Here is a 72,089-nt window from a genome sequence, read left to right on the forward strand (position 1 = left end):
CAAAATGGAGAAGAAAGATTTTTCTTTTCTAAAACATCCGGACTGATGCTAAAGCTGAAACTACAATACTTTGGCCACCTTATGCTAAGAGTTGACTCACTGGAAAAGACTCTGATGCTGGGAAGGATTGGGTGCGGGAGGAGAAGGGGCGACAGAGAATGAGATGGCTGGATGGCATCACCGACTCAATGGACGTGAGTTTAAGTGAACTCCGGGAGTTGGTGATGGACAGGGAGGCCTGGCGTGCTGTGATTCATGGGGTTGCAAAGAGTCAGTCCCGACTGAGCGACTGAACTGAAACCATCTTCTTCAGGTCCCTTCAAATGATGGTGTCTATGGCTGATTCATGTCAAAGTATGGCAAAAACCACTACAATATTGTAAAGTAATTAAAAAAAGAAAACATACATGAAATCCAATGTGTATTACAGCCTGATTTACAATAGAAAAGATATGGAAGCAACAGGTGAACAAAGACACATGGTTCCTATTTTGAAAGCACTCGCCTGGAGTATGGGATAACCAAGCATTTGAGCACTATAGTAATCCTTAGAAATAATGGCAGATACGTGTTCGTTGAGATGGAAAAATTCTTCCAGCATATTGTATAGAAAAGGAAGGCTACAAGAGTGCATATAGCTGGATTCAATTTCCATAAATTAAAAAAAAGATTAACTGATGTATATATGCTCATACAAATATAGGTGTATTATATATTCTAGCATTATATAACACATTTAATACGTATGTTAAAACTTTTACGTAGAAAAAGAGAAAATATTAACAGTATATACTTCTATTGACATATTTATTGGTGTCCTCTAATTTCGTTTTTCTACTTTTTGATTTTCCATCATCCTGCTCTGTTATACTGTGAGTAGAATAAGAATCACTGTGATGTTCAGTTCAGTTCAGTTCAGTCGCTCAGTCGTGTCCGACTCTCCGCGACCCCATGAATCACAGCACGCCAGGCCTCCCTGTCCATCACCAACTCCCGGAGTTCACTCAAACTCATGTCCATCGAGTCGGTGATGCCATCCAGCCATCTCATTCTCCGTCGTCCCCTTCTCCTCCCGCCCCCAACCTTTCCCAGCATCAGAGTCTTTTCCAGTGAGTCAACTCGTCGCATGAGGTGGCCAAAGTATTGCAGTTTCAGCTTTAGCATCAGTCCCTCCAATGAACATCCAGGATTGATCTCCTCTAGAATGGACTGGTTGGATCTCCTTGCAGTATAAGGGACTCTCAAGAGTCTTCTCCAACACCACAGTTCAAAAGCATCGATTCTTCGGCGATCAGCTTTCTTCACAGTCCAACTCTCACATCCATACATGACCACGGGAAAAACCATTGCCTTGACTAGACGGACCTTGGTTGGCAAAGTAATGTCTCTGCTTTTTAATATACTATCAAGGTTGGTCATAACTTTCCTTCCAAGGAGCAAGCGTCTTTTAATTTCATGGCTGCAATCAGCATCTGCAGTGATTTTGGAGCCCAAAAAAACGAAGTCTGACACTGTTTCCACTGTTTTTCCATCTATTTCCCATGAAGTGATGGGACCAGATGCCATGATCTTTGTTTTCTGAATGTTGAGCTTCAAGCCAACCTTTTCACTCTCCTCTTTCACTTTCATCAAGAGGCTTTTGAGTTCCTCTTCACTTTCTGCCATAAGGGTAGTGTCATCTGCATATCTGAGGTTATTGATATTTCTCCCGGCAATCTTGATTCCAGCTTGTGCTTCTTCCAGCCCAGCGTTCCTCATGATGTACTCTGCATAGAAGTTAAATAAGCAAGGTGACAATATACAACCTTGACGTACACCTTTTCCTATTTGGAACCAGTCTGTTGTTCCATGTCCAGTTCTAACAGTTGCTTCCTGACCTGCATACAGGTTTCTCAAGAGGCAGGTCAGGTGGTCTGGGATTCCCATCTCTTTCAGGTGCGGCCGTGAGGAGCTACCCCACGCCTGAGGCCAGGGCCGGCGGCGGAGAGGAGCTACCCCACGTCCAACTGTGATGTTAAGGTTTGTCAAAGTAGTTCTCAAGGTGGGCTGGCCTTCACATTCTTGTTGGGTTTGAAATATTAGCTATACTATATGTGGCCCATGGGATCAAGTGGCAGCTCTTGGAGGGGTATATAGATAAGAAGTGCTGACAGGCATGCCTGGGAAGACAGTGAAAAAAATGATGCACAAAAGTTAAACAAGCATGTGAAATCAAAATCTGAGGTTGGAAAGGAGTCCATCAAAAAGATTCCAGCACACTGGACCCAAAGAATCCTTATGTAACAGAGCAGCGAGAGCACAGCGCTTAGCAGGTAGCCATTGCTGTGCCTTACTACTCCACATCCTGTTACTAAGCCACAGGTCTTGATCAGCAATTTTACAGTTCATCCCTGGGCCCCACCCAAAAGCAACCAATTATCAATGAGGTACCTATTGGTACGTCTCCTGCTCAGTTATTTGTAGCCTGCAGATTGGGCCCTACCTGATGATAACTGTCATTGAGGGACCACTGGGGAAGTGATTCAGTCAAGAGACCATGGTGCAGTGGTCATGTGACTCTTACCTTTGGGTACCTTACTTTTTTCTTTTCTTTTTTTTTAAAATCAGGAATGTATTTCTGGTAAATGGGGCAAGTTCAGTTTCTGTACTCAATATGAGAGTTGAAGTGTCCCCAACAATATTAGTGGAGAAGACATTGAACACTTTCTTTGCTCTGATGTGTAATCTTACAGAGACGGTGTATTGACCTTGGGGCAACAGACTGAAAATTCACCAAATCTTGGGATCTCTAAATCTCATAGGAGTAGAAAAAACATACACTATGTTCTTAATTACCTTATCCATGTTAAGTGTTTGCTCTTAAGTTCCTTAAGCCCCTAAAGGACCCTCAATTGGAAGAAGGAGGTCTAGAGCTGAAGTAACTAGAGTACTCTGAAGTGGTGAAATGGGGTGAAAAGTATTCATACAGGGATGGAAGAGGCAGGAGTGTTGAAGGGAGCCATATAAGTCAAAGAATAAAGGACACTGAAGGAAAGTCTGAAGGTCATGAGCAGAAACACCATGCCCCTGAATCACCACACCCCAGAATCAGACACACAGAATTGTCAGCAGTGGGTAAGTTGTATCATGGCCTCTTGCAGGCTCCACTAGCCCATGAGGATGGAGAAAGTGGTACATTGTGATGACTAAGACACCAAGGCCACCATTGGCTAGGGGAGTGCCTAGCTGACCAATCAGATTGAAGGGTGTGGCTACTCATTGTCCTGCAAAGGTATATACAAGGGGGTCAGGGGCAGAGATTCTGGGTTGGGCCACTTCGAGGGATCATCATGAGTAAGGTAAGCAGGAAGCCACAGAAGCCAAGAAGTGTTGCAACGCAGTTTGGTTCAAGGATGTAAAGAAGAAAGATGACCCGTTGTCAACAGAGATACAGAGGCAGTGTGAGGGTAGGATGACTACATCTATGCTCCCCATATTCTCCATTGCCTTCGCTGCCCAAGACCACTACACTGCCCTTGCCTGGTACAAAAGTCCTCATCAGCCCAAATATCATTTTCATGAAATCTCCCTTCCAACTCAGTTGTTATATGCTTTCCTCAACACAAATACCTTTCTCTTTTCTTTCAAGGCACGAAATATGACCATGAGGGTCAGAAGAACTCTACAAGGGACTTTGAGAAAAAAAATCCAATCATATGCCACTCAGTCGAAGAATGTGAAGAAAAAAAGACAATCAAACTGGTTTTTCTGTTCCTGTGCACGTAAGACACTGAATCAATGCCGAAAAATGTGGCAAAATATGAGGCAGAATCCATGAAGGAGGCAGAATTGACAGAGAAGATAAGCTCAGCCGACCCAGAATGAGAGACCCTGGAGAAGTACAACCTGGGCAGCCAGGAACTGAAAACCAAAGGTCAGACAGTTTAGAATTGTTTCTCCAGAGGTCTGCTTTCTTACAAATGGTCAAACAGGAAAAGACTGACTTTCACACTAACAGGGTAAACTGATGGCTGCCTTTAAATTAACATCAAGTGGTGAAAAGGTGATATTTGTGTGTGTGTGTGTGTGTGTGTGTGTTTGTGAATTTTTTGTTGGGAAGGAGGGGGAGGGAGAGAAGAGGTGGGCACCTGAATGGAGAGGAGTGTGGTGTCCTGGGAGATTGGGGAACAGACCTTCAGGACCACAGTTAACCAGAGAGTAGAGGTCTGAACTGGCGATAACCCTGCTTAACTATTGATTTCAGTGGTAAGGATTAGTGTGGTGGTTTTAATGCCTTTGGGGTGTGGAATGACATTAGGGTCTAGATTGCCAGAAACCAGATGGGAAGAGGGTTGAACATGGTGATGGTGAATGTCATACTTCCCCTGAGAATTGCAGGCAGAAATCACCTCCTGGCCTCCTACGTCATAAAAGTCTTTGTTGCATCACTCACATATGCTGTAAGCTAAAGGTGCTCAGGAGGCACAAAATGCTGATACAAATAAACCCACAGCTAGCACTCCAAAATATTAAAATCATGTTTGGAGGGCACAGACCAAATATCAGTTAGGCCACTGTTATCCTAAGATATTGGTGGGAGCAGTGTTTTTCCAAGGGAAGGGCAGTGGAGGTGGCCCAATCTCTCATATGACAAACAGGATCACCACAGACAGATAATTTTTTGGGGTGGGGGGCACAATGCAGTTTGTGGGATCTTAGTTCACTGCCCAGGGATTGAAAACATTTCTGTTTCCTTGTTAATTTTCTGTTTAGTCGATCCGTCCATAGGTGTGAGTGGGGTATTAAAGTCTCCCACTCTTATTGTGTTATTGTTAATTTCCACTTTCATAATTATTAACATTTGTCTTACACATTGCAGTGCTCCTGTGTTGGGTGCAAATATATTTATAATTGTTATACCTTCTTTTTGGATTGATCCTTTGATCATCATGTAGTGTCCTTCTTTCTCTCTGTTCACAGCCTTTGTTTAAGTCTATTTATCTGATATGAGTATTGCTACTCCTGCTTTCTTTTGGTCTCTATTTGCGTGGATATTTTTTTCCAGCCTTTCCCTTTCAGTCTGTATGTGTCCCTCATTTCGAGGTGGGTCTCTTGTAGACAACATATATAGGGGTCTTGTTTTTGTATCGATTCAGCCAGTCTTTGTCTTTTGGTTGGGGCATTCAACCCATTTACATTTAAGATAATTATTTACAAGTATGATCCCGTTGCCATTTCCTTTATTGTTTTGGGTTTGGGTTTATACTCCCTTTCTCTGCTTCCTGTCTAGAGAAGGTCCTTTAGCATTTTTTGGTGAGCTGGTTTCATGATGCTGAATTCTCTCAGCTTTTGCTTGTGTGTCAAGCTTTGGATTTCTCCTTCATATTTGAATGAGATCCTTTCTGGGTACCGTAATCTGGGCTGTAGAATATTTTCTTTCATCAATGTAAGTATGACCTACCATTCCCTCCTTGCCTGAAGAGTTTCTATTGAATGATTAGGTGTTATACTTGTGGGAATCCCCTGTGTATTATTTGCTGTTTTTTCCCTTGCTGTTTTTAATATTTGTTCTTTGTATTTGATTTTTGTTAATTTTATTAATATGTGTCTTGGGGTGTTTTGCCTTGGGTTTTTCCTGCTTGGGACTCTCTGGGTTTCTTGAACTTGGGTGATTATTTCCTTCCCAATTTTAGGGAACCTTTCAACTATCATCTCCTCAAGTATTTTCCCATGGTCTTTCTTTTTGTCTTCCTCTTCTGGGAGTCATATGATTCAAATGTAGGGGGGTTTACCATTGTCCCAGATCTCTCTGAGATTTTCCTCATTTGTTTTAATTAGTTTTCTTTTTTCCTCTCTCTTTCATTTATTTCTACCATTCTATCTACTATCTCACTTATCTTATATTCTGCCTCTGTTATTCTACTGCTGGTTCCCTCCAGAGTGGTTTGGGTCTCATCTATTGCATTATTCCTTATGTATTGACTCTTTTTTAATTTCTCCTAGGTGCTTGTTAAACCTTTCTTGCATCTTCTCGATCCTTTTCTCTAGGCCATTTATTTGTAACTCCATTTGTTTTCAAGATTTTGGATCATTTTCACTCTCATTATTCGGAATTCCTATCAGATAGATTCCCTATCTCTTCCTCTTTTGTTTTGGTTGGTCGGCATTTATTCATCTATTTATCTCTATGTGAAGAGCTTGTGGAGGCAACCACACGTTTGCTTACTCACAAAGCAAGGCCGAGGAATCATGTTGAAATTACACAGGATGCTGGCTATTTCCCCATAACAATGCCAGGTCATGACCTATCCCACTCTGAATGCCTACTCCAGCCCCTCTTATTTCATCAAACACCGCTTCCCACCACTATGGCAAAGACTTCCATTGCTGAGAAGAATGTACAGGTGCCAGGAGTGGAGCCAAATCAGATCTGGCCTACATAAGAACAAGTTGAGATCAGCCATTACCAGTGCTTATGGAGGTGGCACAGTGGGAGTATCTGGAACTCTGACTGGTGTGCTGGGACTGTTCTAGTATGCACCCAAGCCAATATTAAGCAACCCTTCTTGCTTCGTTCTTTTGGGGCAAATTTCCAGTGCTGGAAGGGGATACAGCACACACTTACATGAGATGGAATCAGCATGGACCTGAAACTCAGGGCTTCTGTACCATCAACTGGGTGCTCAACCTAACTCCCCAATAGGCAGGAGCACAGGAGAAGTCCGGGCTAATACCTGGCCCTGATTCTGGCCCCTCTATCTCTAGCCCAACCTCTCACCAAAGTGAAAGTTGCCAATACACAAGAAGCAAAACTTACCTGGAATGTAAAATTATGGAAATCGCCCATCAGGACAAACAAAATGAAAAACAGGTTAAAAAGGAGAACAGTTTAAGAGACTTCTAGACAACATCAAATATACTAACATTCACTTTATTGGGGTCGTAGAAGGAAAAGAGAGAGAGAAAGGGGTAAAAAAATTATGTTTAACGTGCTGAAAGGGGAAAAACTTGCAACCTATAATACTCTACCCAGCAAGATTATCATCCAGAATTGGAGAGAAGAACTTCTCAGAGAAGCAAAAACTAAGAGCTTATCCATACTAAACCAACTCAGAAGGAAATATTAAAGAGTTTTCTCAAAGTGGCAAAAAAGTAAAAATATACAGAGAAGGGAAAAACTCACACCAGTACACACAGAGATATAGTAAAGGCTGTGGATCAACCAAGTAGATAATCTAGTATGAAAATTAAAAGAAAAGTGAATTGCAAATTAGTTGCTAACTACATTAAACACTCTATGGACAGAACATCCTGATAGAAAAGCAATAAGAAAACTGTAGTCTTAAATTACAGGTTAGAGTAGTTGAACTTTATAGATACCTAGAGCATTTGTTGTTGTTCTTCAGTTACTAAGTTGTCTGACACTTTTGAAACCCCATGGGCTGTAGTCCTCCAGGCTCCCCTGTCCATGCGATTTCCCAGGCAAGAACACTGGAGTTTATTGCATTTCCTTTTCCTGGGGATCTTGCTGACCCAGGGATCAAATCTGCATCTTCTGCTTTGCAGGCAGATTCTTTCCCTCTGAGCCACCTGGCATAGTCTATCCCAAAATAGCAGAATATACACCTTCAAGTGTGCACAGGACATTTTTTCAGGGATGATCAAATGCTAGGTCACAAAACAAGTCTCAACACATTTAAGAACACAGAAATTATCTTCAGTACTTTTTCTGACACCAGTGGTACAAAATAAGAAATCAATTAAACGATGGGAATATTTGACAAACACAAACATATGGAGACAAAGCAAAATGCTACTAAATACCAATGAGCTAATGAAGAAATAAAAAAGGGAATCAGAAAATACTTTGAGACTAATAAAAACACCAACTTTACAAAATCTATTGGATTTAGCAAAAGCAGTTATAGGGGACATTGTATAGTGACAGATGCTTCCCTCAGGGAGCGGGGAGAAATTGAAATAAACAACGTCACTTACTATATATATGAAGTATAATAAGAAGAATAGATAAAGCCCCAAATCCTCAGAATGAAGGCAATAATAAAGATCAGAGAGGACATTAATAAAATTGAGACTTCCCCTTTCCTAAAGTAAAAAACTGTCAATTAAGTGAAAAGATATTTGTTGAAAAGATAAACAAAATATTTAAGTCTTTAGCCAGGTTCATCAAAAATATAAGATAGATGTCAAATAAGCAAATGCAAATGAGGTATTATAGCCAACATCACAGCAATAGGGAAAAATCAAAAGAGGATACTACAAAGAGTTATATGCCAAACAATTGGACAACCTAGAAGAAACTGACAAATCTCTAGGACCATAAAACCTTTCAAAACTGAATCAGGAAGGAATGTATAATCTGAATAGTTGAAACGCTAGTAGTGGAATTGAATTTATAATAATATTCTCTTCATAAGATGTAGATCAGTACCGCACTGCTTCACAGCAGATTGTTTACAAACATATACAGAAAAGCTTATACCCAACATTCTCAAACTATTCCAAAAAATTGAGAAAATGGTGTACTCCCAAATTTTTTATGAAGCTATTATTTTCCTAGCACAAAAACCAGACAAAGTCACCATCAAAAAAGAAAACTCAAAGCCAATATTTCTGTTGAATATAGATGTGAATATTCTTAACAAAATATGAAAGAACAAAATTCAACATCAGATTGAAACCATCATATACCATGATAAGGATGGACTTATTCCAGGGGTACAAGGATGGTTCATTATCTTCGTGGTACAGCATATTAGGAAAGAGAAGGACAAAAATCACATGACCATCAAAACAGGTGATATAAAAGCATTTGGCAAAATTCATTCATTTCAAAAACTCTCACCATACTTGATATGGAAGGAACATATCTCAACATAATGAAAGTGAAAGTGGAAGTCTCACTGTGCCCACTCCAGTACTCTGGCCTAGAGAATTCCGTGGACTGTATAGTCCATGTGGTCATCTGAACATAATAAAGTTGATTTATAACAAACAGAGATGATATTATATTAAGTGGCAAAAAGCTGAAAGCTATCCCTCTAAATCAGGAATAAGACACAGATGTGCACTCTTGCCACTTCTAAAACAATACAAGTATTACACACAGCAGTCATTCAAAGAAAATAAATAAAAGTCATCCAAATTGGAAGGAAAACGTAAAACTCTCACTACTGGCAGTTGACATGATACTATATATATGTTCAGTTCAGTTCAGTCGCTTAGTCGTGTCCGAGTCTTTGCGACCCCATGTATCACAGCATGCCAGTCTTCCCTGTCCAACACTAAATCCTGGAGTTCACTCAAACTCATGTCCATTGAGTCGGTGATGACAACAAGCCATCTCATTCTCTGTCGTGCCCTTCTCCTCCCAGCATCACAGTCTTTTCAGTGAGCCAAGTCGTCGCATGAGGTGGCCAAAGTATTGGAGTTTCAGCTTACAAAAAAATGAGTAAACACATGAAATCAAGGTGAATTAAAACCCTAAATGAAAGACTGGAAACTACGAAACCCCCAGAAGAATATATAGGCAAAACACTCTTTGACATAATCCATAGCAACATTTTTTTTCACCTCTCTTCTAAGCAAAGGAAGCAAAGGAAAAAAAAATGAGATATAATTAAACTTAAAAGCTTTTGCACAGCAAACGAAAACACTGAAAAAATGAAAAGACCACCTACCGAATGGGAGTAAGTATTTGCAAATGACATGACTATAAGGGGTTAATATCAAAACTATCTAAACAGATTATTCAACTGGATATTAAAAAACAAACAAACAAACAAAAAGAAAGAAAAAAAAAAGGGAAGATCTGAGTTTCTCCAAAGAAGATATAGAGATGGCACATGGAAAACTGCTGAACATCACTGTCAGAGAAACCATAACCAAAATCAAAGGAGATATCACCTCTCACTCATCAGAATGGCTATCATCAAATCAAAAAGTTTGAAAATAACAAATGTTGACAAGGATGTAGACAAAGGAAAGCACTTGTACTTAATTGGTGGGAATGTAAATTTGTGCAGTCGCTATGATAAACATCATGAAATTTTCTCAAAAAAGTAAAAATAGAACTACGAATTGACCCATCAATTTCACTCCGAGGTATATATCAGAAGACAATGAACACAAATTTGAAAAGATATATGAATTACAATGTGTATTACAGCCTTATTTACAGTGTGAAGGTAAGATGACTCCATCTACCTCTCCATGTTCTCCATTGACTTTGCTGCCCATGACCTCTACACTGCCCTTGCCTGGCACAAAAGCCCTCATCAGCCCACATCCCTTTTTCATGAAATCTCCCTTCCAGCTCAGTTGTTACACTCTTTCCCCAAAACTAATACCCTTCTCTTTTCTTTCCAGGCACGAAATATGACCACGAGGGTCAGAAGGCCTCTACAAGGGACTTTGAGAAAGAAAATCCGACCATATGCCACTCATTCGAAGAAAGTGAAGAAAACAAGAAATCCAAACTGATTTTTCTGTTCCTGTGCACGTAAGACACTGAATCAACGTCGAAAATGTACTAAACTATGAGGCAGAGTCCAAGAAGGAGGCAGAATGGAAAGAGAAGATGAGCTCAGCCGCCCCACAATGAGAGACCCTGGAGAAATACATCTGGGCAGCCAGTAACTGAATACCAAAGATCAGACAGTTTAGAATTGTTTCTACAGAGGTCTGCTGCTACTGCTGCTAAGTCACTTCAGTCGTGTCCGACTCTGTGCGACCCCATAGACAGCAGCCCACCAGGCTCCGCCATCCCTGGGATTCTCCAGGCAAGAACACTGGAGTGGGCTGCCATTTCCTTCTCCAATGTGTGAAAGTGAAAAGTGAAATTGAAGTCACTCACTCTTGTCTGACTAGTAGCGACCCCATGGTCTGTAGCCCACCAGGCTACTCTGTCCATGGGATTTTCTAGGCTAGAGTACTGGAGTGGCTTGCCATTGCCTTCTCCGCTACAGAGGTCTACTTTCTAACAAATGGCCAACCAGGAAAGTACTGACTCTAACACTAACATAGTAAACTGATGGCTGCCATTAAAATAAATATCACATGGTGAAAAGATGATATTTGTGTGTGTGTGTGAATTTTCTGATCGGAAAGGTTGGAAGGGAGAGAAGAGGTGGGCACCTAGTGGAGAGGGGTGTGGAGTCCCGGGAAATTGGGGAACAGACCCTCAGGCCCCCAGTTAACCAGAGAGTAGAGGTCTGGACTGGGTCAGGAGTCTGCACTGAAGATGGATAACCCTGCTTAACAATTGATCTCAGCGGCAAGGATTAGTGGTTTGATGTTACTGCCTTTCGAGTGTGGAATGACATTAAGGGCTAGATTGCCAGAACCCAGAGTTGAGTAGATGTTGGAGGAATAGGACGGAGTGATCACTTTCCCCCCACAAAATCAGCAAAAGAACATTTTAATGCTGAGTAAATCCCACAAAACAACTTCTGTATGCCATCAGAGGACATCAGGCACCCAGAAAAGCAGCCCATAGTCTTCGATAGGAGGTAGGAAATAGTATAAAAATATAAAGAGAGACAAAATAAAGAGGGATGGAGCTCCATCCTGGGATGGGAGGACAAAAAAAAAAAAAAAAAACAAGAGAGGGAGAGAATTTTCCAAACACCTGGAAACACTCATGTGCGAGTCTGTGACGAGTCTTGGCTCTTCAGAGGGCCACATAACCAAGAGAAAAAAGAAATAAGTAATTAAAACCCACAGACTAAGTGCCCAGAGGAAACTCTCAGTGGAGAAGCAGTGCAGACACCCACACCCCCCACTAGCAAGCGGGGGCCTGGCATGGAGGCATGGCTGCATTGCTTTGAGAGAGGACGGGGCCTGAATGCCCCCAGTGCAACCTGAGGGCTCTAATGGGGAAATAGCTAAGCAGAATGTGCAGTTAAAAGGCGGAAAGCCTGTGAAAAGGTGAAAAGCCACAACCTAAGACCCCGCCAACCCCGCTCACAGAAAAAAGGACTGTTCAGAGCAAGCTGGCTGCAGGAGGCCCATCCCCCAGCCCCCGCTGGGACAGGCAAGGGAGGACGGCCAGCCCTGGAAGGGGCAACCGCGTCCCCAGAGAGGTTTCCCATACCAAGCTGCAGGCAGGCTTCATTGCTAACCAAGACTTCTTGGGTTCGGGCCGGTGGATATCTGTCTGAGAACTTGGGCCAATTATACACACAGAAAAGCAAGCAGCAGGGTCCGGGGAGGCAATAAGTCACAGCGACCGCAATCTCCAAATGCCTGGTCACCTGAAGCTGCTCGGACCTAGGAATGCACAAAACACAGGCCCAACCAAGTCTGCACCTTTGTGGAGTACCTGAGTACCTGAACCTGAGCCCTCAGACCTGGGAAGTACATGCAACCCAGCGCTTGCTGGGGCCAGCTCCCAGCAGAGCAACTTAGAGCCTGAGCAGCATAAACAGAGAAAGCACACTCGCAGTGAGTGGGGGCAATCCCAGTGTATCTGAGACACTGCACGCACTCCCCACAGATGCCAGGGATATTTGCTAGCAGCCACCTTGAGCGGGGGCAATCCCAGTGTAGCCGAGACACTGCGAGCACTCCCCACAGATGCCAGTGACATTTGTTAGCAGTGTTCCTCCCTCCCCACAACAGGACTGAACAGGTGAGACAAAAAAAAAAAAGGAAAGAAAAGAAAAGAAAAGGATCTACCACTGCCCTCTGGTGTCAGGACAGGAATTAGACATTGAAAAGACAGGCAAACAGAAGAGCTTTAACAGAAGGAATGGACTTGGAAGTAACAGATGGAGAAGTCTTGAGCCTAATGAAAGAATAAGACTGAAAACCAGAGGCAGAGGCTTAAGTCCAAATCCTGAGAACACCAGAGATCTACTGTTTCAGGGAAGATTAATTGATACATGCTCATCAAATGCCTCCATACATACAGTGAAACAAGGCAACACCCAAGGGTCAACAAGTTTCAGTGAAAGACATACAACGCAAATTCTCCAGCAACACAGGAGAATAGCCCTGAGCTTCAATATACAGGCTGCCCAAAGCCACTCCAAACCCACTGACATCTCAAATTTATTACTGGACACTTCATTCCATTCCAGAGAGAAGAAATCCAGATCCACCCACCAGAACACTGACACAAGCTTCCCTAGCCAGGGAAACTTGACACGTCACCCATCCAACCCCACACACAATGAGGTAACTACGTAATAAGTAGAACTCGAGAAACTGCCAGAAGACGGAAAGGCCACCCCAAGCACAGCAATATAAGCAAGATGAAGAGACAGAGAAATAACCAACAAGAAAAGGAACAGGATAAATGCCCAACCACACAAACAAAAGAGGAAGATATAGGGAAGCTACCTGATGAAGAATTTCAAATTTTAATTGTGAAAATTATTCAAAATCTGGAAAGCAAAATGGAGTTACAGATAAATAAAGTGGAGAAAAGGATTGAGACGATGCAAGAAATGTTTAATAAGGAATTAGAGGAAATAAAAAAGAGTCAATATACAATGAATGAGGCAATACATGAGATCAGAAACACTCTCAGGGGAACAAACGGTAGAATGACAGAGGCAGAAGACAGGATAAGTGAGGTAGAAGATAGAATTGTAGAAATAAATGAAACAGAGATAGAAAAAGAAAAATGAATTAAAAGAAATGAGGACAATATTAGAGACTTCTGGGACAATTTTAAACGCCCCAACATTCAAATCATAGGAGTCCCAGGAGAAGAAGACAAAAATAAAGACCATGAGAGAATACTTGAGGAGATAATAGTTGAAAACTTCCCTAAAATGGGGAAGGAAATAATCACCCAATTCCAAGAAACCCAGAGAGTCCCTAAAAGGATAAACCCAAGGCGAAATACTACAAGGCACATATTAATCAAATTAACAAAGATCAAACACCAAGAACAAATAAAAAAGCAGCAAGGGAAAAGCAACAAATAACACACAAGGGGAATCCCATAAGGATTACAGCTGACCTTTCAACAGAAACTCTTCAGGCCAGGAGGGAATGGCAAGACATACTTAAAGTGATGAAAGAAAGTAACCTACAGCCCAGATTACTCTACCCAGGAGGATCTCATTCAAATATGAAGGAGAAATCAAAAGCTTTACAGACAAGCAAAACTTGAGAGGATTCAGCATCAAAAAACCAGCTCTCCAACAAATACTAAAAGATCTTTTCTAGACAGGAAACACAGAAAGGGTATAAAAACTCTAACCCAAAACAATAAAGAAAATGACACAGGAGTCATACTTATCAATGATCACCTTAAACGTAAATGGGTTGAATGCCCAACCAGAAGACAAAAGCTGGCTGAAAGGATACAAAAACAAAACCACCATATATGTTGTCTACAAGAGACCAACCTCAAAACGATGGATGCATTCAGACTGAAAGTGGTGGGCTGGAAAAAGATATTCCACACAAATAGAGACCAAAAGAAAGTACTAGTAGCACTATTCATATCAGATAAAATAGATTTTAAAACAAAGGCTGTGAAAAGAGACAAAGAAGGAAACTACATAATGGTCAAAGGATCTATCCAAGAGGAAGATATAGCAATTATAAATATTTATGCACCCAACATAGGAACACCGTAATACGTAAGACCATTACTAACAAGTATGAAAGGGGAAATTAACAACAACACAATAATAGTGGGAAACTTTAATGCCCCACTCACACCTATGGATAGATCAACTAAACAGAAAATTAACAAGGAAACACAAAATTTTAAATGATACAATAGAACAGTTAGAGCTAATAGATCTCTATAGGACCTTTCACACCAAAACAATGAATTTCAACTTTTTCTCAAGTGCACACGGAACCTTTTCCAGGATACATCACATCCTGGGCCATAAATCTAGCCTTGGTAAATTCAAAAAATGAAGTCATGCCAAGCATCTTTTCTGACCACAATCCAGTAAGTTTAGATATCAATTACAGGATAAAAACTATTAAAAATGCCAACATATGGAGGCTGAACAACACGCAGCTGAATAATGAACAATTCATAGAAGAAATCAAAAGAGAAATCAAAATATGCATAGAAATGAATGAAAATGAAAACACAACAACCCAAAACCTCTGGGACACTCTAAAAGCAGTGCTAAGGGGAAGGTTCATAGCAATAGAGGCACACCTCAAGAAATAAGAAAAAAGTCAACTAAACAACCTAACTCTACATCTAAAAAAATTAGAAAAGTAAGAAATGAAGAACCCCAGGGTTAGTAGAAGGAAAGAATCGTAAAAATCAGGGCAGAAATAAATGCAAAAGAAACAAAAAGAGACCATAGCAAAAATCAACAAAGCCAAAAGCTGGTTCTTTGAGAAGGTAAATAAAATTGACAAACCATTAGCCAGACTCATCAAGAAACAAAGGGAGAAGAACCAAATCAATAAAATTCGAAATGAAAATGGAGAGATCACAACGGGCAACACTGAAATAGAAAGGATTGTTAGAGAATACTATCAGCAATTATATGGCAATAAAATGAATAACCTGGAAGAAATGGACAAATTCTTGGAAGAGTACACCTTTCCAAAACTGAACCAGGAAGAAATAGAAAATCTTAACAGACCCATCACAAGCACGAAAATAGAGGCTGTAATAAGGAATCTCCCAACAAACAAATCCCCACGTCCAGACGGCTTTAGAGCTGAATTCTATCAAAAATTTAGAGAAGAGCTAACACCTATTCTACTCAAACATTTCCAGAAATTTGCTGAGGAAGGGCAACTTCCAAACTCATTCTATGAGGCCACCATCACCCTAATCCCAAAACCTGGTAAGGATCCGACAAAAAAAGAAAACTACAGGCCAATATCACTGATGAGCATAGATGCAAAAATCCTTAACAAAATTCTAGCAATCAGAATCCAAGAACGCATTAAGAAGATCACACATCATGACCAAGTGGGCTTTATCCCAGAAATGCAAGGATTATTCAATATCTGAAAATTAAGCAACGTAATGCACCACATTAACAAACTGAAAAATAAAAATCATATGATTATCTCAATAGATGCAGAGAAATCCTTCAACAAAATTCAACATCCATTTATGATAAAAACCCTCCAGAAAGTGGGAAAAGAAGGGATATTCCTCAACATAATAAAAGCTATATGTGACAAACCCACAGCAAACATTATCCTCAATGGTGAAAAACTGATAGCATTTCCCCTAACTTCAGGAACAAGACAATGACGGTTTGCAGTCTCACCACTACTACTCAACATAGTTCTGGAAGTTTTGGCCGCAGCCATCAGAGCAGAAAAAGACATAAAATGAATACAAATAGGAAAAGAAGAATTAAAACTTTCACTGTTCGCTGATGACATGATCCTATACACAGAAAACCCTTAAGACTCTACCAGAAAACTACTAGAGCTAATCAATGAATACAATAAAGTTGCAGGATATAAAGTCAACACACAGAAAGCCCTTGCATTCCTATACACTAATAATGGGAAACTAGAAAGAGATAATAAGGAAACTATTCCATTCCCTGTTGCAACGAAAAGAATTAAAAACTTAGGAATATATCTACCTAAAGAAACAAAGGACTTGTACATAGAAAACTATTAAACACTGGTGAAAGTAATCAAAGAGGACACTGATAGATGGAGAAATATACCATGTATGTGGATTGGAAGATTAAATATTGTGAAAATGAGTATACTACCTGAAGTAATTTATACATTCAATGCAATCCCTATCCACCTACCGACGATGTTTTCCACAGAGCTAGAAAAAATAATCTCACAACTTGTATGGAAATACAAAAAACCTCGAATAGCCAAAACAATCTTGAGGAAGAAGAATGGAACTGGGGGAATTAACCTGCTAGACTTCGGGCTCTACTACAAAGCCACAGTCATCAAGACAGTATGGTACTGGCATAAAGACAGAAATATAGATCAATGGAAGAAAATAGAAAGCCCAGAGATAAATCCACGCACCTATGGACACCTCATCTTTGACAAAGGAGCCAAGAATGTAAAATGGAGAAAAGACAGTCTCTTTAACAATTGATGCTGGGAAAACTGGTCAGCCACTTGTAAAAGAATGAAACTAGAATACTTCCTAACACCATACACAAAAATAAACTCAAAATGGATTAGAGAGCTAAATGTAAGACAGAAACTGTAAAACTCCTAGAGGAGAACATGGGCAAAACACTCTCCGACATAAATCACAGCAGAATCCTCCATGACCCACCTCCCAGAATATTGGAAATAAAAGCAAAAATAAACAAATGGGATCTAATTAAAATTAAAAGCTTCTACACAGCAAAGGAAACTATAAGCAAGGTGAAAAGACAGCCTTCAGAATGGGAGAAAATAATAGCAAATGAAGCAACTGATAAAGGATTAATCTCCAAAATACATAAACAACTCCTGCAGGTCAATTCCAGAAAAATAAACGACCCAGTCAGAAAATGTGCCAAAGAACTAAACAGACATTTCTCCAAACACATGAAAAAATGCTCAACGTCCCTCGTAATCAGAGAAATGCAAATTAAAACCACAGTGAGATAACTTTTCACACCAGTCAGAATAGCTGCTATCCAAAAGTCTACATGCAATAAATCCTGGAGTGGGTGTGGAGAAAAGGGAATCCTCTTACACTGTACAGCCACTATGGAGAACAGTGTGGAGATTCCTAAAAATAACTAGAACTATAACTGCCATATGATCCAGCAATCGCACTCCTAGGCACACACACCGAGGAAACCAGAATTGAAAGAAACACATGTACTCAATTGTTCATTGCACCACGTTTATAATAGCCAGGACATGGAAGCAACCTAGATGTCCATCTACAGACGAATGGATAAGAAAGTTTTGGTACATATACACACAATGGACTATTTTTCAGCCATCAAAAAGAATGCATTTGAATCAGTTCTCATGAGGTGGATGACATTGGAGCTTGTTATACACAGTGAAGTAAGCCAGAAAGAAAAACACCAATACAGTATACTAAAGCATATATATGGAATTTAGAACGAAAGTAACCTTAACCCTGTATACGAGACAGGAAAAGAGACATAGATGTATAGATCAGTCTTTGGGACTCTGTGGGAGAGGGTGAAGGTGGGATGATTTGGGAGAATGGTATTGAAGCATGTATATTATCACATGTGAAACGAATCACCAGTCCAGTTTCAATGCATGGTACAGGATGCCTGGGGCTGATACACTGGTATAAACTTAGGGAGGATATGGGGAGGAGGGAGGTGAGAGAGGGATTCAAGAAGGGGAACACATGTACCCTCGGGGTAGATTCATGTCAATGTAAGGCAAAACCAACCAATATATTATTGTAAACTAATTAGCCTCCAATAAAAAAAGAATAGATTGCCAGAACCCAGATGAGAAGAGGGTTCAACATGGGGATGGTCAATGTCATACTTCCCCTGAGAAAAGCAGGCAGAAATCACCTCCTGGCCACCTACGTCATAAAGGGCTTTGTTGCATCACTCACCGATGCTGTCAGCTAAAGGTGCACAAGAGGCACAAAATGCTGGTACAACTAAAACACACAGCTAGCACTCCCAAAGATTAAAATAATGTCTGGAGGGAACAGACCAAATATCAATTATGCCAGTGTTATCCTAAGAAATTGGTGGGAGCAGTGTGTTCCCAAGGGCAGGGCAGTGGAGGTGCCAGTGACTGTGGATCAACCAAGTAGATAACCTAGTAAGAAAATTAAAAGACAAGTGAATTGCAAATTAAACGCTAACTACATTAAAAACACTATTACATCAATGGACAGAACATCCTGATAGAAAAGCAATAAGAAAACTGTAGTCGCAAATTACAGATTAGAGTAGTTGAACTTAATAGATACCTACAGAATTTATTGCTGTTCTTCAGGTACTAAGTTGTCTGACTCTTTTGAAACCCCATGGGCTGTAGCCCTGCAGGATCCTCTGTCCATGGGATTTCCTAGGCAAGAACACTGGAGTTTATTTCATTTCCTTTTCCAGGGGATCTTGCGGACCCAGGGATCAAATCTGCATCTTTTGAGTTGCAGGCAGATTCTTTACCTGTGAGCCACCTGGAATAGTCTATCCCAAAATAGCAGAGGAAATACCTTCAAGTGTGCACAGGATATTATTTCAGGGAGGATTAAATGCTAGGCCACAAAACAAGTCTCAACACATTTAAGAAAACAGAAATTATATCAAGCACTTTCTCTGACCACAATGGTACAAAATAAGAAATCAATTACAGGAGGGGAATATGGGACAAGCACAAACATATAGAGACGAAACAACATGCTACTAAATACCAATGAGGTAAGAAAGAAATAAAAAAGGGAATCACAAAATACTTTGAGATTAATAAAAACACCAACAATCCAAAACCTATTGGATTTAACAAAAGCAGATCTAGGGGAAATTGTATAGGGCCAGATGCTTCCCTCAAGGCCGGGGAGAAACTGAAATAAACAACTTAACTTACTATATAAATGAAGCAGAAAAAGAAGAATAAATAAAGCCCCAAATCCTCAAAATGAAGGCAAAATTAAAGATCAGAGAGGATATTAATAAAATTGAGACTTCCCCTTTCCTAAAGTAAAAAAACATATCAGTTAAGTGAAAAGATATTTTCTGAAAATATCAACAAAATAATTAACTCTTTAGACAGGTTCATCAAAAATAAAAGATAGATAGATGACTCAAACAAATGCAAAGGAGACAACAGCCAACATCACACAATAGGGAAAAATCATAAGAGGATACTACAAATAGTTATATGCCAAAAAATTGCACAAACTAGAAGAAACTGACAAATCTCTAGGACCATACAACCTTAAAAAACTGAATCAGGAAGGAATGTGTAATCTGAATAGTTGAAACACTAGTAGTGAAAATGAATTTATAATAAAAAAATCTCTTAGTAAAATAAAGTTGAGGACCACACAGCTTCACAGCTGAATGTTTACAAACATATACAGACGAGCTTATACTCAACATTCTCAAACCATTCCAAAAAATTGAGAAAAAGGAGTACTCCCAAATTTTTTATGAAGCTGTTATTTTCCTAACACCAAAACCAGACAAAGACACCACCAAAAAAGAAAATTCAATGCAAATATTTCTGTTGAATATAGATGTGAATATGCTTAACAAAATATGAGAGAACCAAAATCAACATCACACTGAAGCCATCATATACCATGATCAATATGGACTTCTTCCAGTGGTACAGGGACGGTTCAATATCTGCAAATTTGTAAGTGTGGTACACCACATAAGGAAAGAGAAGGACAAAAATCAAATGATCATCTCTACAGATGCTGTAAAAGCATACGGCAAAATTCAATATTCATTCATTTCAAAAACTCTCACCATACATGATATGGAGGGAACATATATGAACATAATAAAAGTGAAAGTGGAAGTCGCACTGTGCCCACTCCAGTACACTCCTGCTTCATCCTTCCCTGTATGAACACTTATCTTCCCATTTCAATACCTTAGATTCCTCTAGTCACTTCATCAATAGACCACCCTCTTCCTATTGGGGGTTCTTGAGGGGCTTAAGGAAATTAAAAGCAAGCACTTAACATGGAAAAAGGTAATTAAGAACCTGATGTATGTTTTTTTCTACTCCTATGAGCTTTAGAGACCCCAAGATTTGGTGAAAAATCAGTCTGTTGCCCCAAGGTCAATACACCATCTCCATAAGATCACACATTAGAACAAGGACAGTGTTCAATGAATCTGTCAATAATATTGTTTGGGACACTTCAACTCTCATATTGATTAGGGAAACTCAACTTGCCCCATCTACCAGAAATACATTCCTGATTAAAAAAAAAAAAAAAAAAAAGGTGCCCAAAGGCAAGAGTCACATGACGACTGAACCAAGGACTCTTGACTGAATCACTTCCACAATGGTCCCTCATTGACAGTTCTCATCAGGTAAGGCCCACTGCGTAGCTGACCAATAGCTGAGCAGGAGAAGTACCAGTAGGTATCTCATTGATAGTTGGTTGCTTATGGGTGGGGCGAGGGATGTACTGTTCAATTGCTGAGCAAGACCTGTTGCTTAGTAACACATAGCAGTGGCCATCTGCTAAGGGCTGTGCTCATGCTGCTCTGTTACATAATGCTACTTTGGGTCCAGTGTGCTGGTATCTTTTTGGTTGACTCCTTTCCAAACTCAGATTTTGCTTCCACATGATTTTTTAACTTTGTACATCATTCTTTTCATTGTTTTCCCAGGCATGCCTATCAGCAGTGCTTATCTATATGCCCCTCCAACAGCTGCCACTTGGTCCCATGTGCTACATATAGTCTAGATAATATTTAAAACCCCACAAGAATGTGAAGGCCAGCCCACCTTGAGAACTACTTTGACAAAACTTACCATAACAGAGATTTTATTCTATTCACAGGATAAAGAGGAGGAGGATGGAAATTCAAAAAGTATAAAAATGAAATTCGAGGACACCAATAAGTATGTCATTAGAAATATATATACTGTTAATATATTGTCTTTGTTGTTCTACCTAAATGTTTATAACATATATATTATATGTGTTATATAATGGTAGAATACATAATACATATATATTTGGATAAGCATATACACATCAGTGAATTTTTCATAATTTATAGAATTTGAGTTAAACTATATGAATGATTGTATCTTTCCTTTTCTATAAAATGTGCTGGAATAATTTTTCCATCTCAACGAACATGTATCTGTCATTATTTCTATGGATTACTGTGCCGTACTTGGATGCAATCTTACAAACGACAAAATGATTTCTGTTCGTTTCCAAGGCAAACCATTCAATATTACAGTAATCCAAGCCTATGCCCCAACCAGTAAAGCTGAAGAAGCCGAAGTTGAACGGTTCTATGAAGACCTACAAGACCTTTTAGAACTAACACCCAAAAAAGATGTCCTTTTCATTATAGGGGACTGGAATTCAAAGTAGGAAGTCAAGAAACACCTGGAGAAACAGGTGAATTTTTCCTTGGAGCACGGAATGAGGCAGGGCAGAGGCTAAGAGAGTTTTGTCAAGAGAATGCACTGGTCATAGCAAACACCCTATTCCAACAACACAAGAGAAGACTCTAAACATGGACATCACCAGATGGTCAACACCGAAATCAAATTGATTATATTCTTTGCAGCCAAAGATGGAGAAGCTCTATACAGTTAGCAAAAACAAGACCAGGAGCTGATTGTGGCTCAGATCATGAACTCCTTATTACCAAATTCAGACTTAAATTGAAGAAAGTAGTGCAAACCACTAGACCATTCAGATATGACCTAAATCAAATCGCTTATGATTATACGGTAGAAGTAAGGGACTAGATCTAATCGATAGAGTGAATGATGAACTCTGGACAGAGGTTCGTGGCGTTTTACAGGTCACAGGGACCAACACCATCCCCATGGAAAAGAAATGCAAAAAAGTAAAATGGCTGTCTGAGGAGGCCTTAAAAGTAGCTGTGAAAAGAAGAGTCGCGAAAAGCAAAGGAGAAAAGGAAAGATATAAGCATCTAAATGCAGAGTTCCAAAGAATAGCAAGGAGAGATAAGAAAGCCTTCCTCAGTGATCAATGCAAAGAAATAGAAGAAAACAACAGAACAGGAGAAACCAGAGATGTTTTAAAGAAAATTAGAGATTTCAAGGGAAAAGGTGGGCTCAATAAAGGAAACAAGTGGTATGGACCTAACAGAAGCAGAAGATATTAAGAAGAGATGGAAAGAATACACAGAAGAACTGTACAAAAATATCTTCACGACGAAGATAATCACGATGGCGTGATCACTCACCTGAAACCAGATGTCTTAGAATGTGAAGTCAAGTGGGCCTTAGAGAGAATCACTACGAACAAAACTAGTGGAGCTGATGGAATTCCAATTGAGCTATTTCAAATCCTGAAAGATTATACTGTGAAAGTGCTGCACTCAATATGCCAGAAAATTTGGAAAACTCAGCAATGGCCACAGGACTGGAAAAGGTCAGTCTTCATTCCAATCCCAAAGAAAGGGAATGCCAAAGAATGCTCAAACTACCACACAATTGCACTCATCTCCCACGCTAGTAAAGTCACGCTCAAAATTCTTCAAGCCAGGCTTCAGCAATATGTGAACCGTGAACTCCCAGATGTTCAAGCAGGTTTTAGAAAAGCCAGAGAAACTAGAGATCAAATTGCCAACATCCACTGGATCATGGAGAAAGCAAGAGAGTTCCAGAAAAACATCTATTTCTGCTTCATTGACTATGCCAAAGCCTTTGACTGTGTGGATCACAATAAACTGTGGAAAATTCTGAAAGAGATGGGAATACCAGACCACCTGACCTGCCTCTTGAGAAACCTGTATACAGGTCAGGAAGCAACAGTCAGAACTGGTCATGGAACAACAGACTGGTTCCAAATAGGAAAAGGAGTACGTCAAGGTTGTATATTGTCACCATGCTTATTTAACTCATATGCAGAGCACATCATGAGGAATGCTGGGTTGGAAGAAGCACAAGCTGGAATCAAGATTGCCAGGAGAAATATCAATAACCTCAGATATGCAGATGACCCCACCCATATGGCAGAAAGTGAAGAAGAACTCAAAAGCCTCTTGATGAAAGTTAAAGAGGAGAGTGAAAAGGTTGGCTTGAAGCTCAACATTCAGAAAACAACATCATGGCATCTGGTCCCATCACTTCATAGGAAATAGATGGAAAAACAGTGGAAACAGTGTCAGACTTTATTTTTGGTGGCTCCAAAATCACTGCAGATGCTGATTGCAGCCATGAAATTAAAAGACGCTTATTCCTTGGAAGGAAAGTTATGACCAACCTTAATAGTATATTAAAAAGCAGAGACATTCCTTTGCCAACCACGGTCCGTCTAGTCAAGGCTATGGTTTTTCCCGTGGTCATTTATGGATGTGAGAGTTGGACTTTGAAGAATGCAGATCGCCAAAGAATTGATGCTTTTGAACTGTGGTGTTGGAGAAGACTCTTCAGAGTCCCTTGGACTGCAAGGAGATCCAACCAGTCCATTCTAAAGGAGATCAATCCTCGGTGTTCATTGGAAGGACTGATGCTAAAGCTGAAACTCCAATACTTTGGCCACCTCATGTGACGAGTTGACTCACTGGAAAAGACTCTGATGCTGGGAAAAGTTGGGGGCAGGAGGAGAAGGGGACGACAGAGAATGAGATGGCTGGATGGCATCACCGACTCTGTGGACATGAGTTTGAGTGAACTGCGGGAGTTGTTGATGGACAGGGAGGCCTGGCGTGTTGTGATTCATGGGGTCGCGGAGATTCGGAAACGACTGAGCAACTGAACTGAACTGAATTTAACTGAACTGATAAAATGTCCTGTGTGCACTTTAAGGTGTGTATTCTGCTATTTTGGGATAGACTATGCCAGGTGGCTCAGAGGCAAGGAATCTGCCTGCAACGCAGAAGATGCAGATTTGATCCCTAGGTCAGCAAGTTGCCCTGGAAAAGGAAATGCAATAAACTCTAGTGTTCTTGCCTGGGAAATCCCATGGACAGAGGAGTCTGAAAGGCTACAGCCCATGGGGTTTCAAAAGAGTCAAACAACTTAGTAACTGAAGAACAACAACAAATGCTGAAGGTATCTATTCAGTTCAACTACTCTTATCTGTAATTTAGAGTACAGTTTTCTTATAGCTTTTCTATCAGGATGCTCTGTCCATTTATATAAAATGGGGTTTAATCAAGTTAGCCTAATTTGCAATTCACTTGTCTTTTAATTTTCATACTAGGTTATCTAGTTGGTCGATCCACAGCCTTTACTATGTGTTTGCGTGTACTGGTGGGAGTTTTTCCCTTCTCTATAGATTTTTACTTCTTTTTCCACTTAGAGAAGACTCTAATATTTCCTTCTGAGTTGGTTTAATATGGATAAACTCTTAGTTTTGCTTCACTGAGAAGTTCTTCTCTCCAATTCTGGATGTATTCTTGCTGGATAGAGTGTTATAGGTTGCAATTTTTCCCTTTCAGCACCTTAAATATATATATTTTTTACCCTTTTCTCTCTGTCTTTTCCTTCTACGACCACATTAAAGTGAATGTTAGTATACTTGATGATGTCTAGAAGTCTCTTAAACTGTTCTCCTTTTTATCTTGTTTTTGCTTTATTTTTCCTGTTGGGTAATTTCCAAAAGTTTACGTTCCAGATTAATTTTTCTTCTTGTGTTTTGGCAACTCTGGTGAGAGTTCGGGCTAGATATAGAGGGGCCAGAACCAGTGCCAGGTGTGATCCCGGAATTCTCCTGTGCTCAGTAACCAACCATGCCTATTGGGGAGTTAGGTTGAGTATCCATTTCATGGTACAGAAGAACTGAGTTTCAGATCCGTGCTGATTCCATTTCATGTGTGCTGTATCCCCTTCCAGCATTCTATAGTTTGCTCTCAAAAAACCAAGTGCTGGAGCAAGAAAGGGTGCCGAATATGGGCTTGGGTCCATACTGGGACAGTCCCAGCACACCAGTCAGAGTTCTGGATACTCCCACTGTGCCACCTCCATAAGCACTGGTAATGGCTGCTCTCAACTTGTTCAGATGTAGGCCAGACCTGAGTTGGCTCCACTGCTGGCACCTGTACATTCTTCTCAGCCATGGAAGCCTTTGCCATAGTTGTTTGAAGGGGTTTTCTATGAAATAAGAGGGGCTGGAATAGGCATTCAGAGTGGGTTAGGTCATGACCTGGCATTGTTATGGGGAAACTATCAGCATCTTGTGTAATTTTAACCTGTTTCCGCTGCCTTGCTTTGTGAGTAAGCAAACGTGTGGTTGCCTCCGCAAACTCTTCATATAGAGATAAATAAATAAATGCCCACCAACCCAAACAAAAGAGGAAGAGATAGGAAATTTACCTAATAAAGAATTCCTAATAATGATAGGGAAAATGATCCAAAATCTTGAAAACAAAATGGAGTTACAGATAAAGAGCCTGGAGACAAAGATCGACTAGATGCAAGAAAGATTCAACAAGCACCTAGAAGAAATTAAAAAGAGTCCATACATAAGGAATAATGCAATAGATGAGGTCCAAAACACTCTGGAGGGAACCAAGAGTAGAATAACAGAGGCAGAAAATAGCATAAGTGAGATAGAAGATAGACTGGTAGAAATAAATGAAACAGAGAGGAAAAAAGAAAAATGAATTCAAAGAAATCAGGACAATCTCAGAGACCTCTGGGACAATGTTAAATGCCCCAACATTTGAATCATAGAAGTCTCAGAAGAGGAAGACTAAATGAAAGACCATGGGAAAATACTTGAGGAGATGATAGTTGAAAAGTTCCCTAAATGGGGAAGGAAATTATCACCCAAGTCCAAGAAACCCAGAGAGTTCCTAACAGGAAAAACCAAAGGCAAAACACCCCAAGACGTATTAATAAAATTAAGAAAGGTCAAAGACAAAGAACAAATATTAAAATCAGAAAGGGAAAAACAGCAAATAACACACAAGTGGATTGCCACAAGGATCACAGCTGATCTTTCAATAGAAACACTTCAGGCCAGGAGGGAATGGCAGGGCATACTTACAGTGATGAAAGAAAATAGCCAATATCCCAGATTACTATACACAGCAAGGATTTCATTCAAATACAAAGGAGAAATCAAAAGCTTTACCCACAAGAAAAAGCTGAGTGAATTCAGCATCACCAAACCAGCCCTTCAACAAATGCTAAAGGACCTTCTCTAGACAGGAAGCAGAGAAAGGGGGTATAAACCTGAACCCAAAACAATGAAGTAAATGACAATGGGATCATACTTATTACCAATAAGCTTAAATGTAAATGGGTTGAATGCCTCAACCAAAAGACAAAGCCTGCCTGAATGGATAGAAAAACAAGACCCCTATATATGTTGTCTACAAGAGACCAACCTCAAAATACATACAGACTGAAATGGAAGGGCTGGAAAAACATATTCCACTCAAATTGTGACCAAAAGAAAGCAGGAGTAGCAATACTCATATCAGATAAACTTTAAAACAAATGCTGTGAAAGGAGACAAAGAAGGACACTATATGATGATCAAAGGATCAAAGCAAAAAAAAAAAAGACATAACAATTGTAATTATATATGCACCCAAAAAAGGAGCACTGCAATATGTAAGACAAATGTTAATAATTGTGAAAGGGGAAATTAACAATAACACAATAAGAGTGGGATAATTTAATACCCCACTCACACCTATGGATAAATCGACTAAACAGAAAATTAACAAGGAAGAACAAATGTTTTCAATCCCTGGTCAGGGAACTAAGATTCCACAAACTGCATGGTGCCCCCCACCCCAAAAATTATCTGTCTGTGGTGATCCTGCTTGTCATATGCACTGGGATTGGGCCACCTCCACTGCCCTGCCCTTGGGAACACACTGCTCCCAGGAATTTGTTAGGACTACAGTGGCCTAATTGATATTTGGTCTTTTCCCTCCAAACGTTATTTTAATCTACGAGAGTGCTTGCTGTGGGTTTTAGTTGTATCAGCATTTTGTGCCTCCTGAGCACCTTTAGCTGAAAGCATAAGCGAGTGATGCAACAAAGCCCTTTATGACATAGGTGGCCAGGAGGTGATTTCTTCCTGTTTTTCTCAGGGAAATGTGACATTCACCATCCACATGTTGAACCATCTTCCCATCTTGATTCTGGCAATCTAGACCCAATGTCATTCCACACCCCAAACAAAGGCAGTAACAGCACATCACTAATATTTTCCTCTGAGATCAATTGTTAAGTAGGGTTATCCATCTTCAGGGCAGACTCCTGACCCAGTCCAGACCTCTACTCTCTGGTTAACTGGGGGCCTGAGGGTCTGTTCCCCAATCTCCCACGACTCCACACCCCTCTGCACTCAGGTGCCCACCTCTTCTCTCCCTCCCCTCCCTTTCCCTTAGAAAATTCACACACACACAAACAAATAAGACACACCAATATCACCTTTTCACCATTGGATGTTTATTTTAATGGCAAACATCAGTTTACTTTGTGAGTGTGAGGGTCCGTCTTTTCCTGTTTGGCCATTTGTAAGAAAGCAGACCTCTGGAGAAATAATTCTAAACTGTCTGAACATTGGTATTCAGTTACTGGCTGCCTAGGCTGTAATTCCCCTGGGCCTCTCATTCTGGGACGGCTGAGTTTATCTTCTCTTTCGATTCTGCCTCCTTTTTGGCTCTGCCTCAAATTTTGGTACTTTTTTGGCATGGATTCAGTGTCTTACGTGCACAGGAACAGAAAAACCAGTTTGTTTTTCTTGTTTACTTCACCTTCTTTCACTGTGTGTCATATGATAGAATTTTCTTTCTCGAAGTCCCTTGTAGAGGTCTTCTGACCCTCATGGTTTTTTCGTGCTTGGAAAGAAAAGACAAGGGTATTAGTTTTGAGGAAAGACTATAACAACTGAGTTGGAAGGGAGATTTCATGAAAAAGGGATGTGGGCTGATGAGGGCATTTGTGCCAGGCAAGGGCACTGCAGAGTTCTTGGGCAGCAAAGTCAATTTAGAACATGGGGAGCATAGATGGAGTCATCTTACCTTCACACTGTCTGTATCTCCGTTGACAACAGGTCATCTTTCTTCCTTTCATCCTTGAAGCCAACCACGTGCCACACTTCTTGGCTTCTGAGGCTTCCTGGTTCCATTAGTCATGATGATCCCAGGAAGTGGCCTAACCCAGAATCTCTGCCTCTGACCCCCCTATAAATACCTTCTCAGGACAATGAGGAGTCACACCCTTCAATCTGATTGGTTAGCTAGGCACTCCCTGAGCCAATGGTGGCCTTGGGGTCTTAGACATCACAATGAACCCCTTTGCCCATCAACATGGGCTAGTGGAGCCTGAGGGAGGCCATGATACAACTTACCTACTTCTGACACCTCTGTGTGTCTGTTTCTGGGGAGTGGTGATTCAGGGGCATGGTGTTTCAGCTCTTGACCTTCAGACTTTCCTTCCATTCTGTAGAGCTTGGCAGAGACGCCTCTGAAAAAGGGACACGGACAGCCTTCTAGGAGACTGACAATTTGCTTTATTTTACAAGTGCTATTATATAGTTTTACGAGGGAGGAAGACTTTAACAGGTACATCAGCATGAAAAAAAAAACCCAGGATACCTGTGAAGTGTTGATAAAGTTAGCTTTACAAAAGCTTTAACAGACATGCTGGCTCCACTTCTAAACATTAATCAGGTTCAATTGAAGAAAGTAGGGAAAACGACTAGACCATTCAGATATGACCTAAAGCAAATCCCTTATGATTATACAGTAGAAGTGAGAAATAGATTTAAGGGACTAGATCTGATAGATAGAGTGCCTGATGAACTCTGGACGGAGGTTCGTGACATTGTACAGGAAACAGGGACCAACACCATCCCCATGGAAAAGAAATGCAAGCTGTGAAAAGAAGAGAAGTGAAAAGCAAAGGAGAAAAGGAAAGATATAAGCATCTGAATGCAGAGTTCCAAAGAATAGCAAGGAGAGATAAGAAAGCCTTCCTCAGTGATGAATGCAAAGAAATCGAGGAAAACAACAGACTAGGAAAAACAAGAGATCTCTTCAAGAAAATTAGAGATTCCAAGGGAACATTTCATGCAATGATGGGCTCGATAAAGGACAGAAATGGTATGGACCTAACAGAAGCAGAAGATATTAAGAAGAGGTGGTAAGAATACACAGAAGAACTGTACAAAAAAGATCTTCACAACCAAGATAGTCACGATAACGTGATCACTGACCTGGAGCCAGACATCTTGGAATGTGAAGTCAAGTGGGCCTTAGAAAGCATCACTACGAAGAAAGCTAGTGGAGGTGATGAAATTCCGGTAGAGGTATTTCAAATCTTGAAAGATGATGCTGTGAAAGTGCTGCACTCAATATGCCAGCAAATTTGGAAAACTCAGCAATGGCCATAGGACTGGAAAAGGTCAGTCTTCATTCCAATCCCAAAGAAAGGCAATGCCAAAGAATGCTCAAACTACCACACAATTGCACTCATCTGACACGCTAGTAAAGTCATGCTCAAAGTTCTCCAAGCCAAGCTTCAGCAATATGTGAACCATGAACTCCCAGATGTTCAAGCAGGTTTTAGAAAGGGCAGAGGCACCAGAGATAAAATTTCCAACATCTGATGGATCATGGAGAAAGCAAGAGAGTACCAGAAAAACATGTATTTCTGCTTCATTGACTATGCCAAAGCCTTTGACTGTGTGGATCACAATAAACTGTGGAAAACTCTGAAAGAGATGGGAATACCAGACCACCTGACCTGCCTTTTGAGAAACCTGTATGCAGGTCAGGAAGCAACAGTCAGAACTGGACATGGAACAACAGACTGGTTCCAAATAGGAAAAGGAGTACGTCAAGGCTGTATATTGTCACCCAGCTTATTTAACTTCTATGCAGAGTACATCATGAGGAACGCTGGGCTGGAAGAAGCACAAGCTGGAATCAAGAATTCTGGGAGAAATATCAATAACCTCAGATATGCAGATGACACCACCTTTATGGCAGAAAGTGAAGAGGAACTCAAAAGCCTCTTGATGAAAGTGAAAGAGGAGAGTGAAAAGGTTGGCTTGAAGCTCAACATTCAGAAAACAAAGATCATGGCATCTGGTCCCATCACTTCATAGGAAATAGATGGAAAAACAGTGGAAACAGTGTCAGACTTTATTTTTGGGGGCTCCAAAATCACTGCAGATGCTGATTGCAGCCATGAAATTAAAAGATGCTTACTCCTTGGAAGGAAAGTTATGACCAACCTTGATAGTATATTAAAAAGCAGAGACATTACTTTGCCAACAATGGTCTGTCTATTTAAGGCTATGGTTTTTCCCGTGGTCATGTATGGATGTGAGAGTTGGACTGTGAAGAAAGCTGATCGCCGAAGAATTGATGCTTTTGAACTGTGGTGTTGAAGAAAACTCTTGAGAGTCCCTTGGACTGCAAGGAGATCCAACCAGTCCATTCTAGAGGAGATCAATCCTGGGTGTTCATTGGAAGGACTGATGCTGAAGCTGAAACTGCAATACTTTGGCCACCTCATGTGACGAGTTGACTCACTGTAAAAGTCTCTGATGGTAGGAAAGGTTGGGGGCGCGAGGAGAAGGGGATGACCGAGAATGAGATGGCTGGATGGCATCACCAACTCTGTGGATATGAGTTTTGGTGAACTCCGGGAGTTGGTGATGGACAGGGAGGCCTGGGGTGCTGTGATTCATTGGGTCGCGGAGAGTCGGACACGACTGAGAGACTGAACTGAACTGAACTGAACAGAAGAGAATAACTGTAATCATTCATCATCAGAAGAGGAAATCCATTAGTAACAAATTGTGGAAACATATTAGCAATATATAAAGAGTCGGTGAGCACATTAAAGGCATTTGGTTCCATTTGTAAGAGAAGAAAAAGAGCACACAATTCAGCACGTTGCACCGAGGAGAAAGGACTTTTGACTCGTTTTATGCATTTTGGGCCTATTATCCCAGAATAGCCTGCTTCATTACCATCAATAAAATAAGTAGGCGTTGCAGAAAGTGGTTGGGAAGATCCTATGTTGTTAATAATGAATGGGGTGGTTCGTAAAGAATCCCATAATTTGCCTTTTGTGTGGTTAGGAATAAATTGTCCCTGGTAATCAGAAAAAGCTATTTGGAACATAAGATTAAGTTGTAAAGCAGCAGTAAATTCTTCTTTGGAAACTGGGAGATAAATTCCCGCAGGGTCATAACCCGTAAGGGCTTGAATGCTTTAACGTTCCCAAATGAACAAGTTTGCCAATTAATTCAATATAAGCAACAATCTTTTTGTCTGCTTGGTATGAAAATAAACCCATTTCTAAAGGCTTTTCTTCCTGTGCTATTATAGCGGTAGGGGAATCTATTGTAGCAAAAATGTAAAGAGAAATCGGAACACCCAATTGTAGCCACGAGGCAAAGTCTTTAGAAATTCTCTCTTCTGCTAGTTTTAGTTCTTGTTTGGCTGAGAGGGTTAAAGTTCAGGAACTATTTAGATCAGAGTGTCCCTGTAGCGTTTTGAAAAGGTTTTTTAATGCCTAATTGGGTATACCTAGAGAAGGCCAGAGCCAATTAATATTGCCAAGAAGTTTTTGAAAATCATTCAAGGTTCGCGTTTTGTCCAATCTCACAGACATTTTTTGAGGTTTTACAGTCATTTTAGTAATTTCTGTTCTGTTCAGTCACTCAGTCGTGTCCGACTCTTTGCGACCCCGTGGACTGTAGCCTACCAGGCTTCCCCATCCATGGGATTCTCCAGGCAAGAACACTGGAGTGGGTTACCATTTCCTTCTCCAGAGGATCTTCCCGACCCAGGGATCGAACCCGGGTCTCCTGCATTGGAGGCAGATGCATTAACCTCTGAGCCACCAGGGAAGCCCCCTAAATCATTAAAAGTTTCCTGGAATTGTATTTTTTCTTCAGATACTATTAGATTTCTCACTTGTAATTGTTGTGTGATGGCCTCTAACAAGGCTTCCACAGTTGCTGTTGTTGACGCAGCAAGTAAGATATCATCCATATAATGAATTATATATGCGTCTGGGAATCACTCCCTTATGGGTAGTAAGATCTGTCCCACTCAAAATTGGCAAATAGTGGGGAAAATTTCATTCCTTGAGGACGCACTTTCCAATGATATCTTTGAATGGGTTGCTTGTTATTGGTTGTGGGAATAGAAAAAGCAAACCATTGTCTGTCATCCGGATGAAGAGGAAGGGTAAAAAAGCAGTCTTGAAGATCTATAATAATTACTGGCCATCCTTTGGGTATCATCCTCTGATTTGGAAGTTCTGTCTGTAAGGCTCCCATGGTGACCATAGTCTCATTTACATTTATTAACTCTATTAACATTCGCCATTTTCCTGATTTTTTCTTAATTACAAACACTGGAGAATTCCATGGCAAGAAAGAGGGCTCGATTCGCCCTTGATTAAGTTGCTGTTTTGTCAATTTTGTTAAGGCCGCTAATTTTTCAAAAGGCAGGGGCCATTGAGCCGTCCATACTGGATCATTAGACTTCCATTGTAATTTTAGCGGCTGTATCTCAATGGCCCCTAACAAAAAGGTTCATTCAATACCAAACGAGCTTGAGTTTGTTGCAAAAAATCCCACAGATTTATAGGGACCTCCGTAATATAAGGTTTAATGTAAGCTACAATCTGCTTGGGCCCTCGAGCCTAAAGGTAAGAGACACTTTCAAAAGTTTTATTAAGGCTGGCCTCTCCCACACTGATAATACGGCTTGCTGGTGTCTGGAGGGGCCATTCAGGGGGCCATTCTGACAAGCGGATAATGGAAATGTCGTCCCCAGTATCTAACATTCCTTTGAAATTCTTTCCTCTAATGTTCAAAGTCAAAATGGGCTTTTCTAACTCCTGTAAGAGAGCAGTTAATCCCACAAAAAAGTGCTGCCAAAACCTCCAGCACGAACAGCTTGGACCGATTTTTGTGGTTTCTCATAGGGCAACAGGAGCATCTGGGCAAAGCGATCCCCTTTTTGCAGATATATATTTTGAGTGACGTGTACCATTATTGAAATCTCTCCGTCATAATCCTCATCAATAACTCCAGTCATAACATGCAACCCTTTCATAGTACAACCACTCCTGCCCAATATGAGTCACACAGTGTTAGCAGGAATAGACCCGTAATAACCAGTATCTATTTTATAGGGAGAATTAATTACTAACAGTTCTATGTCCCTCAGGCTAGGAATATCTACACAGGCACTGTGCTGCGTAGCTGAGGAAAGAGTCATAATGCTAGGTTTTATATTATCCCCTTCTTTTGGTGCGGGGCTGAAGGGAAGCCCCATTTCTAGTTTCCTGAACCTCCCTGATTGTGTTTTAGCTTTAAGGGCAATGGATTGCCATCTTTGTCGAATTGAGATTTGCATTCACTTAACCAATGATTGCCCTTTTTGCATCATGGGCAAGGCCCAGGAGGCTTCCCCTTTTTATTTGTAGAAGCAGTCAAAGATGAATTTACAGATAAACGACATTGTTTCTTCATGTGACCTGGCTTGCCACAGTTAAAACATTTTACATTCATGCTTTTTTGTATGGCATATGTTTCCATAGCGGCGACCTGTGCCCTATGACATATGGAGCCAATGCTTCTACATATTTTCAAGTAATCCATAATAAGGCCTGTTTCTCTGATGGGCCTGATAACATTTTGACAGTCCTCGTTTGCATTTTCAAATGCTAATTTCTTCAAAATCATTTGTTGCACATTTGCATCACTAATAGATTTTTCTATTGCATCTTTTAGCTTTCCGAGGAATTGAGCATATTCTTCATTTGGTCCTTGAAATATTTTTACAAAGGACCCATCAGACAGAGAACTATCCACTTTAGACCATACATTTAGGGCTATTTGTTTAATTCCATGCATCATGGGCGGGGTCACGCCCTGTATTTGAGAAGCTGTCTCTGCCATTGTCCCTGTGCCATTTAAAATATCAAAAGTAAGCTGTACGGGGTTTCCCCGACTTTGCTGTTCTTGAAGCATCTCTGTCGCTTCATCATTCACCCACATCTGCCACTGGAGCAATTGTTGGGGTGTAAGGACCATTTTCGCAATGGCAGTAAAATCCGCTGGTATCCAGTTTTCTGCCCAGTTCCGAAGGAATTCAAGACAGTAAGGAGCAGTGGGCCCATAGAGCGTACATGCCTTTTTAAAGGTCGAAATGATGTTGAAATCAGGATTGCTCCAGGTCACTTGCCCCTGTTGGGGATGGTCAAAGAATATAGGAAAAGCCTGCTTGACCAAGTCCCGAGGAGTCAAGGAGCTGGTAACGGAGGTCAGAAAAGAAGCACGGGGAACGTTAGTTGTCAGTGATGGAAGGGTTAAAGTCGGAGCAGTAGGGAAAGATAAGAATTCCTTCGGAGGATGGGGGAAACTGGCTCTCCAACGGTTCAGCCGTTCTTGCATCTGTTTTTGCTGGCTGAGGCGGTGGCAGCAAATGAGATACATCCCTCTGTCCAAAAAGGACATTTTTGTGATGAAGAGCCCCTTGCATATCTTTTTCTTCCAATTCATATTCATGCAGTGATTGTACTGTTTCTACCTCAACATCCACTTTTATCCCATCTAATTGTTCAATGATGGTATGAATTAGAGCCCAGGTTACCCACCAACGGGGAGGAATCTGGGCTTCTCGTCTGTATGCCGTCAAGACATTAGTTTGCACTCTGTGCCAGACTTGCTCATCTAATGTCCCTTCCTCGGGAAACCATGGGTTGTAATCAACAACAAGGTTATAACATTCCATTAGCTGTTCTGTAGAAACATTCGCTTCAAACTATTTTAAAAAATGATTCACTAGAGAAACGAAAGGAACTTTACTCGCTTGGTGTGCCATGTTCTGCTTACCGCTTTTGGCTGGAGGCACGTCTCCATTTTAGAAATGTGGGTTCTTCAAGCCCAACGTTGGGCGCCACTTATAGAGCTTGGCGGAGATGCCTCTGAAAAAGGGACACGGACAGCCTTCTAGGAGACTGACAACTTGCTTTATTTTACCAGCGCTATTATATAGTATTACGAGGGAGGAAGACTTTGACAGCTACACCAGCATGACAAAAACCAGGACACCTGTGGAGTGTTGATAAACTTAGATTTACATAGCTTTACCAGACATGCTGGCTCCACTTCTAAACATTAATCGGTTCCTAAGATTCAAGTCAGCTATCAGTCAAGGTTGCCAGCATGGCTTCCAATTAACTCAAGGACTGTGTGCGAAGGGAGTATTCCAAACACTAAATAAAGAAGGACAAAGAAAGCATTACTTGGGTTAGGGAGTGTTTCTTGCGCTGCATGCCGAGGGTTGTTAAGGGCCGAATGGAAGAGCTTCAAAGGGCAAGATGTTTTTGAAAACGTTGGAGATGTGCTGAGCGAGGCTGGCCCTCCACCAAGGCCTCTGGTGAGGACCTTCTCCTCAAGCAACTCTTCCTCAGTTTCTCAGCACTGTTCCCTTTATTCTTTGACTTATATGTCTTCCTTCAACACTTCTGCCTCCTCCATCCCTGTATGAACACTTTTCATCCCATTTCAGCACTTCAGAGTCCTCTGGTCGCTTCATCTCTAGACCACCCTCTTCCTATTGGGGGTTTTTAAGGGGCTTAAGGAACGTAAGAGCAAGCACTTAATATGGAAAAATGTAACTAAGAACATGTTGTATGTTTTTTCTACTCCAATGAGCTTTAGAGACCCCAAGGTTTGGTGAATCCTCAGTCTGTTGTCCCACGGTCACTTCACCATCTCCATAAGATTACACATCAGAGCAAAGAAAGTGTTCAATGTCTCCTCCACTAATATTGTTGGGGACACTTCAACTCTTATATTGAGTAGGGAAACTCAAGTTTCCCCATCTACCAGAAATATATTCCTGATGAAAAAAAAAAAAAGAAAAAAAGAAAAAAGTAAGATGCCCAAATTCAAGAGTCACATGACCACTGCACCACGGACTCTTGACTGAATTACTTTCCCAATGGTCCCTCATTGACAGTTTTCATCAGGTAGGGCCCACTCTGTAGCTGACCAACAGCTGAACAAGTGACGTACCAGTAGGTACCTCATTGACAGTTGGTTGCTTATGGGCGGGGCCGGGGATGCACTGTCCAATTGCTGAGCAAGATCTTTTGCTTAGTAACAGGATGTGGATTAGTAAGGCATAGCAATGGGTACCTGCTAAGGGCTGTGCTCATGCTGCTCTGTAAAATAAGGATACTATTGGTCCAGTGTGCAGGAATCTTTTTGATTGACTCCTTTCCAACCTCAGATTTTGATTTCACATGCTTGTTTAACTTTTGTACATCATTCTTTTCCTTGTATTCCCAGGCATGCCTGTCAGCAGTGCTTATCTCTATGCTCCTCCAACAGCTGCCACTTGATTCCATGTGCTGCATATAGTATAGCTAATATTTCAAACCCAACAAGAATGTGAAGGCCAGCCCACCTTGAGAACTACTTTGACAAACCTTAACATCACAGTGATTCTTATTCTATTTTCAGGCTAATAGAGCAGGATGATGGAAATTCAAAAAGTATAAAAATGAAGTTAGAGAACACCAATAAGTATGTCAATAGAAATATATATACTGTTAATATTTTGTCTTTGTTGTTCTATCTAAATGTTTATAACATATATTATATGTGTTATAAAATGTTATAATATATAATACACATATATTTGGATGAGCATATATACATCACTGAATTTTTTTTAATTTATAGAAATTGAATTAAACTATGTGCACTCTTGTAGCCTTCATTTTCTATACAATATGGTGGAAGAATTTTTCCATCTCAGCGAACATGTATCTGCCATTATTTCTAAGGATTACTATAGTGTTCAAATGTTTGCTTCTGCCATACTCCATGCGAGTGCTTTGAAGAGAGGAACCTTGTGTGTTTTGTTCACTGGTTGCTTCCATATCTTTTCTTTTTTTTGATAAATTCTAATTTTTATTAAATTGTAAAGTCTATAATAAAAAAAATGTGGATCAAGAGAAATTGCTAACTACAAGGACTAGACAGCAAAGCCTATGAGAACGCCATGAAGTGTGTTGCAGACAAGATTCTGAAACATAAGTTACAAGCTCTTTTCTTTACATTTCCATTTCAGTAACTTTATTATTAAATAGTTGTTATTCTTCTATTTTAAAACCCCAAATTCGCATTTGTTCTCATGTTAATTAAGCTTTCTTTTCATACTGATACCAGACATCTTGTAGGTGCCAAATTTTTGTAATGGTTTTATGTCAATCCATGCAGAAAAATGTGAACCAGTGCAGTAGGCAGATGAGGACCATTAATGCACAGATAATACACACACGCTGGCCAAAAGAACTGAAGGCATTAAAAAAAAAACTATAAAACAAACAGACCTCAAGAAAACTGGGTTATTACTAAACAGCTCTCAACTATTAACACCCAAGTTCCTTATATTAACTAAATTTCTCAACATAGATGTGTTCCGTTCTGTTCCGTTCCATCGCTCAGTCGTGTCCGACTCTATGCGACCCCGTGGACTGTAGCCTACCAGGCTTCTCCGTCCATGGGATTCTCCAGGCAAGAATACTGGAGTGGGTTACCGTTTCCTTCTCCAGGGGATCTTCCCGACCCAGGGATCGAACCCGGGTCTCCCGCATTGGAGGCAGACGCTTTAACCTCTAAGCCACCTTACTTGCAAGTCTATCCTTTCCATACCCCTTCCCACCCCAACTCCTAAAATGCACTACTAGAGATGACTATAATGTTATGTGGGCAGAAATTTACAGATAACCATTTTCATCTTGAGCATGGATCTGAAAACTTTTTTATTTAAACTTCCGTTACTGTTCACTGTCCATCAGGCCTTCGATATCTGACACTCACTCTTCCATCTGCTGCCAATTATCGATCAGTTCCTGATCGATCAGATACTGTCTGATTTGCATTAGGAACCAAAAGTCTCTGTTGGGTCAAGGAATGTTGTGCAACAAGCACAGATACATCCTCACTCTCACTGCTGGCATCGGATTTGGTTTCTTCAATCGAAGTGTCTGGTTCTGGTGCCCTGCCTGAAGATGGTGATCAGTGCTCTTCTTCTCCTTCCCCTCTATGACTCCTTTCCGCTATGCTGTCTCCACCAAGTTGTAAATGTGCAAAAGAGTCTTCCAGAGTAGTGCTTGCATCAGGGGATGGCGTGGTGGGGCTTGTTAGCTGACCATCTACTGATGTCAGGGGTCTCACAGAAGACAACTGAACAGAAGCTCCGCCCTGAGTCGGTACACTGTATGCTCCATCAGCAGAGCTCTCTCTTGCTAGGTTTGCAGTATTAGAATCACAGCCCAGCCTACATTCGGCTACTCCCTTCTTTGGTATATCTATTGTATCCCGCTTGATCTTCCTGAGATGTCGATGTTCGTTTCTCCTATACTGTACCATATTTTCAAGATCGGCAACATAGAGAAACCCGGCAATTAACATTTCAGTGCTCTTTTCACCTTTGGAAAAAGCATCCTCCAGCTCTCTGCTAGAGCAGTCATCATACTGCCAGCACCCATTTCTTCCTTCATAATACCAGGCATATTCACTGTTTCCTTTACTTGCTGCCTTGAGTTCCTCTGGTGACAACAAGGTTGGCTTATCAAGGAAATCTTCGGGAATTTCTTGTCGACAGAGGGCACATTGATTTACAGGCCATGAAGCTCCCTTCACACATAGATAGCAGAAAACATGCTTACAAAGCAGAGTGACTGGGTGAACATATGTTTGCAGACAAATGGCACATTCAGGGACAGTTAGAAAAGGTGCAGTATTAGAACAAGACTCATTTGCTTTCCTGTTCATAGGAAGCTTGTGTATAGAGTGATAAATTTCTCCACAGCAAGCAATCATTTCTATTACAGACCCCACAGATGCCTGCCACAAAAATAAAATCTCATCTTCATGAGCAATCAGCCAGTTTGCAGAATTTTCTCCTCCATCCTGTGCTCTGTGGCCACCTCCAAAGCCACCTCGCCGTCTTTTCTCTTCAGCCTTAGAGCCCGCAGCCCATATATTTTCTTTTGTAAAAAAGGAGGCAATACACATTGGAATTCATGTATCTTTTCAAAGTAGTGTTCGTTTTCTTCTGATATATAACTCGGAGTGGAATTGGTGCGTCAATTGGTAGTTCTTTATTTTTTTAGTTTTTTGAGAAACTTTCATGATGTTTTCCATGGTGACTGCACAAATTTACATTCCCACCAATTAAGTACAAGGGGTTCCTTGTCAACATTTGTTATTTTCAGACATTTTGAATTGATGACAGCCATTCTTATGAGTGTGAGGTGATATCTCCTTGTGATTTTGGTTTTAATTTCTCTGACAGTGATGTTCAACATTTCTTCATTTGCCATCTGTATATCTTCTTTGGAGAAAATCAGAACTTTGTTTTTTTGTTTGTTTTTTAATATCGAGTTGAATAATCTGTTTAGATAGTTTGGATATTAACTCCTTATAGTCATATCATTTGCAAATACTTACTCCCATTCGGTAGGTGGTCTTTCATTTTGTCAGTGTTTTCGTTTGCTGTGCAAAAGTTTTTAAATTTGATTAGATCTCATTTTTTTCCTTTGCTTACTTTGCATTAGGAGACAGGTGAAAAAAAATGTTGCTATGAATTATGTTAAAGAGTGTTCTGCCTACATTTTTTCTAGGTGTTTCATGGATTCTAGTCTTTCATTTAGGGTTTTAATTCACCTTGATTTCATTTGTTTGATCATTTTTTTGTAAGCTGAAACTCCAATATTTTGGCCACCTTATGTGATGAGGTGACTCACTGGAAAAGAGTCTGATGCTGGGAGGGATTGGGGGCGGGAGGAGAAGGGGACGACAGAGAATGAGATGGTTGGATGGAATCACTGACTCGATGAACATGACTTTGAACTCCGGGAGATGGTGTTTGACAGGGAGGGCTGGCATGCTGTCACAAACAATCAGACACGACTGAGCAAGTGTACTGAACTGAACTGAACTGAAATGATAGTTTTCTGTATATAGTATCATGTCAACTGCAAGTAGTGACACTGTTATTTCTTCCTTATAATTTGGATGACTTTTATTTATTTTCTTTGAATGATTGCTGTGCCTAGTACTTCTAGTGTTTTATAAGTGGCAAGAGTAGGCATCTGTGTCTTGTTCCTGATGTAGAGGAATAGCTTTCAGCTTTTTGCCACTGAATAGGATATCATCTCTATTTGTAATAAATCACATTTATTATATTCTGAAGACCACATGGTCTATACAGTCCATGGAATTCTCTAACCCAGAGTACAGGTGTGGGAACAGTGAGACTTCAACATTCACTTTCATTATGTTCAGATATATTCCATCCATAACAACTATGGTGAGAGTTTTCAAAATGAATGAATATTGAATTTTGCCAAATGATTTTACAGTATCTGTTGAGATGATCATGTGATTTTTGTCCTTCTCTTTCCTAATGTGATGTACTACACTGACTAATTTGCAGATATTGAATCATCCTTGTGCCCCTGGAATAAATCCATCTTGATCATGGTATATGATGGTTTCAATGTGATGTTGAATTTGGTGGTCTCATATTTTGTTAAGAATATTCACATCTATATTCAACAGAAATGTTGGCATTGAGTTTTCTTTTTTGGTGGTGTCTTTGTCTGGTTTCGGTGTTAGGAAAATAATAGCTTCATAAAAAATTTGGGAGTACTCCATTTTCTCAATATTTTGGAATCGTTTGAGAATGTTGGGTATAAGCACTTCTTGTATGTTTGTAAACATTCTGCTGTGAAGCAGTGCGGTCCTGAACTTTGTTTTACTAAGAGATTTTTTTATTATAAATTCAATTTTACTACTAGTGTTTCAATTCTTCAGATTATACATTCCTTCCTGATTCAGTTTTGAAAGGTTGTATGGTCCTAGAGATTTGTCAGTTTCTTCTAGGTTATGCAATTGTTTGGCATATATCTACTTATAGTATCCTCTTTTGATTTTTCCCTATAGCTGTGATGTTTGCTGTAATGTCTCATTTGCATTTGTTTATTTGAGTCATCAATCTTTATTTTTAATGAACCTGGCTAAAGACTTAATTATTTTGTTTATCTTTTCAAAAACATCTTTACACATAAGTGATTTTTTTTACTTTAGGAAAGGGGAAGTCTCAATTTTATTAATGTCCTCTCTGATCTTTATTATTGCCTTCATGCTGAGGATTTGGGGCTTTATTTATTCTTTTTTTTCTACTTCGTTTATATAGTAAGTTAAGTAGTTTATTTCAGTTTCTCCCCCCGCCTTGAGGAAAGCATCTGTCACTATACAATTTCCCCTAGAACTGCTTTTGCTAAATCCAATAGATTTGGGTAAGTTGGTGTTTTTATTAGTCTCAAAGTATTTTCTGATTCCCTTTTTGATTTCTTCGTTAGTTCGTTCGTATTTAGTAGCATGTTGTTTCATCTACATATGTTTGTGTTTGTCCCATATTCCCCTCCTGTAATTGATTTCTTATTGTGTACCATTGTGGTCAGAAAAAGTGCATGATAAAGTTTCTGTGTTCTTAAATGTGTTGAGACTTGTTTTGTGGCACAGCATTTGATCATCCCTGAAAAAATATCCTGTGCACACTTGAAGGTGTGTATTCTGCTATTTTGGGATAGACTATGAAATGTGGCTCAGAGGTAAAGAATCTGCCTGCAAAGCAGAAGATGCCGATTTGATCCCTGGGTCAGCAAGATCCCCTGGAAAATGAAATGAAAAAACCTCCATTTTTTTTGCCTGGGAAATTCCTTGGGCATAGGAGCCTGGAGGTCTTCAGCCCATGGGGTTTCAAAAGAGTCAGACAACTTAGTAACTGAAGAACAACAACAAATGCTGTAGGTATCTATTAAGTTCAAATAATCTAATCTGTCATTTAAGAATACAGTTTTCTTATTGCTTTTCTATCAGGATGCACTTTCCATTGATGTAATAGGTTATTTAATGTAGTTAGCATTTAATTTGCAATTCACTTTTCTTTTAATTTTCATACTAGATAATCTACTTGTTTGATCCACAGCCTTTACTATGTGTTTGTGTGTACTGGTGGGACATTTTCCCTTCTCTGTAGATTTTTCCTTCTTTTTCCACCTAGAGAAGTCCCTTTAATATTTCCTTCTGAGTTGGTTTAGTATGGATAATCTCTTAGTTGTTGTTTGTCTGAGAATTACTTCTCTTCAATTTTGGATGATAATCTTGCTGGATAGAGTATTATAGGTTGCAATTTTTCCCTATCAGCACGTTAAATACATATTTTTGACCCCTTTCACTCTCTCTTTTCCATTTGCTGATTCCATTTCATGTAAATGTGTGCTGTATCCCCTGCCAGCATTGGAAATTTTTCTCAAAAGAAAGAAGTACTGGAGCAAGAAGGGGTGTCCTATATGGGCTTGGGTGCATACTGGGACAGTCCCAGCACACCAGTCACAGTTCTAGATACTCCCACTGTGCCACCTCCATAGCACTTGTAATGACTGCTCTCAACTTGTTCAGATGTAGACAAGATCTGAGTTGGCTTCACTCCTGGCACCAGTACATTCTTCTCAGCCATGGAAGCCTTTGCAACATTTGTGGGAAGGGGTGTTCTATGAAATAAGAGGGGCTGGAGTAGGCATTCAGACTATATTAGGTCATGACCTGGCATTAATATGGGGAAACAGCCAGCATCCTGTGTAATTTCAACATGTTTCCTCTGCCTTGCTTTGTGAGTAAGCAAACGTGTGGTTGTCTCCACAAACTCTTCACATAGAGATAAATAAACAAATGCCCACCAACCCAAACAAAAGAGGCAGACATAGGGAATCTACCTGATAAAGAATTCCGAATAATGATAGTGAAAATGATCAAAAATCTTGAAAACAAAATGCAGTTACAGATAAATAGCCTGAAGACAAGGATCAAAAAGATTCAAGAAAGGTTTAACAAGTACTTAGAAGAAATTAAAATAAGAGTCAATGCATAAGAAATAATGCAATAGATGAGATCGAAAACACTCTGGAGTAGAATAACAGAGGCAGAAGATAGGATATTTGAGAAAGAAAATAGAATAATAGAAATAAATGAAACAGAGAGGAAAAAAGAAAAACAAATTAAAAGAAATGAGGACAATCTCAGAGACCTCTGGGACAATGTTAAATGGCCCAAGAATCATAGGAGTCCCAGAACAGGAAGACAAAAAGAAAGACCATGGGGAAATCCCTGAGGAGAATATAGTTGAAAAGTTCCCTTAAATGGGGAAGGAAATAATCATGCAAGTCCAAGAAACACAGAGTACCAAACAGGAAAACCCAAGGCAAAACACCCCATGACACATATTAATAAAATTAAGAAAGATCAAAGACAAAGAACAAATATTAAAAGCATCAAGGGAAAAAGAGCAAATAACACCCAAGGGGATTCCCACAAGGATCACAGCTGATCTTTCAATAGAAACTCTTCAGGCCAGGAGAGAATGGCAGGGCATACTTACAGTGCTGAAAGAAAATAGCCTAAGGCCCAGATTCCTGTACCCAGCAAAGATCTCATTCAAATATGAAGGAGAAAATAAAAGCTTTACACACAAGCAAATGCTGAGAGAATTCAGCATCACCAAACCAGCTCTCCAACAAATGCTAAAGGAGCTTCTCTAGACAGGAAGCAGAGAGAGAAAGGGGTTATAAATGCGAACGCATAAGATAAAGTAAATGGCAATGGGATCATACTTATCAATAATTACCTTAAATGTAAATGGGTTGAATGCCCCAACCAAAAGACAAAGACTGGATGAATGGATACAAAAACAAGACCCCTGTATATGTTGTCTACAAGAGACCCACCTCGAAACGACGGTCACACACAGACTGAAAGGGAAGGGTTGGAAAAATATATTCCAAGCAAAAGGAGACCAAAAGAATACAGGAGTAACAATACCCATATCAGACGAAATAGACTTTAAGACAAAGGCTGTGAAAAGAGACAAAGAAGGACACTACTTGATGATCAAAGGATCAATCCAAAAAGAGAACATAGCAATTAAAATATATATGCACCCAAAACAGGAGCACTGCAATATGTAAGACAAATATTAATAATTATGAAAGGGGAAATTAACAATAACACAATAAGCGTGGGAGACTTTAATACCCCACTCACACCCATGGATAGATCGAGTAAACAGAAAATTAACAAGGAAACACAAATGTTTTCAATCCCTGGTCAGGGAACTAAGAACCCACAAACATCATGGTGACCCCTCCCTAAAAATGTATCTGTCTGTGGTGATCCTCTTTGTCATATGTACCGGGATTGAGCCACCTCCCCTGCCCTGCACTTGAGAACACACTGCTCCAACCAATTTCTTAGGATAACAGTGGCCTTATTGATATTTGGTCTATTCCCACCAAACATTATTTTAATCTTTGGGAGTGCTAGCTGTGGGCTTTAGTTGAATCAACTTTTTGTGCCTTCTGAGCACCTTTAGCTGGCAGCATAGGCGTATGATGCATCAAAGTCCATTATGACGTAGGTGGCCAGGAGGTTATTTCTGCCTGCTTTTTTCAGGGGAAGTATGACATTCACCATCCCCATGTTGAACCGTCTTCCCAAGTGGATTCTGGCAATTTAGACCCTAATGTTATTCCACACCCCAAACAAAGGCAGTAACACCACACCACTAATCTTTGCCACTGAGATCAATTTTTAATCAGGGTAATCCAACTTCAGTGAAGACTCAAGACCCAGTCCAGACCTCTACTCTCTGGTTAACTGGGGGCCTGAGGGTCTGTTCCCCAATCTCCTAGGACTCCACATCCCTCCCCACTCAGGGGCCCACCTCTTCTTTCCCTCCCCTCCCTTCCGATCAGAAAATTCACACACACACACGCACACACAAATATTATCTTTCCACCATTTGATGTTTAGTTTAATGACAGCCGCCAGTTTACTATGTTAGTGTGAGAATCAGTCGTATCCTGGTTGTCCATTTGTAAGAAAGCAGACCTCTGGAGAAACATTCTAAACTGTCTGACCTTTGGTATTCAGTTACTGGCTGCCCACTTTGTACTTCTCTAGGGTCTCTCATTCTGGGGCGACTGAATTTATCTTCTCTTTTGATTCTGCCTCCTTCATGGACTCTGACTCATATTTTGGTACCTTTTTCAGCGTTGATTCAGTGTCTTATGTGCACAGGAACAGAAAACACAGTGTGGTTTTCTTGTTTTCTTCACTTTCTCCGACTGAGTGGCATACGATCGAATTTTCTTTCTCAAAGTCCATTGTAGAGGTCTTCTGACCCTCAGGGTCATATTTCGTGCCTGGAAAGAAAAGAGAAGGGTATTAGTTTTGAGGAAAGAGTATAACAACAAAGTTGGAAGGGAGATTTCATGAAAAAGGGATGTGGGCTGATGAGGACTTTTGTGCCAGGTAAGGGCAGTGTTGAGGTCTTGGGCAGCAAAGTCAATGGAGAATATGGGGAACTTAGATGGAGTCATCTTACCTTCACACGGCCTCTGTATCTCCGTTGACAACCGGTCTTCTTTCTTCCTTTCATCCTTGAAGCAAACCGCATCGCAAGTCTTGGCTTCTGTGGCTTCCTGGTTCCCTTAGTCATGATGTTCCCACGAGGTGGCCTAACTCAGAATCTCTGCCTTTGACCCCCCTATACATACCTTCTCAGGACAAGGAAGAGCCACACTCATCAATCTGATTGGTCAGCTAGGCACTCCCCCAGCCAATCGTGGCCTTGGGGTATTAGATATCACAATGTACCACTTTGCTCATCAACCTGGGCTAGTGGATGCTGAGGGAGGCCATGATGCAGCTTACCCACTGCTGACACTTCTGTGTGTCTGATACTGGGGAGTGGTGATTCAGGGGCATGGTGTTTCTGCTCATGACCTTCAGACATTCCTTCAGTGCCCTTTATTTTTGACTTATATGTCTCCCTTCAACACTCCTGCCTCTTCTATCTCTGTATGAACACTTTTCATCCCACTTCAGAACTTCAGAGTCCTTTAGTCACTTCATCTCTAGACCACCCTCTTCCTATTGGGAGTCTTTGAGGGGCTTAAAGAACTTAAGAGCAAGCACTTAACATGGAAAAAGGTAATTAGGAACATGTTGTATGTTTTTTCTACTCCAATGAGCTTTAGAGACCCAAAGATTTGGTGAATCCTCAGTCTGTTGCCCCAAGGTCAATACACCGTCTCCATAAGATTACACATCAGAGCAAGGAAAGTGTTCAATATCTCCTCCACTAATATTGTTGGACACATCAACCTTCACATTGAGTAGGGAAAGTCAACTTGCGCATCTAGTAGAAATACATTCCTGATTTTTAAAAAAAGAAAAAAATAAGTAAGGTGCCTAAAAGCAAAATTCACGTGACCAGTGCTCCTCTGACTCTGGACTCAATCTCTTCCCTAATGGTCCCTCATTGACAGTTATCATCATGTAGGGCCCACTGTGTAGCTGGCCAATAGCTGAGCAGGGGACGTATCATAGGTACCTCATTGGTAGTTGGATGCTAATGGGCGGGGCCGAGGGGTGCACTGTCCAGTTGCTGAGCAAAAACCTGTTGCTTAGAAACAGGATGTGGAGTAATTAGGCACAGCAATGGCTACATGCTAAGGGCTGTGCTCATGTTGCTCTGTTACATAATGATTCTTTGGATCCAGTGTGTTGGAATCTTTTTGATTGACTCCTTTCCAACCTCAGATTTTGATTTCACATGCTTGTTTAACATTTGTACATCATTCTTTTCATTGTAATCCCGGGCATGCCTGTCAGCAGTGCCTATCTTTGTGCCCCTCAAACAGCTGCCGCTTGATCCCATGTGCCGCATATAGTATAGCTAATATTTCAAACCCAACAAAAATATGAAGGCAAGTCCACCTTTAGAACTACTTTGACAAATCTTAACATTACAGTGATTCTTATTTTATTCACAGGATAACAGAGCACGATGATGGAAATTTAAAAAGTATGAAAATGTAATTCAGTTCAGTTCAGTTCAGTTCAGTCGCTCAATTGTGTACGACTATCCACGACCCCATGAATCACAGCTCGCCAGGCCTCCCTATCCATCACCAACACCTGGAGTTCACTCAAACTCATGTCCACAGAGTCGGTGATGCCATCCAGCCATCTCATTGTCGGTCATCCCCTTCTCCTCCCGCCCCCAACCTTTCTCAGCATCAGAGTCTTTTCCAGTGAGTCAACTCATCGCATGAGGTGGCCAAAGTATTGCAGTTTCAGCTTTAGCATCAGTCTTTCCATGAACACCCAGGATCGATCTCCCTTAGAATGGACTGGTTGGATCTCCTTGCAGTCCAAGGGACTCTCAAGAGTCTTCTCCAACACCACAGTTCAAAAGCATCAATTCCTCGGTGATCAGCTTTCTTCACAGTCCAATTCTCACATCCATATATGACCACGGAAAAAACCAAGGCCTTGACTAGACGGACCTTTGTTGGCAAAGTAATGTCTCTGCTTTTTAATATATTATCAAGTTTGGTCATAACTTTCCTTCCAAGGAGTAAGCGTCTTTTAATTTCATGGCTGCAATCAGCATCTGCAGTGATTTTGGAGCCCAAAAAAACAAAGTCTGACACTGTTTCCACTGTTTTTCCATCTATTTCCCATGAAGTGATGGGAACAGATGCCATGATCTTTGTTTTCTGAATGATGAGCTTCAAGCCAACCTTTTCACTCTCCTCTTTCACTTTCACCAAGAGGCTTTTGAGTTCCTCTTAACTTTCCACCATAAGGGTAGTGTCATCTGCATATCTGAGATTATTGATATTTCTCCCAGCAATCTTGATTCCAGGTTGTGCTTCTTCCAGCCCAGCGTTCCTCATGATGTATTCTGCATATAAGTTAAATAAGCAAGGTGACAATATACAGCCTTGACGCACTCCTTTTCCTATTTGGAAACAGTCGGTTGTTCCATGTACAGTTCTGACTGTTGCTTCCTGACCTGCATACAGGTTTCTCAAGAGGCAGGTCAGGTGATCTGATATTCCCATCTCTTTAAGAATTTTCCACAGTTTATTGTGATCCACACAGTCTAAGGCTTTGGCATAGTCAATGAAGCTGAAATGGATGTTTTTTTGGAACTCTCTTGCTTTCTCCATGATCCAGCGGATGTTAGCAATTTGATCTCTGGTGCCTCTGCCTTTCCTAAAACCTGCGTGAACATCTGGGAGTTCACGGTTCACATATTGCTGAAGCCTGGCTTGGAGAATTTTGAGCATGACTTTACTAGCGTCTGAGATGAGTGTAATTGTGTGGTAGTTTGCGCATTCTTTGGCATTCCCTTTCTTTGGCATTGGAATGAAGACTGACCTTTTCCAGTCCTGTGGCCACTGCTGAGTTTTCCAAATTTGCTGGCATATTGAGTGCAACACTTTCACAGCATCATCTTTCAAGATTTGAAATAGCTCAACTGGAATTCCATCACCACGACTAGCTTTGTTCATAGTGATGCTCTCTAAGGCCCACTTGACTTCACATTCCAAGATGTCTGGCTCTAGGTCAGTGATCATGTTATCGTGACTATCTTGCTCGTGAAGATATTTTTTGTACAGTTCTTCTGTGTATTCTTGCCACCTCTTCTTAATATCTCTGCTTCTGTTAGGTCCATACCATTTCTGTCCTTTATCGAGCCCTTTTTGCATGAAATGTTCCCTTGGAATCTCTAATTTTCTTGAAGGGATCTCTTGTTTTTCCTAGTCTGTTGTTTTCCTCGATTTCTTTGCATTGATCACTGAGGAAGGCTTTCTTATCTCTCCTTGCTTTTCTTTGGAACTCTGCATTCAGATGCTTATATCTTTTCTTTTCTCCTTTGCTTTTCGCTTCTATTTTTTACACAGCTATTTGTAAGGCCTCCTCAGACAGCCATTTTGCTTTTTTTGCATTTCTTTTCCATGGGGATGGTCTTGGTCCCTTTCTCCTGTACAATGTCACGAGAGAACACCAATAAGTATGTCAATAGAAATATATACTGTTAATATTTTGTCTTTGTTGTTCTACCTAAAAGTTCATAATATATATGTGTTATATAATGCTAAAGTATATAATGCACATATATTTAGATTAGCATATATACATCAGTGAATTTTTTTTAATTTATAGAAATTGAATCAAACTGTATCTTGAGAGTCCCTTGTACCGCAAGGAGATCCAAACAGTCCATTCTAAGGGAGATCGATCCTGGGTGTTCATTGGAAGGTCTGATGCTAAAGCTGAAACTGCAATACTTTGGCCACCTCATGAGACGAGTTGACTCACTGGAAAAGACTCTGATGTTGGGAAAGGTTGGGGGCGGGAGGAGAAGGGGACGACAGAGAATGAGATAGCTGGATGGCATCACCGACTCTGTGGATATGAGTTTGAGTGAACTAAGGGAGTTGGTGATGGACAGGGAGGCCTGGCGTGCTGTGATTCATGGGGTCACGGAGAGTCGGATACGACTGAGCGACTGAACTGAACTGAACAGATATGCACTCTTGTAGCCTTCCTTTTCTATCCAATATGCTGGAATAATTTTTCCATCTCAACAAACATTTATCTGCCATTATTTCTAAGGATTACTATAGTGTTCAAATTCTTGCTTAACCTATACTCAATGCGTGTGTTTTGAAGAGAGGAACCATGTGTACTTTGTTCACTGGTTGCTTCCAAATCTTTCCTATTGTAAATTAGGCTGTAATAAACATTGTAATTCTTGTATCTTTTTTTCATTTTTAATATTAATTAATTTTTTTAGGGTAATTACTTTACAATATTTTACTCGTTTTGCCATACTTTGACATGAATCAGCCATACACACCATCATTTGAAGGGACCTGAAGAAGATGGTTGAGTTCAGTTCAATTCAGTCGCTCAGTCGTGACTGACTCTTTTCGACCCCATGAATCACAACACATCAGGCCTCCCAGTCCATCACCAACTCCCGGAGTTCACTCAAACTCATGTCCATCGAGTCGGTGATGCCATCCAGCCATCTCATTCTCTGTTGTCCCCTTCTCCTCCCGCCCAATCTTTCCCAGCATCAGAGTCTTTTCCAGTGAGTCAACTCTTCACATGAGGTGGCCAAAGTATTGTAGTTTCAGCTTTAGCATCAATCCAGATGGTTTAGAAAAAGAGAAATCTTCCTTCTCCATTTTGAGATCTATAGGATGTTAGGAAAATACTGTTCAGTATATTTTACTCTAAAGAGGATTATAATAGTGACTTTTTAATAATATACCAGTTCTCTGCTTTTAATAACTAAATGAGCAATTTTTTCAGTAATTCTATGAATGTATTATCTAAGAATGTAGGCTACATTTAGATTGCCTATTCCTAAAATGAAATGCTGCTTGATACAAAATTTAGCAAAAGCTAAATCATTTTCCCCAAGCATTTAGCTCTGATGAGGTGAATAGGTCCTGAACACTGTCTGGTAGACTTCCAGTCAGAAATAACTGGCATCTGAAAAGGCTTAGACTTGGAAGAAAGCCAGTTCTTTCTCCTTCTTCTCCCTAAATAATATTGATTTCTGAGCACTGTAAAGCACAATTCTCTAAATGTTTCATGTTTGGGATTAAATCAAAATATATTTCTATTTTCAGAGTTTAAAAATTCCAACAAAATCACTTTCTTTAATGATTTCGAAATTTTTTGACCTTTGGGTCATTTAATTTCCAGTGACGGGGAAAGTGAGGGAAGGAAAAACCAGAGTGATTAATCATTAAGATAGTCACTCTCAGTAAAATTGTCCATATGAAGGTAAAAATTGCGTAACATTGATTTAATTTGCATCTCTTTCATTACAAGTGAGGTAGGGCATTTTTTTCAGTGCTTAATAGCTAATTAATTCATTTTTAAGGTACCCATTCATTAGTAGAACTGGTCTTTTGCTAAAATAAAGAACAATTTCCAATAGAGAAGACAAACTATGTTCTGGTCCCTCTCTTTTTTTAATTTGTATTTTAATGGTATGTTGCACTTAGATGGGAGAAGGCAATGGCAAGCCACTCCAGTACTATTGCCTAGAAAATCCCATGGATGGAGGAGCCTGGTAGGCTGCAGTCCGTGGGGTCGCTAAGGGTCGGACACGACTGAGCGACTCACTTTCACTTTTCACTTTCACACATTGGAGAAGGAAATGGCAACCCACTCCAGTGTTCTTGCCTGGAGAATCCCAGGGACGGGGAAGCCTGGTGGGCTTCCGTCTATGGGGTCACACAGAGTCGGTTACGACTGAAATGACTCAGCAGCAGCAGCAGCACTTAGATGAGTAGATTACAGGCCCCAGGAATAAAACAAAACACAACAAAAATAGTTAACCTTCACCTTAAACGTGAATCACATTAACTATTTCTGCTGTAACAGTTTTATTTTCTATTTTCAGACAAGAAATGTTTCTAAAAAGTCAGCTGTTTTAAATATATATTCTTACCCTTAAAAGACAGATATCAGTGTTTAACTTTCTTATCAATTGTAAATTTATACAAGTTATCTCATTGATTATCCTCCATGTATATTCACTTTGAATGATTGAGAGAGAGATTCAGTTTCACCTGATTAAAATTTTTTTCAGGTTAATTTCCTAAGTCATACTTTATTACTGAACTTTGTGGCCTTGAAGAGTCTTTCATCTGTGTGCTAGAGGGAATTCAAAACTGCTTCCTGTGAAGAATCTAGGCTCCAAGAATATTCCCCTGGTTTACCTCCAAGACTTTTAAGTCTTTTCTGCCTTCAAAGGAGGTTGTCAATCTTATTTCCAGCCCAGGTGACTATTAATATTTATGACTCTAACTTCACACATTCTAAAGGTATTGAGAACAACACGGAATTCACAATACTTTTTCAAAAAGAAAGAAATAAAATAAATGGACGATTGACTGAATGCTCTACTCCTCTAGTTTATACTACGGTCTATCCTTCAGTTCAGCTGAGTTCAGTTCAGTCACTCAGTCTTGTCCGACTCTTTGTGACCCCATGAATCACAGCACGCTAGGCCTCCCTGTGCATCACCAACTCCCGGAGTTCACTCAAACTCATGTCCATCAAGCTGGTGATGCCATCCAGCTATCTCATTCTCTGTCGTCCCCGTCTCCTCCTGCCCCCAATCCCTCCCAGCATCAGAGTCTTTTCCAGTGAGTCAACTCATCGCATCAGGTGGCCAAAGGATTGGAGTTTCATTTTTAGCATCAGTCCTTCCAATGAACACCCAGGATTGATCTCCTCTAGAATGGACTGTTTGGATCTCCTTGCAGTACAAGGGACTCTCAAGAGTCTTCTCCAGCACCACAGTTCAACAGCATCAATTCTTCAGCAATCAGCTTTCTTCACAGTCCAACTCTCACATCCATACATGACCACGGGAAAAACCATAGCCTTGACTAGACGGACCTTTGTTGGCCAAGTAATATCTCTGCTTTTTTATATGATATCCAGGTTGCTCATAACTTTCCTTCCAAGGAGCAAGCGTCTTTTAATTTCATGGCTGCAATCAGCATCTGCAGTGATTTTGGAGCCCCCAAAAATAAAGTCTGACACTGTTTCCACTGTTTTTCCATCTATTTCCCATGAAGTGATGGGACCAGATGCCATGATCATTGTTTTCTGAATGTTGAGCTTCAAGCCAACCTTTTCACTCTCCTCTTTCACTTTCATCAAGAGGCATTTTTAGTTTCTCTTTACTTTCTGCCATAAGGGTGGTGTCATCTGCATATCTGAGGTTATTGATATTTCTCCCAGCAATCTTGATTCCAGCTTGTGCTTCTTTCAGCCCAGCGTTCCTCATGATCTACTCTGCATATAAGTTTAATAAGCAGGATGCCAATATACAAACTTGTTGTCCTCCTTTTCCTATTTATAACCAGTCTGTTGTTCCACATTCAATTCTAACTGTTGCTTCCTGACCTGCATAAATGTTAATCAAGAGGCAGGTCAGGTGGTCTGGTATTCCCATCTGGAAAAGAGAATGGAAAACCACTTCAGTATACTTGCCTTGAGGACCGATTGAACCGTATCAAAAGACAAAAAGATAGGATACTGAATGAGGAATTCCCCAGGTCTGTAGGTGCCCAGTATGCTACTGGAGATCAGTGGAGAAATAACTCCACAAATAATGAAGGGATGCAACCAAAACAAAACAAATACACAGTTGTGGATGTGACTGGTGATAGAAGCAAGGTCCGATGCTGAAAAGGGCAATATTGCATAGGAACCTGGAACGCTAGGTCCATGAATCAAGGCAAATTGGAAGTGATCAAACAGGAGATGACAAGAGTGAACGTTGACATTGTAGGAATCAGTGAACTGAAATGGACTGGAATGGGTGAATTTAACTTAGATGACCATTATATCTACTACTAAGGGCAGGAATCCCTTAGAAAAAACGGAGTAGCCATCATGGTCAACAAAAGAGTCTGAAATGCAGTACTTGGATGCAATCTTAAAAATGACAGAATGATTTCTGTTCGTTTCCAAGGCAAACCATTCAATATTACAGTAATCCAGGCCTATGCCCCAACCAGTAACGCTGAAGAAGCCAAAGATGAATGGTTCTATGAAGGCCTACAAGACCTTATAGAGCTAACACCCAAAAAAGATGTCCTTTTCATTATAGGGGACTGGAATGCAAAAGTAGGAAGTCAAGAAACACCTGGAATAACAGGCAAATTTGTTATTGGAGCATGAAATGAAGCAGGGAAAAGGCTAATAGAGTTTTGCCAAGAGAATTCTCTGTTCATAGCAAACACCCTCTTCCAACAACACAAGAGAAGACTCTACACATGGACATCACCAGATGGCCAACACCGAAATCAGATTGATTATATTCTTTGCAGCCAAAGATGGAGAAACTCTATACAGTTAGCAAAAACAAGACCAGGAGCTGACTGTGGCTCAGATCATGAACCCCTTATTGCCAAATTCAGACTGAAATTGAAGAAAGGAGGGAAAACCACTAGACCATTCAGATATGACCTAAATCATATCCCTTATGATTACATAGTGGAAGTGAGGAATAGATTTAAGGGACTAGATCTGATAGACAGAGTGCCTGATGAACTCTGGACGGAGGTTTGTGACACTGTACAGGAGTCAGGGACCAAGACCATCCCCATGGAAAAGAAATGTAAAAAAGCAAAATGGCTATCTGAGAAGGCCTTACAAATAGCTGTGAAAAGAAGAGAAGCAAAAAGCAAAGGAGAAAAGGAAAGAAATGAGTATCTGAATGCAGAGTTCCAAAGAATAGCAAGGAGAGATAAGAAAGCCTTCCTCCGTGATCAATGCAACAAAATAGAGGAAAACAACAGAATAGGAAAAACAAGAGATCTCTTCAAGAAAATCAGAGATTCCAAGGAAATATTTCATGCAAAGATGGGCTCGATAAAGGACAGAAAAGGTATGGACCTAACAGAAGCAGAAGATATTAAGAAGAGGTGGCAAGAATACACAAAAGAATGGACAAAAAAGATCTTCAAGACCAAGATAATCACGATAACGTGATCACTGACCTAGAGCCAGATATCTTGGAATGTGAAGTCTAGTGTGCCTTAGAAAGCATCACTATGAACAAAACTTTTGGAAGTGATGGAATTCCAGATGAGCTATTATAAATCTTGAAAGATGATGCTGTGAAAGTGCTGCACTCAATATGCCAGCAAATTTGGAAAGCTCAGCAGAGGTCACAGGACTGGAAAAGGTCAGTCTTCTTTTCAATCCCAAAGAAAGTCAATGCCAAAGAATGCTCATACTACCGCACATTTGCACTTATCTCACACGCGAGTAAAGTCATGTTCAAAATTCTCCAAGCCAGGCTTCAGCAATATGTGAACCATGAACTTCCAGATGTTCAAGCAGGTGTTCGAAAAGGCAGAGACACCAGAGATCAAATCGACAACATCTGCTGGATCATGGAGAAAGCAAGAGAGTTCCAGAAAAACATCTATTTCTGCTTCATTGACTATGCCAAAGCCTTTGACTGTGTGGATCACAATAAACTGTGGAAAATTTAGAAAGAGATGGGAATAACAGACCACCTAACCTGCCTCTTGAGAAACCTGTATGCAGGTCAGGAAGCCACAGTCAGAACTGTACATGGAACACCAGACTTGTTCCAAATAGGAAAAGGAGTACTTCAAGGCTGTATATTGTAACCTTGCTTATTTCACTTATATGGAGAGTACATCATGTGGAACGCTGGGCTGGAAGAAGCACAACCTGGAATCAAGATTGCTGGGAGAAATATCAATAACCTCAGATATGCAGATGACACCACCCTTATGGCAGAAAGTGAAGAGGAACTCAAAAGCCTCTTGATGAAAGTGAAAGTGGAGAGGAAAAGGTTGGCTTGAAGCTCAACATTCAGAAAACAAAGATCATGGCATCTGGTCCAATCACTTCATGAGAAATAGATGGAGAAACAGTGGAAACAGTGTCAGACTTTTTTTTTTTTTTTGGAAGGGGGCTCCAAAATCACTGCAGATGCTGATTGCAGCCATGAAATTAAAAGACGTTTACTCTTTGGAAAGGAAGTTATGACCAACCTAGATAGCCCATTTAAAAGCAGAAATATTACTTTGCCAACCAAGGTCCATCTAGTCAAGGCTATGGTTTTTCCAGTGGTCATGTATGGATGTGACATTTGGACTGTGAAGCTGATCGCTGAAGAATTGATGCTTTTGAACTGTGGTACTGGAGAAGATTCTTGAGAGTCCCTTTTACTGTAAGGAAATCCAACCAGTCCATTCTAAAGGAGATCAATCCTGGGTGTTCATTGGAAGGGTAGTTGCTAAAGCTGAAACTCCAATACTTTAGCCATCTCATGTGATGAGTTGACTCACTGGAAAAGAGTCTGATCCTGGGAAGAATTGGGGGCGGGAGGGGAAGGGGATAACAGAGAATGAGATGGCTGGATGGCATCACCGAATCTATGGACATGTGTTTGAGTGAACGCTGTGAGTTGGTGATGGACAGGGAGGCCTGGCGTGTTGTGATTCATGGAGCCCCAAAGATTCGTACATGACTGAGCGACTGAACTGAACTGAACTAGGTGGTTGTTAAACCATTCTTGTATCTTCTCGATCCTTGTCTCCAGGCTATTTATCTGTAACTAGATTTTGTTTTCAAGATTTTGGATCATTTTCACTATCATTATCACGTAGATTCCCTATCTCTTCCTCTTTTGTTTAATTTGGTGGGCATTAATTTATTGATCTCTATGTGAAGAGTTTGCGAAGGCAAGCATATGTTTGATTAATCAAAAGCAAGGGAGAGGAAACATGTTTAAATTACACAGGATGCTGTCTTTTTCACCAAAACAATGCCAGGTCATTACCTAACACACTCTGAATGCCTACTCCAGCCCCTCTTATTTCATAATACACCCCTTCCCACAACTATGGCAAAGGTTTCCACGGCTGAGAAGAATGTACAGGTGCCAGGAGTGGAGCCAACTCAGATCTGGCCTACATCTGAACAATTTGAGAGCAGCCATTACCAGTGCTTATGGAGGTGGCATAGTGGAGTATCTGGAACTCTGACTGGTGTGCTGGGACTGTCCCAGTATACACCCAAGCACATATTGTGCACCCCTCTTGCTCCAACACTTCTATTTTGGGGGCAAAATTTCCAAAGCTAGAAGGGTATACAGCACACACTTACATGAAAATGATTCAGTATTGACCTGAAACTCAGGGCATCTGTACCATCAACTGGATACTCAACCTAAATCCCCAATAATCAGGATTGGCTACTGAGTACAGGAGAAGTCTGGTCTCATACCTGACACTGGTTCTGGCCCCTCTATCCCTAGCACCAACTCTCACCAATGTTAGAATTGCCAATACAGAAGATGCAAAATTAATCTGAAACATAAAATTATGGAAATCGCCCAATAGGAAAACCAAAACGAAAAACAAGTTAGAAAGGAGAACAGTTTAAGAGACTTCTAGACAAAATCAAGTATACTAACATTCAATTTATTGGGATCGCAGAAGGAAAAGAGAGAGAGAAAGTGGTTAAAAATGTATATTTAACGTGCTGAAAGGGAAAAACTTGCAACTTATAATACTCTACACAGAAAAATTATCATCCATTATTGGAGAGAAGAACTTCTCAGAGAAACAAAAGCTAAGAGCTTATCCATACTAAACCAACTCGAAAGGAAATATTAAAGAGTCTTCTTTAAGTGCAAAAGGAAGTAAAAATCTGCAGAGAAGGGAAAAAATCCTACCAGTACCTACCAACACATAGTAAAGGTTGTGGATCAACCAATTAGATAATCTAGTATGAAAATTAAAAGACAAGTGAATTGCAAATTAAATGCTAACTATTTAAACACAATATTACATCAATGGACAGAGCATATTGATAGAAAAGCAGTAAGAAAACTACAGTATTAAAATACAGATTAGAGTATATGAACTTAATAGATACCTATAGCATTTGTTGTTGTTCTTCAGTTAATAAGGTGTCTGACACTTTTGAAACCCCATGGGCTGTAGTCTTCCAGGCTCCCCTGTCCATGCGATTTCCTAGGCAAGAACACTGGAGTTTATGGCATTACCTTTACCAGGGGAACTGGCTGACACAGGGATCAAATCTGCATTTTCTGCATTGCAGGCAGATTCTTTACCTCTGAGCCACCTGGCATAGTCTATCCCAAAATAGCAAAATACACACCTTCAAGTGTGCACAGGATATTTTTTCAGGGAAGATCAAATGCTAGTCCACAAAACAAGTCTCAACACATTTAAGAAGACAGAAATTATATAAAGCACTTTTTCTGACCACAATGGTACAAAATAAGAAATCAATAACAGGAGGGGAATATGGGACAAACACAAACATATGGAGACGAAACAACATGCTACTAGATACCAATGAGCTAATGAAGAATTAAAAAGGGGAATCAGAAAATACTTTGAGACTAATAAAAACAGCAATTTTCCAAAATCTATTGGATTTAGCAAAAGCAGTTCGAGGGGAAATTGTGTAAGTGACAGATCCTTCCCTCCAGGTGGGGGGAGAAACTGAAATAAACAACTTCACTTACTATATAAATGAAGTAGAAAAAGAAGAATAAACAAAGCCCCAAATCCTCAGAATGAAGGCAATAATAAAGATCAGAGAGGATATTAATAAAATTGAGACTTCCCCTTTCCTAAAGTGAAAAAATATCTGTAAAGTGAAAAGATATTTTTTGAAAAGATAAACAAAATAATTAAGTCTTTGTCCAGGTTCATCAAAATTAAAGATAGATGACTGAAACAAAAAATGCAAAGGAGAGATTGCAGCCGACATCACAGCAATAGGGAAAAATCATAAGAGGATAATACAAATAGTTATATACCAAACAACTTGACAAACTAGAAGAAATGGACAAATTTCTAGGACCATACAACCTTACAAAACTGAATCAGGAAGGAATGTATAATCTGAATAGTTGAAACAGTAATAAAGAATTTGAAATTATAATAAAATATCTCTTAGTAAAATAAAGTTCAGGTCCACACGGCTATGTAGCATGATGTTTACAAACATATACAGAAGAGCTTATACCCAACATTCTCAAACAATTCCAAAAAATTGAGAAATTTGAATACTCCCAAATTGTTTATGAAGCTATTATTTTCCTAACACCAAAACCAGACAAGGAAACCACAAAGAAAGAAAACTCAATGCCAATATTTCTCTTGAATATAGATGTGAATATTCTTCACAAAATATGAGAGAACCAAATTCAACATCACACTGAAATCATCATATACCATGATCAAGATGTACTTATTCCAGGGGCAGAAAGATGGTCAATATCTGCAAATTAGTCAGTGTGGTACACCACATTAGGAAAGAGAAGGACAAAAATCACATGATAATCTCAACAGATGCTATAAAAGCATTTGGCAAAATTCAATATTCATTAATTTCAAAAACTCTCACCATAATTGATATGGAAAGGTGATTTATAACAAACAGAGATGATATCATATTCAGTGGCAAAAAGTTGAATGCTTTCCCTCTAAATCAGGAAGAAGACACAGATGCCCACTCTTGCCACTTCTAAAAGACTAGAAGTGCTAGGCACAGCAATCCTTCAAAGAAAATAAAAGTCATCCAAATTGGAAGGAAGGAGTAAAACTGTCTCTACTTGCAGTTGACATGATACTACATGCAGAATGCTATCAGTTCAGTTCAGTTCAGTTCAGTCCCTCAGTCGTGCCCGACTCTTTGCAACCCCAAGAATCCCAGCACGTGAGGCCTCCCTGTCCAACACCGTCTCCCGGAGTTCACTCAAACTCATGTCCATCGAGTCGATGATACCATCCAGCCATCTCATTCTCTGTTGTCCCCTTCTCCTCCCACCCCCAATCCCTCTCAGCATCAGAGTCTTTTCCAGTGAGTCAACTCGTCGCATGAGGTGGCCAAAGTATTAGAGCTTCAGCTTACAAAAAAATGATTAAACAAATGAAATCAAGGTGAATTAAAACCCTAATTGAAAGACTGGCAACTATGAAACTCCTAGAAGAAAATATAGGCAGAACACTCTTTGACATAATTCATGGCAAAATTTTCTTCACCTGTCTCCTAAGGCAAAGGAAGCAAAGGAAAAAAAATGAGATCTAGTTAAACTTAAAAGCTTTTGCACAGCAAATGAAAACACTGAAAAAATGAAAGGACAACCTACTAAATGGGAGTAAGTATTTGCAAATGATATGACTATAAGGGGTTTATATCCAAACTATCTAAAGAGATTATTCAACTCGATAAAAAAAAACAAAAAAAAACAAGCAAGCAACAACAACAACAAAAAAAAAAAAAAAAAGGGAAGATCTGATTTTCTCCAAGGAAGATATACAGAAGGCACATGAAAAAATGCTGAACATCACTAACTGTCATAGAAATTAAAACCAAAATCACAAGGAAATATCACCTCACACTCATCAGAACGGCTAATATCAAATCAAAAAGTCTGAAAATAACAAATGTTGAGAAGGATGTGGATAAAGGGAAGCCCTTGTAGTTAATTGGTGGGAATGTAAATTTGTGCAGTCGCTATGGAAAACATCATAAAAGTTTCTCAGAAATCTAAAAAAAAGAACTACCAGTTGAACCAGGATTTCCACTCTGAGGTATATATCAGAACAGTGAACACTAATTTGAAACGATACATGAATTCCAATGTTTACTACAACCTTATTTCCAATAGAAAAAATATGGAAGCAACCAGTGAACAAAGCACACATGGTTCCTCTCTTCAAAGCACTCTCAAGGAGTATGGGATAAGCAAGCATTTGAACACTATAGTAATCCTTAGAAATAATGGCAGCTGCATGTTTGTTGAGAAGAGAAAATTCTTCCAGCATAATGTATAGAAAAGGAAGGCTACAATAGTGCATATATTTTGATTCAATTTCTATAAATTAAAAAAAAAATCACTGATGTATATATGCTCAACCAAATATATGTGTATTATATATCTAGCATTATATAACATATATAATATATATGTTATAAACATTTAGATAGAACAACAGACAGAAACTATTAACAGTATATATACTTCTACTGACATACTTATCAGTGTCCTCTAATTTCATTTTTATAATTTTGAATTTCTATCATCCTACTCTATTATACTGTGAATAGAATAAGAATCACTGTGATGTTGAAGTTTGTCAATGTAGTTCTCAAGGTGGGCTGGCCTTCACATTCTTGTTGGGTTTGAAATATTAGTTATACTATATGTGACACATGGGATCAAGTGGGACCTGTTGGAGGGGTATATAGATAAGCACTGCTGACAGGCAAGCTTGGGAATACAATGAAAAGAATGATGTACAAAAGTTAAACAAGCATGTGAAATAAAAATCTGAGGTTGGAAAGGAGTCAATCAAAAAGATTCCAGCACACTGGAACCAAAGTATCCTTATGTAACAGAATAGCATGAGCACAGCCCTAAGCAGGTGTGCCTTACTACTGTGCCTTAATACTCCCCATCCTGTTACTAAGCAAAATGTCTTGCTCAGCAATTGGACAGTGCATCCCTGCGCCCCGCACATAGACAACCAACTATCAATGAAGTAGCTGCTGGTACGTCTCCTGCTCAGCTATTGTTCAGCTACACAGTGGCCCTACCTGATGATAACTGTCAATGAGGAACCACTGGGGAAGTGATTCCGTCAAGAGTCCATGGTGCAGTGGTCATGTGACTCTTGCCTTTGGGCACGTTAATTGTTTTTTTCTTTTTCTTTTTTAATCAGGAATGTATTTCTGGTAGATGGGGCAAGTTAAGATTCTCTACTCAATATGAATATTGATATGTCCCGAACAATATTGGTGGCGGAGACATTTAACACTTTCTTTGCTCTGATGTGCTATTTTATGGAGACGGTGTATTGACCTTGGGGCAACAGACTGAGGATTCACCAAATCGTGGGGTCTCTAAAGCTCATTGGATTAGAAAAAACATACAACATGTTCTTAATTACCTTTTTCCATGTTATGTGGTTGATCTTCACTTCCTTAGGCCCCTCAAGAACCCGTCAAGGGTGGTCTAGAGCTGAAGTGACTAGAGGACTCTGAAGTGCTAAATTTGGATGAAAAGTGTTCATACAGGGATGGAGGAGGCAGGACTGTTGTAGGGAGACATATAAGTCGAAGAATAAAGGGCACTGAAGGAAGTCTGAAGGTCATGAGAAGAAACACCATGCCCCTGAATCACCACTCCCCAGAATCAGACACACAGAGGTGTCAGCAGTGGGTAAGTTGTATCATGGCCTCCCTCAGCCTCCACTAGCCCATGTTGATGGACAAAGTGGTACATTGTGATGTCTAAGACCCCAAGGCCACCATTGGCTGGGAGAGTGCCTAGCTGACCAATCAGATTGAAGGGTGTGGCTCCTCATTGTCTTGAGAAGTTATATACAGGAGGGTCAGTGGCAGAGATTCTGGGTTAGGCCACATTGTGGGATCATAATGACTAAGGGAATCAGGAAGTCACAGAAGCCAAGAAGAATTGCCAGGTGGTTTGCTTCAAGGATGAAAGGAAGAAAGATGACCCGTTGTCAACAGAGATACAGAGGCAGTGTGAAGGTAAGATGAGTCCATCTAGCTCCCCATGTTCTCCATTGATTTTGCTGTCCAAGACCTCTACACTGCCCTTGTCTGGCCCAAAAGCCCTCATCAGCCCACATCTCTTGTTCATGAAATCTCCCTTCCAACTCAGTTGTTATACTTTCCTCAAAGCTAATACCCTTCTCTTTTCTTTCCAGGCACTAAATATGACCATGAGGGTCAGAAGACCTCTACAAGGGACTTTGAGGAAGAAAATCCGAGCGTATGACACTCAGTCGAAGAAAGTGAAGAAAACAAGAAAACCAAACTGGTTTTTCTGTTCTTATGCACATAAGACACTGAATAAACATCAAAAAAGGTACCAAAATATGAGGCAGAGTCCAAGAAGGAGGCAGAGTCGAAAGAGAAGATAAGCTCAGCCGCCCCAGAATGAGAGACCCTGGAGAAGTACAACCTGGGCAGACAGGAACTGAATACCAAAGATCAGACAGTTTAGAATTGTTTCTCCAGAGGTCTACTCTCTTAAAAATGGCCAACCAGGAAAAGACTGACTCTCACACTAAAATGGTAAACTGATGGCTGCCATTAAAATAAACATCAAATGGTGAAAAGATGATATGTGTGTGTGTGTGTGTGTGTGTGTGTGTGAATTTTATGATGGGAAGGGGTGGAAGGGAGAGAAGAGGTGGGCACCTGAGTAGAGAGGGGTATGGAGTCCCGGGAGATTGGGGAACAGACCCTCAGGTCCCCAGTTAACCAGAGAGTAGAGGTCTGGACTGGGTCAGGAGTCTGCACTGAAGATGGATAACCCTGCTTAACAGTTGATCTCAGCAGCAAGGATTAATGGTGTAGTGTTACTGCCTTTGTTTGTAGTGTGGAATAACATTAGGATCTAGATTGCCAGAACCCAGAGTGGAGTAGAAGATGGCAGAGGAATAGGACGGGGCGACCCCTTTCTCCTAAACAAAATCAGCAGAAGAACATTTGAAGGCTGAATAAATCCCACAAAACAACTTTTGTATGCTGGCAGAGGACATCAGGCACCCAGAAAAGCAGCCCATAGTCTTCAAAAGGAGGCAGGAATTAGTATAAAAAATAAAAAGAGATTCAAAATAGGGAGGGATGGAGCTCCATCTCAGGAAGGGAGGCCTAAAAAAAAAAAAGAGAGAGAATTTTCCGAACACCTGGAAAGACTCACGGGCGAGTCTGTGATGAATCTTTGCACCTCAGAGGTCCACATAACCAGGAGAAAAAAGAAATAAATAATTAAAACCCACAGACTAATTGCACAGGGGAAACTCTCAGTGGAGAAGCAGCGCAGACACCCGCACCCCCCCCCCCCACTAGCAAGCAGGGGCAGGGCAGGGATGAGCAGCAGCATTGCTTAGAGAGAGGACCGGGCCTGAATGCCCCGAGGGCAAACTGAGGGTGCTAACGGGGAAATAGCTAAGCAGACTGTGCAGCTAAAAGGCGGAAAGCAATGAACATTGGAGTACATGTGTCTGTTTCAATTCTGGTTTCCTCCGTGTGTATCACCAGAAGTGTGATTGCTGGATCATATGGCAGTTATATTTCCAGTTTTTTGAGGAATCTCCACACTGTTCTCCGTAGTTGCTGTACTATTTTGCATTCCCACTAACAGTGTAAGAGGGTTCCCTTTTCCAATGCTCGTTGCAGCACTGTTTATAATAACCAGGACGTGGAAGCAACCTAGATGTCCATCTGCAGACGAATGGATAAGAAAGCTTTGGTACATATACACAATGGAGTATTACTCAACCATTAAAAAGAATGCATTTGAATCAGTTCTCATGAGGTGGATTAAACTAGAGCCTATTATACAGAGTGATGTAAGCCAGAAAGAAAAACAACAATACAGTATACTAACACATATATATGGAATTTAGAAAGATGCAAATGATAACTCTGTATACAAGACAGCAAAAGAGACACAGATGTATAGAACAGTCTTTGGGACTCTGTGGGAGAGGGTGAGGGTGGGATGATTTGGGAGAATGCATTGAAATATGTTTGTTGTCATATGTGAAATGAATCGCCAGTTCAGGGTTGTTGCATGTTACAGGATGCTTGGGGCTGTTGTGCGGGGATGACCCAGAGGGAGAATAAAGGGAGGAGGGAGGTGGGAGGTGGGTTCAGGAAGGGGAACTCATGTACATTCGGGGCAGATTCATGTCAATGTATGGCAAAACCAACCAATATAATATTGTAAAATTATTAGCCTCCAATAAAAATAAATAAAAAACAAAACAAAAAAATAAATAAAAGGTGGAAAGCCTGTAAAAAGGTGAAAAGCCCCAACCTAAGACCATGCCAGCCCCTCTCACAGAACAAAGGACTGTGCAGAGTGACCCGGCTTCAGGAGACCCATCACCCAGCTCCCGCTGGGAAAGGCAGGGGAGGGTGGCCAGCCCCAGAAGGGGCAACCGTGGCCCCAGAGAGGCTTCCCATACCAAGCTGCAGGCAGGCTTCCTTGCTAACCAAGACTTCTTGGGTTCGGTGCGGTCGATATCCGCCTGAGAACGTGCGCCGATTATACACCCAGAAAACTGAGTGGCAGGGTCCAGGGAGGCAATAAGCCACAGCGACCACGCTGCCCAAATGTCTGGTCACCTGAAGCTGCTCGGACCTGGGAAGGCACAAAACGCAGGCGCAACCAAGTCTGCGCCTTTGTGGAGTACCCGCGTACCTGAACCTGAGCCAATCAGACCTGAAAAGTTCATGCAACACAGCCCTGGCCACGGCCAGCTCCCTGCACAGCAACCTAGAGCCTGAGCAGCATAAACAGGGAAAGCACACTCGCAGTGAGCGGGGGCAATCCCAGTGTATCCAAAACAATGCACGCACTCCCCACAAACACCAAGGATAGTTGCTAGCAGCAGCCCCGAGTGGGGGCAATCCCAGTGTAGCCTAGACACTGCGAGCACTCCCCAGAGAAGCCAGTGACATTTGTTAGCAGCGTTCCTACCTTCCCACAGCAGGACTGAACAGGTGAGCCAAAAAAAAAAAAAAAGAAAAGAAAAAAATAAGGGTTCACCACCGCCCCCTGGTGTCAGGACGGGAATTAGACACTGAAGAGACCAGAAAACAGAAGAGCTTTAACAGAAGGAATGGCCTTGGAAGTAACAGATGAAGAAGTCTTGAGCCTACTGCAAGAATAAGACTGAAAACCTGATGCAGAGGCTTAAGTCTAAATCCTGAGAACACCAGAGGTCTCCTGTTCCAGGGAACATTAATTGATAGGTGCTCATCAAGTGCCTCCATACATACACTGAAACCAGGCAACACCCAAGGGTCAACAAGTTTCAGTGAAAGACATACCACGCAAAATATCCAGCAACACAGGAGAATAGCCCTGAGCTTCAATATACAGGCTGCCCAAATCCACTCCAAACCCACTGACATCTCAAATTCATTACTGGACACTTCACTACACTCCAGAGAGAAGAAATCCAGCTTCACCCACCAGAACACTGACAAAAGCTTCCCTAGCCAGGGAACCTTGAAAAGTCACCCGTCCAAACCCACACACAATGAGGAAACTACATAATAAAGATAACTCAACAAACTATCAGAAGACGGAAAGGCCACCCCAAGCACAGCAATATAAGCAAGATGAAGAGGCAGAGAAATACCCTGCAAGTAAACGAACAGGATAAATGCCCAACAACACTAACAAAAGAGGAAGATATAGGGAACCTACCTGATAAAGAATTTCGAATTTTAATGGTGAAAATGATTCAAAATCTGGAAAGCAAAATGGAGCTACAGATAAATAAAGTGGAGAAAAGGATTGAGAAGATGCAAGAAATGTTTAATAAGGAATTAGAGGAAATAAAAAAGAGTCAATATACAATGAAAAACGCAATACATGAGATCAGAACAACTCTCAGGGGAACAAACAGTACAATAACGGAGAAAGAAGACAGGATAAGCGACCTAGAAGATAAAATTGTAGAAATAAATGAAACAGGACAGAAAAAGAAAAACGAGTTAAAAGAAATGAGGACAATATTAGAGACTTCTGGGACAATGTTAAACGCCCCAACATTCGAATCATAGGAGTCCCAGAAGAAGAAGACAAAAAGAAAGACCATGAGAGAATACTTGAGGGGATAATACTTAAAATTTTCCCTTAAATGGGGAAGGATATAACCACCCAAGTCAAGAAACCCAGAGATTCCGTAACAGGATAAACCCAAGGCGAAATACTCCAAGACACGTATTAATCAAATTAACAAAGATCAAACACAAAGAACAAATATTGAAAGCAGCAAGGGAAAAGCAACAAATAACATACAAGGGAATTCCCATAAGGATAACACCTGACCGTTCAACAGAAACTCTTCAGGCCAGGAGGGAATGGCAAGACATACTTAAAGTGATGAAAGAAAGTAACCTACAGCCCAGATTACTATACCCAGCAAGAATCTCATTCAAATATGAAGGAGAAATCAAAAGCTTTACAGACAAGCAAAACCTGACAGAATTCAGCATCACCAAACCAGCTCTCCAACAAATATTATAGGATCTTCTCTAGACAGGAAACACAGAAAGGGTATATAAACTCGAACCCAAAGCAATAAAGAAAATGGCAATCGGATCATACTTATCAATGATCACCTTAAACGTAAATGGGTTGAATGCCCCAATGGAAAGACAAAGGCTGGCTGAATTGATACAAAAACAAGACCCCCATATATGTTGTCTACAAGAGACCCACCTCAAAACGAGGGACACATTCAGACTGAAAGTGAAGGGCTGGAAAAAGACATTCCACGCAAATAGAGACTGAAAGAAAGCAGGAGGAGCAATACTCATATCAGATAAAATAGATTTTAAAACGAAAGCTGTGAAAAGAGACAAAGAAGGAAACTACCTAATGATCAAAGGATCTATCCAAGAGGAAGATATAACAATAATAAATATTTATGCACCCAAGATAGGAGCACTACAATATGTAAGACCATTGCTAACAAGTATGAAACGGGAAATTAACAATAGCACAATAATAGTGGGAGACATTAATACCCCACTCACACCTATGGATCGATCAACTAAACAGAAATTTAACAAGGAAACACAAATATTTAATGATACAATAGACCAGTTAGACCTAATAGATCTCTCTAGGACATTTCACCCCAAAACAATGAATTTCACCTTTTTCTCAAGTGCACAGGGAACCTTTTGCAGGATAGATCATATCCTGGGCCATAAATCTATCCTTGGTAAATTCAAAAAATGAAACCATTCCAAGCATCTTTTCTGACCACAATGCAGTAAGTTTAGATCTCAATTATAGGAGAAAAACTATTAAAATTGTCAAAATATGGAGGCTGAATAACACGCTGCTGAATAATGAACAAAACATAGAAGAAATCAAAAGAGAAATCAAAATATGCAAAGAAAAGAGTGAAAATGAAAACACAACCCAAAACCTCTGGGACACTGAAAAAGCAGTGCTAAGGGGAAGGTTCATAGCAATAGAGGCATATCTCAAGAAATAAGAAAAAAAATCAACTAAACAACCTAACTCTACAACTAAAGAAATGAGAAAAGGAAGAACTGAAGAACCCCAGGGTTGTAGAAGGAAAGAAATCGTAAAAATTAGGGCAGAAATAAATGCAAAAGAAACAAAAGAGACCATAGCAAAAATCAACAAAGCAAAAAGCTGGTTCTTTGAGAAGGTAAATAAAATTGACTAACCACTAGCCAGACTCATCAGGAAACAAAGGGAGAAGAAACAAATCAATAAAATTCAAAATGAAAATAGAGAGATCACAACCAACAACACAGAAATACAAAGGATTATTAGAGAATACTATCAGTAATTATATGGCAATAAAATGAATAACTTGGAAGAAATGGACAAATTCTTAGAAGAGTACAACTTTCCAAAACTGAACCAGGAAGAAATAGAAAATCTTAATTGACACATCACAAGCACGGATTTAGAGGCTGTAATCAGAAGTCTCCCAGCAAAGAAAAGCCCAGGTCCAGATGGCTTGACAACTAAATTCTACCAAAAATTAGGAGAAGAGCTTATACCTATTCTATTCAAACTCTTCCAGAAAATTGCTGAGGAAGGAAACTGCCAAACTCATTCTATGAGGCCACCATCACCCTAATCCCAAAACTGGGTAAAGATCCCCCAATAAAAGATAACTACAGGCCAATGTCACTGATGAACATAGATGCAAAAATTCTTAACAAAATTATAGAAATCAGAATCCAACAACGTATTAAGAAGATCATCCATCATGACCAAGTGGGCTTTATCCCTGGAATGCAAGGATTCTACAATATCCACAAATCAATCAACGTAATACACCACATTAACAAACTGAAAAATAAAAATCATATGATTATCTAAATAGATGCAGAGAAAGCCTTCGACAAAATTCAACATCCATTTATGATAAAAACCCTCCAGAAAGTGGGAATAGAAGGGACATATCTCAACATAATAAAAGGTATATATGACAAACCCACAGCAAACATTATCCTCAATGGTGAAAAACTGAAAGCATTTCCCCTAAAGTCAGGAACAAGACAACGGTGCCCAGTCTCACCACTACTACTCAACATAGTTCTGGAAGTTTTGGCCACAGCAATCAGCGTAGAAAAAGACATAAAACGAATCGAAATTGGAAAAGAAGAATTAAAACTTTCACTGTTCGCTGATGACATGATCCTCTACACAGAAAACCCTAAAGACTTTACCAGAAAAATACTAGAGATAAATAATCAATGAATATAGTAAAGTTGCAGGATATAAAATCAACACACAGAAATCCCTTGCATTCCTATACACTAATAATGAGAAAATTGAAAGAGAAATTAAGGAAACTATCCCATTCACTGTTGCAATGAAAATAATTAAATACTGAGGAATATATCTACGTAAAGAAACAAAAGACTTGTAGATAGAAAACTATAAAACACTGGTGAAAGTAATCAAAGAGGACACTGATAGATGGAAAAATATACCGTGTTCATGGATTGGAAGATTAAATATTGTGAAAATGAGTATACTACACAAAGTAATTTATACATTCATTGCAATCCCTATCAAGCTACTGACGATATTTTTCACAGAGCTACAACAAATAATCTCACAATTTGTATGGAAATACAAAAAACCTCTAATATCCAAAGCAAAATAGAGGAAGAAGAATAAAACTGGGGGAATTAACCTGCCAGACTTCAGACTGTACTACAAATCCACAGTCACCAAGACAGTATGGTACTGGCATAAAGACAGAAATATAGATCAATGGAACAAAATAGAAAGCCCAGAGATAAATCCACGAACCTATGGACACTTTATCTTTGACAAAGGAGGCAAGAATATAAAATGGAGAAAAGACAGTCTCTTTAACAAGGGGTTCTGGGAAAACTGGTTAGCCACTTGTAAAAGAATGAACCTAGAACACTTCCTAACACCATACACAAAAATAAACTCAAAATGGATTAGATAATTAATGTAAGACCAGGAACTATAAAACTCCTAGAGGAGAACATAAGCAAAACACTCTGACATAAATCAGAGCAGGATCCTCCATGACCCACCTCCCAGAATATTGGAAATAAAAGCAAAAATAAACAAATGGGACCTAATTAAAATCAAAAGCTTCCTCACAGCAAAGGAAACTATAAGCAAGGTGAAAATTCAGCCTTCAGAATGGGAGAAAATAATAGCAAATGAAACAACTGACAAATAATTAAGCTGCAAAATATACAAGCAACACCTGCAGCTCAATTCCAGAAAAATAAACGACCCATTCAAAAAATGGGCCAAAGAACTAAACAGACATTTCTCCAAACACATGAAAAAATGCTCAACATCCCTCGTAATCAGAAAAATCCAAATCAAAACCACAGTGAGATACCATTTCACACCAGTCAGAATGGCTGCTATCCAAAAGTTCACATGCAATAAATGCTGGAGAGAGTGTGGAGAAAAGGGAACCCTCTTACACTGTTGGTGGGAATGCAAACTAGTACAGCCACTATGCAGAATAGTGTGGAGATTCCTCAAAAAACTAGAAACAGAACTGCCATATGATCCAGCAATCACACTTCTGGGCATACACACCGAGGAAAACAGAATTGAAAGAGACACATGTACTCCAATGTTCATTGCAACACTGTTTATAATATCGAGGACATGGAAGCAACCTCGATGTCCGTCTGCAGACAAATGGATAAGAAAGCTTTGGTACATATACACAATGGAGTATTTTTCAGCCATCAAAAAGAATGCATTTGAATCAGTTCTAATGAGGTGGATAAAATTGAAGCCTATTATATACAGTGAAATAAGCCAGATAGAAAAGCACCAATACAGTATACTAACACATCTATATGGAATTTAGAAAGAAGGTAACCTTAACCCTGTATACGAGACAGCAAAAGTGATATAGATGTATAGAACCATCTTTGGGACTTTGTGGGAGAGGGTGAAGGTGGGATGATTTGCGAGAATGGCATTGAAGCATGTATATTATCATATGTGAAACAAATCTCCAGTCTAGGTTCGACGCATGATACAGGATGCCTGGGGCTGGTGCACGGGTATGAACTTAGGGAGGATATGGGGAAGAGGGAGGTGAGAGAGGGATTCAAGGAGGGGAACACATGTACCCCCGGGGCAGATTCATGTCAATGTAAGACAAAACCAAACAATATATTATTGTAAAGTAATTAGCCTCCAATAAAAAAAAAATAGATTGCCAGAACCCAAGTGAGAAGTGGGTTCAACATGGGGACGGTCAATGTCATACTTCCCCAGAGAAAATCAGGCAGAAATCACCTCTTGGCCACCTACAACATAAAGGGCTTTGTTGCATCACTTGCCTATGCTATCAGCTAAAGGTGCTCGGGAGGCACAAAATGCTAATACAAATAAAACCCACAGCTAGCACTCCCAAAAATTAAAATGATGTTTGAGGGAACAGACCAAATATCAATAAGGCCAGTGTTATCCTAAGAAATTGGTGGGAGCAGTGTGTTCCCAAGGGCAGGGCAGTGGAGGTGCCAGTGGCTGTGGATCAACCAAGTAGATAATCTACTATGAAAGTTAAAAGACAAGTGAATTGCAAATTAAATGCTAACTACATTAAACACCCTATAACATCAATGAACAGAGCATCCTGATAGAAAAGCTATAAGAAAACTATAGTCTTAAATTACAGGTTAAAGCAGTTGAACTTAATAGACACCTACAGCATCTGTTGTTGTTCTTCAGTTACTACGTTGTCTGACTCTTTTGAAACCCCATGGGCTGTAGCCCTCCAGGCTCCCCTGTTCATAGGATTTCCCAGGCAAGAACACTGGAGTTTATTGCATTTCTTTTTCCAGGGGAAATGGCTTACCCAGGGATAAACTCTGCATCTTCTGCGTTGCAGGCAGATTCTTTACCTCTGAGCCACCTGGC

General features: G+C 40.2%; 1 protein-coding gene and 1 pseudogene across 1 annotated transcript; both read right to left on the minus strand.

Annotated features, from left to right (window-relative positions):
- Window positions 1-33,958: 33,958 nt before the first annotated feature.
- On the minus strand, window positions 33,959-35,011 carry LOC148775522 (endogenous retrovirus group K member 21 Gag polyprotein-like). The gene has a single exon (XM_088843604.1). It carries the CDS (start codon window positions 35,009-35,011, stop codon window positions 33,959-33,961), a length of 1,053 nt encoding a protein of 350 aa, XP_088699730.1.
- Window positions 35,012-38,359: 3,348 nt separating this feature from the next.
- LOC148775523 (E3 ubiquitin-protein ligase RNF146-B pseudogene) lies at window positions 38,360-39,418 on the minus strand (annotated as a pseudogene).
- Window positions 39,419-72,089: the final 32,671 nt, after the last annotated feature.

The sequence above is a fragment of the Moschus berezovskii genome, chromosome 14 (genome assembly GCF_049115385.1).
Source record: "Moschus berezovskii isolate FMDL1 chromosome 14, NW_MosBer_1.0, whole genome shotgun sequence".
Taxonomy (NCBI): Eukaryota; Metazoa; Chordata; class Mammalia; order Artiodactyla; family Moschidae; genus Moschus; species Moschus berezovskii.

Excerpts from the sequence above, each read along its gene's own strand:
- LOC148775522 (XM_088843604.1), bottom strand. The coding sequence starts at position 35,011 with ATGTATCTCATTTGCTGCCACCGCCTCAGCCAGCAAAAACAGATGCAA.